Source organism: Oncorhynchus mykiss, chromosome 15 (genome assembly GCF_057628025.1).
Source record: "Oncorhynchus mykiss isolate SJ-2025 chromosome 15, ASM5762802v1, whole genome shotgun sequence".
Lineage (NCBI taxonomy): Eukaryota > Metazoa > Chordata > Actinopteri > Salmoniformes > Salmonidae > Oncorhynchus > Oncorhynchus mykiss.
Window position 1 is genome coordinate 21,486,013 of NC_143036.1, and position 51,006 is coordinate 21,537,018.

Consider the following 51,006-nt stretch of genomic DNA (forward strand, 5'->3'; position numbering starts at 1 on the left):
AAATCACATAAATGGAGTCACTCAGCTTTTCATGTCATACATTATGAACTCATCTAACTTAAATGGTTCCTGTTGCTCCATTATAGTGGCACACAAAATGAACAATGGCCAGTTGAAATGATAGCTAGTTCCAAGGTCAGGCATCCTTGTGAATGAAGGTAGAACAGTTTATTACCTGATTGGTTAAGCTATAAGTACTATGAGGGGAACCACTAACTTGAGGTCCAGGGCGGTATGGGTTTCACTGTCTCCATCTACACTGCAGACATGAACTAGAGGGGTACAAGAGAGCACACATCAGTACAAAATACACCCCAGTGACATCATGACAAGAAGTCCAAAATAGATATATTCTGGTGAAGATCATGATGGCAAAAAAACATCAGTTTTAATGTTTAGAAATCATTTTTTTCAAAATGAGTTAGAGTTGAGTTATTTTATTTTAGATCGACATAGCTGTGATTATCGACTGCGCCTCGTCTCATGTTGGTTGAAGCGCCGTCCTTCCACCTCACTATCTTCAAATTAAGTTATAATCCTACCCATTGCTTCATCTATGGTAAGGTCAGGGTGACTAAAATAGCAGCACCCCCCAGTGTGGGTGGTATCTTCGCTCTGGTGGCCTAGCCTTACTGTAATCAGACCAGCTGGAGTAGAGCACGTTGTGGGAGTCGGGGGTGAAGCATACGTCCAGCACGCTCCAGCCCACGTCCCTGGCCTTCACAGTCTGCTTCAGGTTAAAGCGCCCGCTACTGGTGTCATACAAACGGATGTTCTGGTCTAGGAAAGCCAGGGAAGGATGCATGTTTTAGAAATCAGTGGTCACTACAAATAAAAATGTGAAATTGTTTTAATATCCATTTTGTAAATGTACATGTAAACACAGCGATGTGGTTCGGAACTAAAGGAATTTCAATCATCTCCCCAGTCTACTGTAACGGTTGTGTTCACATCCTTACCTTGACAGGCAGAGAGGAACATGTTGCCATCGTCACTGTACACACCACAGAACGCTTTCTGCTGGTATGTGTCCTTGTGTGTCACATGATTGGGCAGGAAACTGAGAAGTGTAAACGGAACACCAATGGATTTCAGCAACAACAGGCTCCTCATCTGTTAACATTCAGGTCAATGGTCCGATAAATAAGGCTTTATTCATTACAACTTTTAAGTGGAACAATTCATAACACATCCCCTTTCACTTGTTTCTGCAATGAGTTTACGGTGCTTAGTTTTAGTGTGTGGATGTGAGGCGTTTTGGTAATACTCACTGTGAGCGAATGCGACTACACTCTCCGTGAGAAAAACTGGAGCCTCGACACCGGCCTTGTTCCCTCTGAGAGAGTAACACAAATCAGAATCACCCTCTAGACCTGAGGAACACAGTAGACCCAACATGCTTGCCCAACAATGCTTGCCCTCACCTCTGTTAGCATGTGGGTGAAGCTTTGCCTGCCTTTCAAGTCAGATGAGGCCGTGGTCAGGAGGATCTGAGTCCGGATTTCACTCCGGTCCAACTCCTGAGTGTCTGGCTGGGAGTCCACTGACAAGACACAGGAGCAGTGAGCAAGAGAACAGTGAGGCATGCAAGTAGGTGTACATGTGTAAACACACTTGTGTAACAAAAATGCCAATACTTTTTATTTTAACTGTGGTGTCAAGTACATTGGAATATCTATATGAATAGCACTAAATCAGATTTTTGGTAATTTTTCTTCCATTGCTTGCACACAAATTAAAAAGTAGGATTAAATGTGACTAGTGCACTCAATGAAACCCAGCTTAATTTACCGGGAGGGTTGTAACGGTCTCCTAGACGCCCCTCCCAGGCCCCATCACTGTCCTCGTCAGAGTCCGAATACGACTGGACAAGCTGCAGGCCTGTTGCTCCACTCCCATGGACCAGCCTCACCTGGCCCCTTCATGTACACACAAAGATGAGGAGAGGGATGGGGAAACACTTGTGCTCATTGACATGAACTAGGACGAGGCTACACATAGGACACAACTCCAGAGGAGAAAGCACTCCATTCTGCATTGGCATGATTTCCTTATAAGCGCCATTATAAAGGAAAAACTAACTTTTCCCCCTCTGCTGAGAAGCAGTAATGTGAGTTTGTGTTGAGTATTTTTTTTAAACTTGGAGCAGAGTGAACTTCTTTAGTGCTAGGTCTACTCTTTGGCTACTGTACAGGCTATGGTCACACCGTCTCCCAGTCCCAGCTCCAACTTACCTCCTCAATAGGTAAGCCAGCACTTGAGCTAAATCGACGTCCTCCTCTGCTGTTGACTGCCTGTCACCCTGCTGCCCCTCAGCTGATCTACGACTTCTACTGCTGTTACTGTTATTACTGCTGCTGCTCTGGTTGGATTCCGCTTCAGACTGGTCAGGGTTGCCGCTGGAGCCCCGACCGCCGGACATCCCAGAACTAGACTGAGAGCCCATATACCGAGAGCCTGCCAGGGAAGTCAATGATGTTGTCTATGAAAAGTGAATAATGATGACAAATGCTTTAAAGGCCCAGTGCAGTGAAAAACTTGATTTCCTGTGTTTTATATACATTTCCCACACTAAGACGAAATCGCTCCACCATTGCATAGTTGGAAAAAATTCTGAGTGTATGGAATCCTTGTACTATACTTATTTTGTCACATAGTTTGATTAATTTCAGTTGATCTAACACTGTGAAATATCTTTTCCATAACCAAAACTTTTTTTTCCCATCTGTTTGAAGCTGGTGTACAAAACCGAAAATAAAAGATGCAAAAACTAAACTTAAGAACAGGAAGCATAGAAATAGTTTACATAGGACAGGTCTAGCGCTTCTCAGACTTGCTTCCAGAATGACAGATCGAGCCTTCCGTGTTGCACAGTGGTCTAAGGCACAGTGCTAAAGTAGTCACTACAGATCCGGGTTTGATACCGGGCTGTGTCGTAGCCGGCCGTGACCAGGAGACGGCACACAATTGGCCCAGCGTCATCCAGGTTAGGGGAGGGTTGGCCGGCTGGGATGTCCTTGTCCCATCTCGCTTTAGCAACTCCTTGTAGCGGCCGGGCACAACCATGCTGACTTCGGTCGCCAGCTGTACAACGTTTCCTCCGACACTGGTGGGGCTGGCTTTCGGGTTAAGTGATCAGTGTGTTTCGGAGGACGTATGGCTCTCGACCTTTGCCACTCCAGAGTCCATACGGGAGTTGCAGCGATGAGACAAGACTGTAACTACTACCAAATGGATACCACGAAATTGGGGAGAAAAAAGGGGTTAAAAAAAAAAAAAACTACCCGCCAGATATTTGAATGACAGATCTATAACACATTTCTATGTGAATTTGGTAGGGTCGCCAAAAAGTGACATATTACAGCTGTAAGCCTGGCGGCAAATAAAACATATGTTTGCCATTCAGAGGGTGAACGGGCAAGACAAAAGATGTAAGTGCCTTTGAACGTTTGAGTGTGTCAATAACTCCAACGCTGCGCGAAAAAAGCGGTGCAACTCAATATTAGGAAGTTGTTCCTAATGTTTTGTACACTCAGTGTATATGGCTCTGATACTTGCTAATTCCTCATAGAGGATGTCATCCTCCTAAGGAGAATGAACTGGCAAATCAGCTGTCTACTCGCATACATATTTTTCCATTACATAAAACCACACCATTGGGTTACACCAACACCATTCCAACACAGAAAATGTGCTTATTAACATAGTTACTTAAAAAGGTACAATATGCAGAAATCGCTCCGCAATTTGCTGGTTTTTTAAATTCTAATAGTTCATCTAATTTCAGTTTATGTGACAAAACAAGTAACGTTGATGTCGACAAAAATTGTCAAAACCGCTGTGAAATAGCTTTTCAATGTGAATTTGGTCGTGTCGCCCCAAAGTTACATATAGCTGCTTTAATGAACATTTTGGGGAAGGTAAACTATTTAACTCATGTTGTAATTAACTATAAGTAATATTTCATAACAATCTGGAAACACAGGATAGTTACTTTAAAATAAACATCTGTTCACCTGTATGGGTGAGCTGCCTGACGTGTAAGAGATTGACCGTGTCTTCTTGACACAGACATACAACTACTATCAAAGACTTAGCTAGCTAAGAAAATGCAGTGGCAAAAATCATCAAGCGACTTGCTCTAACGTTCGTTACAAAAAACGAGCTAACCATCGCATGAATTGTCTGACTAGCTAGCTAGTTAGCTAATACAGCTAGCCTAGCCTAAAGATACCTACACTGTTCTAAGTATAAGGTTACACGCGCTTGACAGTTATTTGTTGCTGTATATTAAGCTAAAAAACTTGCCAATTATGTTGTCACGAGTCCGTTTAAGAAAACGGTTTTTATCTGTGGATGATACGCCGTTTTCGCTGCCGATGTTTTCAAGATAAAACCAGACCGAAGTTGCGAAGTCCGTGATGCGCCATGTTGTTTACAACATAGAAACTCATTATTTTTTCTATGGTTTACAATACTGGAGCAAACTGCGCGAGAACCCCAGCCCTTTTGGTGTCACATGACCTACTCCCGCGAGAACAAGCTACCAAGTCAGTCAATTGGTGCCAGTGCAAATTAACAGGACATGTTGAAACTTGGATGTGAAGACCTCAGAAAATTCACCTCATGCCTACAAAACTCTACACATGGATGGCATTCTCCACAGGAAAACTCTGAAATGAGGACATCCATAAAACCGCAGGGATAGCAACACATTATAGGGATGACATAAGGTTTAGCACTTTACCTAGCACTTCCCCTAGCTAGCCTAATCTCCTATGGCTGCTATACATTTGCTTTTGTTAATATTTCTTAAAAATATATATTTTTAGTTTATAATAGATATACAGTTAATGTCAGAAGTTTACATACACCTTAGCCAAATACATTTAAACTCAGTTTTTCACAATTCCTGACATTTAATCCTAGTAAAAAAATCCCTGTTTTAGGTCAATTAGGATCACCACTTTATTTTAATAATGTGAAATGTCAGAATAATAGGAGAGAGAATTATTCATTTCAGCTTTTATTTATTTCATCACATTCCCAGTGGGTCAGAAGTTTACAAACACTCAATTAGTATTTGATAGCATTGCCTTTAAATTGTTTAACTTGGGTTAAATGTTTCAAGTAGCCTTCCACAATAAACTGGGTGAATTTTGGCATTCCTCCTGACAGAGCTGGTGTAACTGAGTCAGGTTTGTTGGCCTCCTTGCTCGCACACGTTTTTCAGTTCTGCCCACAAATTTTCTATATGATTGAGGTCAGGGCTTTCTGATGGCCACTCCAATACCTTGACTTTGTTGTCCTTAAGCCATTTTGTCATTGTCCATTTGAAAGACCCATTTGTGACCAAGCTTTAACTTCCTGACTGATGTCTTGAGATGTTGATTCAATATATCCACATAATGTTCCTGCCTCATGATGCCATTTATTTTGTGAAGTGCACCAGTCCCTCCTGCAGCAAAGCACCCCCACAACATGATGCTGCCACCCCTGTGCTTCACAGTTGGGATGGTGTTCTTCGGCTTGCAAGCCTCCCCCTTTTTCCTCCAAACATAACGATGGTCATTATGGCCAAACAGTTCTATTTTTGTTTCATCAGACTAGAGGACATTTCTCCAAAATGTACGAGCTTTGTCCCTATGTGCAGTTGCAAACCGTAGCCTGGCTTTTTATGGTGGTTTTGGAGCAGTGGCTTCTTCCTTGCTGAGCGGCCTTTCAGGTTATGTCGATATAGACTCTTTTTACTGTGGAAAAATATACTTTTGTACCTGTTTCCTCCAGCATCTTCACAAGGTCCTTTGCTGTTGTTCTGGGATTGATGTGCACTTTCCACACCAAAGTACGTTCATTTCTAGGAGACAGAACGCGTCTCCTTCCTGAGCGGTATGACGGCTGTGTGGTCCCATGGTGTTTACACTTGGGTACTATTGTTTGTACAGATGAATGTGGTGCCTTCGGGCATTTGTAAATTGCTCCCAAGGATGAACCAGACTTGTGGAGGTCTACAATTTTTTTTCTGGGGTCTTGGCTGATTTCTTTATTTTCCCATGATGTCAAGCAAAGAGGCACTGAGTTTGAAGGTAGGCAATGAAATACAGCTACACCTCCAAATGACTCAAATTATGTCAATTAGCCTATCAGAAGCTTCCAGAGCCATGACATAATTTTCTGGAATTTTCCAAGCTGTTTAAAGGCACAGTCAACTTAATGTATGTAAACGTCTGACCCACTGGAATTGTGATGCAGTGAACTATGAGTCAAATAATTTGTCTGTAAACAATTGTTGGAAAAATGACTTGTGTCATGCACATTGTAGATGTCCTAACCGACCTACTTCAACTGTAGGTACACAACTATCTTAATGTATGATTGCACAGGATCTTTAAAAAAAATATATGTTTTGTATTTCATTTGGCAAGGGAATTATATACTACACTAACTCAATGGTATTAGTTGATTTGTTATTTCAAGGTTGGTAAGCAGGACAAGACCAACCACACAATGTGGAGATAAGAGGTTGGAAGACATTCCCATTCCCAATCATCCTATGTCTCCAGCAAAAGTGGATCCAAAACATGCTGAATGGCAGATGTCATTATCATTCAGTGACTCTGCAAGTGGACAGGGTGGTAGTTCATTATTCTTTAGAAGTGGTTGAATACCATGTACTAGGCCTATGACACCCAGACAGCATAGCAGGACATATGAGATTATGAAATTATGAAGTCTTGTGAAAGCAAAATCAAGGGCAACAATCATAATATATTTTCATTGTTTATTGTAATAACAAAGATAGACCATCATTTTTGTGTTAACCACTTGAATTAGATAAAGTTAAGGACATGCAGAATTTTCAATGACATTAGTCAGCTACCTTCCAGTTACCATTTCTTACAATATAGATGCACTTAGTAATTTTGCATAGTGTTCTGGGCAGTATCTTTGCAGGTACACATCCATTTTTCCTTGAACCCTCTGATCGCCAGACAAACCTAAAGATGAGGGGGAGAGGGTGAAATAGGGAAAAATAAAGAAAATATTAAATATTTCTAAAATAAATATAACATAAATACAAAATGAACCGTAAGATGTGACATTACAGCACAGAATAAAGTTGTAATAACATGGTAATGATATGGTAACAAGTTATAGTTACTTACATTGAAATGTTATTTGCCCAGATACCCCGTAATTTCAGTATAATTATATTCTTATTTCAGGGTTACACCACATACTTTGTGCCATAGTATAGAGGGGTAACAATACAGATCCCTTTTTCCAACCATTTTCCTTATTAAACTCTTATTTCATCCTTAAAATCTTATAACAAACTATTACCCTTAAACATGAATGTAATTATACTGAAATTAAGGGTTATGAATGTTTTATTGTGAGTATAAATAATTTGTTACATTACTATTACCATGTTTTCACAATTTTATTCCATGATGTAACATAAAGTGCTACCAAATGATCTATAAGAAGACATTAGTACAATACATCCATCAATCTGTATGATGCATGCTTTCTGGCAGAAACAACCATTACCATGAAAATTAAAAGAGAAAGAATAATAAGTGCATAAATGACTGATACCCAGCATCCCCTACTCACCCAGTCTTTGGGCAGTCTTTTCAATCTTCCTCAGTGCAGACTGAATGTCTTCTCCCTTTGGCACGAGAACCTCTATCTCCCCTACACAATAGCCAAAGTCGGCCTGGTCAAGGTCTACACGAACTCCACTTTCATCTCCTTCCCCCCCAAAAGTGAATGAACACCTCTGTGTTGTGAACTCTGCAAAGCAAACCAGATTCAGTTCCATCAGCCAGGACTCATTCCCTGTGGGGCAATTCTCTGCACCTTCAGTTTTGGGTGTGTCTTGATGGACCACTGGGTGCGTCTGGTTGGCAGTTTTTTGCTCCCCATTACCTTCTTTCATGAACTCTCTCACTTTCAACTGAATTTGAGACAGATTGGTTATCTCCTGATAGCGTGAACACAGTTCTGCCTTCTGAGGCTCCCCCACTCTGTCTTCTGCCTTTGTAACTGTAGTGCATTTGAGTTCCCAACATCCCTGGCGACAACGCAACCACACATCTCTCAAGGTGAGAAGGAAGTCTGGGGTGTCAAAATACTTGTCTTGGAATTGTTTCTGACCAATACACACTGCTGGTGAGAGAAAGGTTGCAAAAAAGAGGGAAGGGTGCAGAGAAAATGTATTACATATCGTTTGAATGAATGGTTTTCACTGCTGAAAAGGATGCAATTTTGTTTTTAATTTCTAAGTATACTGAGAAATGATATCAAGTAAGTATTAGAAATAAAATCTTTCCTGATAAAACTAAATTAACAGTGTAGTCTACATTTGAGCTTTCTTTACCAACCTTCATCAGCAGCATTCCACTATAATTAATCTAGTAGTTAGCCCACATTATACATTCAAATGGTGCATTCTATATTGTAAGTAGCCTACACCAATCATATTTTTTGGTGTTTCTAATATAAAATCAAGAGTTATGGAGATGCCCTCTGGGCACAATGGTACAACTTGGAGGCTACACACCTCCTATCTCTTCCAATTGTTTCTGAATGTCAGCGTCACAGACAAATTTCCTCTCCACTTCCACACTCATTGTACTCTGTAATGACACAAATTTATCAGCATCAAAATGCTCACTGTGAAATAAATTAATCTAACAACTACACATGATAAATTCAATTTGGGAAATAGTATATGGTCCCAATATTGGCCTTGCTGCCGTGTGGAAACGTAGCTACGATCTGTAATAAATACAGAGCGCGTGCAGGAGTAACACTAGATTAGTACATTAGCGTTAAACATTTGATATAGGCTACACCTCACCTCCATTTAACGACCGCTATTACCGATTCAACAGTCTTGTAAAATAGGTTCAAGACTGTTGATTGAGCTTTCACTAAATCACTGACAGCCGCAAGTATTTTAGGCAGGCGCAGTGTGGACACCTAGGTGCTTACTGCATTCATGAGCATCATAGCCCGTCATAATAACGCAGAACAATTACTTTACAGAGATTGGAAAACCATTGTTAGTACCGTTTTTAAACCTATAATCTATACTATTTGTATTTTTGTTATAACCGTAATCCCCCATATTTCGTGAATAATTAAACTATTGTCATGCAGTACTACACAATATGATGTACAGTAATATAAAAGGGCTTGGTGAACATACTGTAACAAGTGTCCTAATTGGACAGGGGTCCTATTAGGCCTAATTGGGAAATGCCAATCTCATTCTATAGCCTACTGATGGATTGAGAAACGAAATAGAGACCAAATAGCTCTAATCAAAGACATATATTGTCTCACCATGATTATAAGTAGATGTACAATTTTACGTAGCGTTTTGTCTAGATACATGTTCTATGCATGTTGTGATTGTTTAACATTTCAATATGTAGGCTATTCGCCCTGCTTGTTTATTTTAATCTGATGACTCCATAGAGGATCAGGATTTTGGGTATGCAATCTGATTCAATCCGGTTGATTGAATTCTACAAATGCTTTTTCAGATCAAGGGACATGGCTCTGGAGAGTCCCTCTCATCATGCTTCATTACATTAAACTGCAGCACTGGTTCGACGAGACAAATATTAGGCTATCTGAATAAACTAATATTGTTACATAAAGGTTTTATAGTGACGCCAAATGTATTCTTCCCTACTGAATGTCAGATATCAGCCTTGGGGGGAGCTGTCGTGTGTTTACTAGAGGGAAGAGGGGAAAGAGAGAGGGCGAATGAGGGAGGGAGAGAACAGGCGAGGGAGGGCGAGCAAGAGAAAACTTTTCAGTTTTAAAGAGCGAGAGGAAGCGTGCGCTGGAGCGACGACCATGCAGGTAAATGCATTAGCTAATTGCTCTGAAGTTAATTAAACGATATTGCCGTTTGCTTAATTGCGATTGTGCGTTTGAAAGATTGCTGTGCAAATGATAGTTTCAATCGAAAGATTAATGTTGTATATCAAATGGTTCTATTCACCGGATTCGAACATTAAATTCCAAACTTTTCAACCTCCGTCTCCGTTTCTTTTCACCCCACCACCCCTTTTGCCGTGCGCAGTGTGCAAGTAGTCTGTTTCAAGTAGCTTAGCATTAGATTCTTTTGTCAATTATTGCACGAAGCCATCAAATGATTGTAAAGATGTTCATAAATACTAAATATTTTGTATAATGAAGTAGATCATTAAAATGTGTTATCAGATTTTGTGGAATGGTGGGGGAGTAGGGGGCGCGCCGTTTTTTACACATCTGTAAATGGAACCCATATTCATTAATTAAATAGCTTAGTCCATGTAGGCCTCAATTTGCGCTGTTGAGCAGGCAGCGGGTGGTGTAATACTGGATCCCCGATTGGCAGCCCACAATCCGAGGGATAAGTGAAGCACTCGAGGCCGATGTTTTGGACGGAATATCTAAAGCCTACAGTGTATCTATTTGTAGTAGATCGGTATACTTCCGAATGTGTAGCCATGTACACCTGGGCTTAGTTTTTTTTTTCAGACTAGTTGAGGAAGCTTGACAGCGACGGGTTAAGTTCTTGTTAGCTAGTAGGCTAAGTGCCACGACTGTTATTTTGGTCCTTTTGTTTAATTTCGCAACGTTAATGAATAGACAATGCGATACGTAGTTTCGAGTCTGTTTTTAACCGTCTGATAATTGCAGGACAGAGTTGGTGTGTTTCTTGCATTTCATAACACAAGCTAGAAACAACTATTGCGACGTCGATTGCTTGGCTAACTAACGCTAGCTAGCTTGCTAGCTAATTGATTCAACACTTCGGCGTAGCTAATTAGGTTGGACGTTAATTAGCTAAAGAATCAAGAGCCATTTGGGCATTTTTATCCACGGCGTTGTTATATATAGCCTTAAACTATGTTTTATTACTCACTGCACTTTCTCAACTATAATAATCATGCAACCTTGCTGGTTAAACGATTTTTTCTGGGCACGGCTAGATAATTGGTGAGGACGGAAGTGGGCAAATACAAGTGTTGGTATTTGGGATTTGTTTTTGTTTTTATCGCGCCTCGATTAATTTAGTAGTATTCAAATTTGGATCTTAATAATAGCGACGATGTAAGTCGTTAAACCTAACCACAAAATTAAATTTCTGCCGAGTAGCATTGGAAAAGGACAATACTGCATTGAGTTCTCATGGTGAGGTATGTTGGCCATTAGGCTATTTTGTTAACGTTAGTGTGTGTATGATGTTCAAATGGCCATTATTCGCTTATTAGTTATAAAACGACATGTTTTGCATGACCCTAAATATCATGCTAGTCGCTAACAGTTTATGCTGGTCAAGGTCAATAATCAGGCCATTCACTTACATTTTAATTGAAGTGGTTTAAATGTTTCTTCGTGTCACATGACATTGCAATTACATGTCAAATGTAAAGTATTTTTTTTATTGCACTGTTAATTTGTTAATTGGTAGTCCTCAGAGGAATTTAATTTGAAGTTGATTTAATTGATTTGGACCAAGTTTAATTGATACTATTTTAGGTAGGTCTAATGTAGCCTAAACAATTAGGCTATCTATTTCTGTTATCTAATAGTTAATTATCTATATTGAGGCTGAACTTGGATTACTTTCTGTTTAGGTTTATTTTTATTTCCAACATACTTACTGAACATTTGCACTGTATAGCTTTTATTTTGGTTCTACAGAGAAACACCCCTGGACATGGTCATGATTTAAAATAAATATTTTGAATTCCACTAAAATAGATTTTGATCTTGCAGGAGGAGTCTGGTGAGACAGTGTGCGGTGACCGCAACGGAGTGGCGGTGTGGTTGTGCCCCCTGTGTCAACAAGGGTTACCAGACAGGGGCTCCCTTGCTCTGCACCTGAATGATGGGCATAGTGTGCTTCCTAACTGTGTAGACAAGTTGCTGGACATTGTAAGTAGTGCAATGCAAGTTCATTCTGGACTAGTATTTCTTCTTCTTTTTTCCCATCGCACGAGTCAACAGAACTTGACTTTTGTGTCTGTGTTTAATGAATGATTCTTGGATGACATCAAATATAATACATTTTCAATTATTGTACATGCATTATTTGTATATGTTATTGTAGGATTTTAGAACGTTTCCCAAAAGCCTCTTAAGAATAAGTTTAACTAACTTAGAATCTTTGTAAGAACATGGTTAAATCTCCGAGCTGTTTCCAAAAACCATTGTTACTAAAGCTGCATTTGAAAACGCTTGTTAGTTACGGACTGCCTTAGACCACTCATAGAACAGCTAATTGCGTCGTAAGCCGTTTTTTTTTTTGTGTACCGCGCCACTTTATAGACAGATCTCCACTAAACATCATCAAATGTTTCTGTCTGACTGTTAACTTCACAACGAAGTTGACAACTACAGTTGCAAGTCTTTAACTGTTACAAACAAGCAAATAAAAATATGCTTCAAAGGAAACCAAGATGACTGCTTTAAAATATAAATTGCCTACAGTATAAACTACGTAGGCCTATATAATTCAAGAATATTTAAAAACATTTAATGTTCATTCAATTGAGTTCTATTTTACTACTGTCTATAATTTTGCCTCAATATACAGTACTAGTCAAAAATTTTGGACACACTTACTCATAAACAGTTTTTCTTTATTTTTACCATTTTCTACACTGTAGAATAATAGTGAAGACATCAAAACTATGATGTAACACAATATGGAATCGTGTTAAACAAATCAAAATATATTTTAGTTTTTCAAAGTAGCCACCCTTTGCCTAGATGACAGCTTTGCACACTCCTGGTATTCTCTCAACCAGCTTCACCTGGAATGCTTTTCCATCAGTCTTTAAGGAGTTCACACATATGCTGAGCACTTGTTGGATGAGTTTCCTTCACTCTGCGGTCCAACTCATCCCAAACATCTCAATTGGGTTGAGGTTTGGTGATTGTGGAGGCCAGGTCATCGGATGCAGAACTCCATCACTCACCTTCTTGATAAAATAGTCCTTACACAGCCTGGAGGTGTGTTGGGTCATTGTCCTGTTGAAAAACAAATGATAGTCCCACTAAGTGCAAACCAGATGGGATGGTTTGCCATGCTGGTTAAGTGTGCCTTGAATTCTAAATAAATCACTGACCGTGTCACCAGCAAAGCACCATCACACCACCACCTCCATGCTTCACAGTGGGAACTACACGTGCAGAGATCATCCGCTCACAAAGACACGGTGGTTGGAACCAAAAATCTCAATTTTGGACTTATCAGACCGAAGGACAGATTTCCATTGCTTGGGTTTCTTGGCCCAAGCAAGTCTCTTCTTCTTATTGGTGTCCTTTAGTAGTGGTTTCTTTGCAACAATTTGACCAAGGTCTGGCTCAAGCAGTCTCCTCTGAACAGTTGATGTTGTCTGTTACTTGAACTGTGAAGCATTTATTTGGGCTGCCATTTCTGAGGCTGGTAACTCCAATGAACTTATCCTCTGCAGCAGAGGTAACTCTGGGTCCTCCTTTCCTGTGGCGGTCCTCATGAGAGCCAGTTTCATCAAAGCGCTTGATGGTTTTTGCGACTGCACTTGAAGAAACTTCAAAAGTTTTGACATTTTCCGGTTTGACTGACCATGTCTTAAAGTAATGATGGACTGTTTCTCTTTGCTTATTTGAGCTGTTCTTGACATAATATGAACTTGGTCTTTTACCAAATAGGGCTCTCTTCTGTATACCACCCCTACCTTGTCACAATACAACTGACTGGCTCAAACACATTAAGAAGGAAAGAAATTCCACAAATGAACTTTTAACAAGGCACACCTGTTAATTGAAATGCATTCCAGGTGACTACCTCATGAAGCTGGTTGAGAGAATGCGAAGAGTGTGCAAAGCTGTCAAGGCAAAGGGTGGCTACTTTGAAGAATCTCAAATATAAAATATAACTTATTTTTGGTTACTACATGATTCCATGTGTTATTTCATAGTTTTGATGTCTTCATTATTATTCTACAATGTCAAAAGTAGTGAAAAGAAAGAAAAACCCTTGAATGAGTAGGTGTTGCCAAACTTTTGACTGGTACTGTATTTCATGATACGAAACAGCTTGTGCAATGTGCCAAATCTTTATTTAGTGCATTATTATACAGACCTTCTAACATGCATGCATTTTGCGTACCTACTACGCAATTCTCTGTCCATGTACGAGATCTGAGTTTAAAGTACGCAGAAATGAATAGGGCCTGTTTTTTTTTGGGGGGGGGGGGGGGGGGTTCTCTCCATTTGAACAAAAAATGTATCACTGAGTAAATTTAACATACCGTTTCTCGAGTGGCAACACACAGACATGTACAGAGTTTGAGTCAATAGAGATTAATACCTCATTATTCGACGTAGCTACCCCGTGTCTGCCCCTCCTGTTTGTTGTGATGCTGAGTTTGCCGACTGTCAGCTGTATGTAAACACATGGACAAATCTCTTTTCGACTCCATGTGTTGTGGAAAGGTAAACACTAATTGTTTCAAGCAAACATAAGATGGACATTCAGTGGGCTCGAAAGTGCCAGCACTTCACTCGCATTTGCTAGTGAAATAAATTAAATTAAAATACGAGTAACTTGTTGCATTTGTGCGAGTGTGATATACATTTTAATTCTGCGTCCCATTAGTTGTATTTTCCACAACATTACGAGGATTACGCAACCTGAGACTAACTTATTTGTTTAATCAAATTTAAAAAACTCCAAGAATAAAGGCCCTTTGTGTTCTTTCTAATTAGACCTTGTTAGTGATTTTTACCATCTGTGTAAATGGAATGCTGTCAAGCAACTATTCCAACCTTTTGTAGAATTGATTTGGCATAGTTCTATAATTGCGATCAGACTCACAGACGGTGGGTGCGCGCACGAGTGTGCTGGGGGAAAGAGAACCCCAATTCGGCGTGTTCTGCGCGCGAGTTGAATCTCCAATTTGCCGCGTGCGTCTGGTACTCTAAAGGGTTGGCAGGTCATAGAATCCTAGAACGAGTCACCAATTTATACCAAGATGCTCTCTTGTTGGACTGCAGCACTAAGCAGTGGGTTCCTGTGTCAGCAAAATTGAGTCTTAAGGTAAAATGTTAGTTTTCTCTCTTTACCAGGCTGCTCCCAAACAGGGGGCGAGTGGAGTGGACACCGATGTTAAGCATGATACAGGTGAGTTTGTCCTCTGATTAACAGCAGTACCTACGGTTTTGCACTGTCTTTATGAATTTGAGTTATGCATTATTTGAATGGATACAAGCATATTGAGATATTGAGTAGCCTAAACAATTAGCTTGTGTTAATTTTAAATGCCTGTTCATTGAAGGTTTAGACCTAAAAGTATCAATATGCTATGACTGTATTTGTGTTGTCAGTTAATCAGGATCTGTCAAGGTTCCATGGACCCAAAACACCTGCTGAAATATCTTGTCTTTCTGCTTCACATCAGATGCTGCATCATTACAACTGAAGCTTTTAGAAGCTTCAGACTCCCTCTCAGACCCATGTCAAAATAATGAGAACTCTGAAGGACCCCAGCAGAATTACAACAGTAGGCACACTCTCATTGGGCCTGGCGACAAAGATAAAGAGATGGATAAGGAAGTCGGAGTGAAAGACACGGAGGGAGGTGGAGTTGTCTTGGAGTCGGATCAGGAGAGCGATCAGTCCACAGAAACACCTGTCGACAATGAAAAGTCCACAGGAAAAAATGGTGTAATGGCTGATGGCGATGACAGCCGTCCATTCAAATGTAATGCGTGCTTAGAGGCTTTTCCTACCAGGACCACATTGTGTGTTCACTACAACTCTGCATCCCATGTGCAACGGATGAGAACAGGATCCCTAAAACAGGGTGGTGAAAATGACACCCCTGCTCCCTCAGTCTCTTTTCTGTCTCGGCCATATTTATCAAACAAGCCCTACCAGTGCGCTGTGTGTCGAGTCTCTTACAACCATGCCATTACCCTGGAGAGTCATTTGAAATCTGTTTTGCACCAGACCCGCAGCAGAAATGCAGGAATCTCTGCCAACAGTGCAACTGGAAATTCGGGAAGTAACAACATGGCTACTAACTTACTTGTTACCTCTGGGGGCAGCACTGCACAGTTGGTTTGCACCACCAGCAGCAATTGTGTCATCCCGGCAAGCCTGACAGCAGCAGCAATGACTACCAAAGACGGAGAACCTATTCAAACTCACCCGGCTCCCTCGCTGCTTTCCTCCCCTGTAGCCTCTGCTCAGGCAGTCTCTGCCTTTCTCACCCTCCTCACATCCAGCCCAAGCTCTCTCTCGCACTCCCTCCTCCCCTCTCTGTTTGCGGCTGGGGCGTCCCCTGCCACAGCCACACCTCAGCTCATACCCCAGCATCAGATGCTCATGCCCTTTATTGTGAATGGGCTCCAAACGCAAAGCCAGAGTCTAAACCCAGAGCTTTTGACACAGTCTGTTCCCCTTCTAGGTCTCAATGCTGCCCAGCAAGCTATCCTGGCCCAAAGACTCAGTAGCTTACAGAACCAGTGGCCAGCTGTCGACCTCCAAGCAACTACACAAACCTGTTCAGAAGACAACCAAACAAACAAGAGCAAATTGAAGGAAGAGACGAACGAGACAACAATTGAGGAGAAAAGGTCACTTAAGGCTGAAAAAGGGAAAAATTGGCCCCTGGAATGTGATGGAGAAAGTGAGATTTGTGAGGAGGATAGTAAAGGATATGCACAAGAGCTCATCAGCGCCTTAGTAAGCAAAAATAACAGGGTTGAGTCATGTAGGATAGATGAAGATAATGAAATGAAAGATGGCACAACATATGAAGGGAACTCTGCAGATGGAAAAGGGGAGGACATTGACAAGTGTATTGACCGCTCACCGTCTGTTACCAGCAACTCAAGCCTAAGTCCTACCACTTTAAATCTTATGCTTAGCCCTGATTGTACCCTTCAAAAATCTCAAGTTGGCACAAGCCCTTGTGCCTCTGTCTTGTCACCAAAATTGAGCCCCTTTAAACGCGCCTTAAATTCCTCTGATCCAACTCATCCCCATGCTAATTTGAGGGCTCGGCACTTCTCCCCAGGGCCCCCGATACTGTCAGAGTTCCAGATACAGGTTCTGCGTGCGTTTCTGGAGTCGCGTAGTGGGGCTGACGCAGCCAGTCCTCCCCGTGATGACTGTGAGTCGTTGGGCAGGGAGGTGGGGCTCAACGAGGCGGAAGTACATAAGTGGCTCACTGACGCCCGACGCGCCAAAGAAAAGCAGAAAGCTGGGGGCGCAGGGCACATGCGCAGCATTGCAGCCTATGGTAAAAGATACAAGCGTCTTGATAACAAAGAGGAGGAAGGTGCTCTTACAATAGATATGCTTGAGGGAAGGGACAGCGGTGAGGCCTCTGGCAGTCACGCAATGGATCTGTCCAATAGTGGAGGAAGGAGGAAAGAGTTGGGGAGGGAGAGCCAAGGGGACTCGTGTCTGGCCTCTGATTCAGACAATGAAGAATTCTACACCTCTGTCATCGTGAGTGAGGAGGACAGCCTGAGTGGTTCTATGAGGGAGGGGCCAGGCAGCCCTGCTAAAGAGGAGGCTCTGGTAGAACTGGCAGGAGACAAGGGCTCAGGAGGAGGAAAGGTGCTGCGCTCCACCACTGTGTTTCTCTCAGACGCCGAGGATGACGATGATGACGAGGAGGCTGCATCTCAGAGAGCAAAGAGAAGAAAGAGAAAGAGGGAGTTGGAGGTGGAGGTCAAGAAGGAGAGATTAGACCCCGATGTGGATTTGGAGCTAGAGGCCCAAGCTGATCCTCCTTCCCAACTTTCTATCGCCATTGACCATCGAGGGCTTCCAAGTGGCATTCTACACTCCCTCCCTCTATCTCTGTCCCTGGCTCCATTCTCTACTCAGTTCCTTAGCCCCTATGTTCTCTCTCTCCCTCCCTCAGTGGTTGGGCTTGGAGTTGCAGAAGGAGATGGAGGCAAAGTACCTGCCTTTCCAAACCCTCCTAACATCACCCGGTTCTCTGACCCTCTCATTACATCGCCACTCTCCCTCCTAACCCACACCTCCCACTACATGTCTAATGGTGGAGACTGTGAGGCTGCTTTAGATCTCAGCATCAGGAAAAGCCACAGCTCAACATCTGCTTCCTCCACCTCTCTCATGGGTGACAAGACTTCAGCACAAAAGGGCCGTCTGCTTGACGGGCTAGGTCTAAGGCCCACAGCTTTTGGGTTACCTGAGGAAGGGAGACTTGGTGTGGTCAAGTTCAAACCTGAGCAAGCAACGTCCAACAGCAGTGGCTTTGCCCGTGGCAATAACATGGCTAAGGCCAGCACTGTTTACATGAGGGCAGCAGAGAGGTTGAACACCTCCATAATTGAGAGAGAAAAGGAGCGGGAGAGGGAAAAAGAGAAGGAGAGGGACCAGAAAGGCAGGCCCAAAGCACGACGGTACAGGGACATGAGACGTTCCAGGACCATCATCCAGGCTGAGCAGCTCGATGTGCTTTATGGCTGCTATTTCAAAGATCCAAATCCTGGGAAACATGAGTTTGAGCAGATATCAGAGTGGGTCCATCTCCCAAAGAAAGTTGTACAGATCTGGTTCCAGAACATGCGGGCTAGGGAGCGCAAGGGTGAGGTTCGCTTCGTCAGTGATGGCACTCTGGCAGCAGTGGGCAAACCGCTCATCAAGTTCACCTGGCCACTGTCACAACCCATCTTCTCCAGCACCCCCAAATCAAACACCAACTGTAGCGTCTCAACTGTAGCCAATCCAGTACTGGCCCTCCCAAAGACTGAGGTGAAAGAGGAAATTGTCAAAATCAAAAACCATGTTCCTAACAGGCCCAAGGAGGTGGCCTCTTCCATTTCCTCCGTGAGCAGCAGTGTGTCTGCAGTGCCAAAGACCAAAATGGAGGTGACAAACAATGTCACAATGGTCAAAATCGCCCCCAAAAGCATCGCTCCATCTCCCCCTGTCGTACCCAAGGAGACCCGTCCTACCCCGCCTTGCCCCCTTCCCAAACATACACCTGAAGAGGATGTTGGGGAAAATGACTCTGATGAAGAAGTGGATGATCATAACCAAGAGAGGCCACTAGCTGGGCCTGGATCCACTAACCGCATGGTACCAAAAATGCCCTCTACTCCAATTAGCAAGTCCCTTGCTGCGACATCTCAAAAACAAAATGGGCTCAACTACTGGTCGGCCAAGGGCCCCTTTAAGATCAACACACTTTCTAGGGAACAGTTGGGTCTGTCAACCCCCCGTGCTCCCACAGTTGTCGGGGCCACTGCTGCCACCACTGCGCTCAATATTTCTGCTGCTGCCTCTACCGTAGCAATCACCACCACAACAGCAAGCGCAAGCCCTCAGACCACTGTCAGCATTGTCACCATCGCCAAGACCGCTCCATCGGAGGGAAGCTTCCTGCACCACTCCACCACCCGCAGGCCGCGCACACACCTGTCCTGTCTGCAGCTGTCCATCCTGCAGTCTTGCTATGAGACGTGCGCCCACCCTAACGCGCTGGAGTGTGAGGCAGTAGGGACGGAGCTGGGGCTGCCACTCAAGGTGGTGCAGATCTGGTTCCAGAATACCCGCGCCAAGGAGAAACGCTGGAGGCTGCAGCAGGAGAAACTGGTGAGACATTTGACTGTACAGTTTGCTATGCATTGGTGTGGGAAGTTGTTCATATTATTTTTACTTTGAAGGCTGGTTTCCCAGAAAAAGATTAAGTCTAGTTTAGGATTAAAAATATATTTCAATAGAGATCTCCACTGTGCAGGATTTTTGGTCTAGGACTAGGCTTCATCTGTGTCTGTGCAACCGTCCCTAAAACTTTACTCCTTGTCTAGAAGTGTGTATATGTACATTGAGGTCACTCACCACTAACCTTTTTTGTTGGAGTAACGTCTTTGTCTCTCTGTCCCTCTCTCTCCCTCTTCTAGTCTCCAGTGTCGTCAGATCCCTCCAAGAAGGTTGACATGAGCTCAGGCAGCTATCTGCAGTACAATGCTCTGCGAGCCCACCGTCCTATCCTTCCCAAACCGGTTCAGCTGACGGTCCTCGAGCCATCTTCTCCCCCAGCCAGGGGCCAGCCAGCAGGTCGAGAGATGCTGAGAGGCAGGTGCGAGGCCTGCAATGCAGGCTTTGAGTCCAGAGCAGCAGCAAGATCCCATGTCTTCTCCCCTCGACATCTAGCCACTCTGAGAACCACTAACTTTGGCCAGCCGGCGACCATCAACAACGGATCTGATACCGGGTCCAGTTCTGTCTCCGCCTTAGGGTCTGTTGTAGAGGACCCTCCAGCTTCCCCACCCCCAGCCAGCAGCACCAGCTAAGGCACCCGTCGGTGCTGGTAGAGACTCGGGACCCATTGGGCTCCTTACATTTTAAGAAACAAAAATTGGGCACTGGTCTTCCAAGCTAATATCCTTTGGTTTTCGATGTTTGGAAAGGCCCGGTTGCCCTTTCTCCCTCTCCTTGGACGTCTTTCTGCCGAGTTCTTGTTTCCAAACTGGACTCATTTGGATACACCGACTATTGTTACACTGCTTCACGCTTAATCAAAAGTTATCAAATGACTGATGAACATGTACCAGTCCCCTTTGATATTTTCCTGGTCTGCAGTTATAATCCTTGTCGTCTCATCCTTGTCCTTTAAAATTACTCTTACAATACTTGTGTATTATCCCCTAAAGACTGCTTATGCAAAACGATTAGGCCATTATATGACTGACTGCAAGATTCTTATCCTCATAAGTGCTCCTAGAAATTGAAGTTTTAATAGTGGACCAGGCACTTGTGTTTGAGACTGGGTCTGATATTACATTTCCCACAGTATACTCCTTCCCAAGTCATTTTGTTAGTCCAACTGCATCCTATAAGACTGGGACTACTGGGATTGACTGTACATGGATAGATTTGACCAGAACAAATGAAAAGTAGCTCTGTTTTAGTGGCTTTGAACGGAAGCAGTCTTGATTGTATCTGTATCCCCAACTTTCGGATACAGGTGGAGTGTGTTCAGTTAGAGATGGTGTTTTTCACTTCACTTGGATTTTAAAGGTACTTTTAACTGATTGTGACTAGAATTGGCACGTTAAACTGAACAGATTATTATCCCCTCCTGTTAGCACATTGCCTGCGGCTGAAATGTATAGTGCACTACTTTTGACTAGAGCCCTATGGGACTAGAGACCAACTCACTCTGTTTTCATGACAATCCTCTATAGATGGGGGGGAGAAGAGGCTGAAGAGGGCAGACTCATTATACAGCACTTTGATGCGTTTCACATTGTATGAAACGTTTTTATTCTTAAGCATTCTTATGCAGAGCGTATTTCTACTTAATGAAATATGTGCATGTTGGATGTCTTATGGTGAGTCACAATAATTAAATTGAAACATTGTTTTGTTGCAGTCTGTCAAACAAGGTATGTTTTGGCTTATTAAACTCCAAACAAAAGACGGATCAGACCGTAACGCCGTGCAAGGAGAGTCTTAGTCCAGTAACTTGTTAAATTATTTCCAATCTATTAATGCATCACTGGTGTGCAAGATCTATTGAATGAGTATGTGGAGCAAGAAAATTGTATGTTTCCTCCCATTTTTATTATTTGGTCAATGAAAATATCCACAACGGATCATTGCATAAGATTGGAACAAGTGCTATTGCTTATAACCATCAATATACATCAACTTCCTGTGGAGGTCAAATGAAAAAGACTTGACCAAGAAAAGAACAGGGTTTGAATTTTTGGGGTTTAATTTATATATATTTTTGTCTTGAAACATATGTGGTTGTAAGCTAATACTTGTCATCTTTGTACTGGGTAGAAATAATGCAACTCGTCCAGAAACAAAGAGAAGGGAGTCAGTTTGGTACTCTAGTCACCTTTTTGTAAGCAATAGGGACATGCAAAAAGTCAAGACGGAGCTAACAAAGAAGGTGCTGTTTTGAAGGACACAAACTACTAAATATGTTTTCCTTCGGTTTTATGTTGTATATTATTGTTATTAACAATGTTACTATTAATAGTTTTAACAAAATGCTAAACTAAATGATTTTTTAAAAAGAAATATATTACACAAAACTGATATTCCAAAGTTACCCTTCCTTTTGCTTTCTGTCATTTAAAAAAACCAAAAAGCAATCTTGAGGTTGGCAGAGAGCAGGAGAGATGTTCTTCATGCAAACTGTAAAGTAACTCCCATGGCTTGACACTTGAGCCAGTCCAACATTTTTACCATGAGCTACAGATTAATGCATTTCAGCCTTCACAACATGAGGGAGGCACTATATTGGGCTCAAAGACTAAACGTTTTAAAATGTCCTCCATAATTACTAATCATTTTTTAATGGTGTGGAGCTGTAGCATTTGTCTAAAACAAGGACTGGGTTGCAGGGCTTCAAGTATGGGATTACACAATGTTGCATTGTCCAAGGTAGATAGGTTTTATGGAGACCTGCTTTTTATTCTAATCATTTTTCATTGTCACTTGATTATCACAATTGTTATAACTGTACTACTTCTGCTATTGTTATCATTACTCATCACGGTTTTGATTATTATTGAACCATAACGGTTTTAATGATGCCTCTTTTCACAAGAAAGATGGTATTGGTATGAATATTGAACAATAATGGTGGCAGTGTGTTTTAAAAGATGTTTAGAATATTGACGAAGCTTATATTTTTCCTCACTTGTACTTTCATTTTGTGTTGGATCTCCCATTCAGTTTTCTTTTGGTATACAGAAAACAAATAAAATAAATTGAACAACAACAACCGGCCTACTTACCCATTTACATGCTATGTCAACCAGTTTCATTGCTTGGTAAATGAATTTCACTAGTCTCTTGTAATAGGCTACATGTTATCGTAGCCAAGAGAGTTGACGTATTTGTAAATTCATGATGAACATATAGCATAGCTGACTTTTTGCCATGGTTGTACTCTGCTGCGTGTAAGGTGTGACTGGTTATATGGTAATGAGAGTTCTGTCTCCATCAGGAACCTGGGGCCTCATTTATCAATATGTAGGCACAAATCTGCATAAACCATGCGTTGGATAATTTCCAAGCAGTGTGAGATTTTTCAATATGAACGTTGGCTTGAGTGTGTGTAAATTTACACACAGCCATGACCATTTGTATGCACAGTGCCAAGTGTTGGATGAAGGGAACTGCTTGTCAAGCGTAGAATGGGGAAAATATGTTTAAAATGTGTGAAATTGAGAGTAATTTAATTATTTTTCGATTGCATTGTGAATGCAACGTATCTTTGACATGCTATATATATACTGAACAAAAATTATAAACGCAACATGCAACAATTTCAAAGATATTACTTGAGTTACAGTTCATATAAGAATATTGATCATTTGAAATAAATTCAATAGGCCCTAATGAATGGTTTTCACATGACTGGGCAGGGATGTTGCCATATGTGAGCCTTGGAGGGCGTAGGCCCACCCATTTGGAAGCAACGCCCAGCCAATCAGAATACGTTTTTTTCCCCCACAAAAGGGCATTTTTACAGTCATAAATACTCCTCAGCACCCGTCCCCCTTCAGACGATCCCGCAAGTGAAGAAGCCGGATGTGGAGGTCCTGGGCTGGCATGATTACACGTGGTCTGAGGTTGTGAATCCGGTTGGATGTACTGCCAAATTCTCTAAAACGACGTTGGATGCAGTTTATGGTAGAGAAATGAACATTAAATTCTCTGGCAACATCTCTGGTTGACATTCCTGTAGTCAGCATGCCAATTGCACACTCCCTCAAAACTTGAGATGTGTGGCATTGTGTTGTGTGACGGAAGTGGCCATTTATTGTCCCCAGCACAAGGTGCATCTATGTATTGATCATGCTGTTTAATCAGCTACTTGATATGCCTCACCTGTCAGGTGGATAGATTATCTTGGCAAAGGAGTAATGCTCCCTAACAAGAATGTAAACACATTTGTGCACAGAATTTGAGAGAAATAAGCTTTTTGTGTGTATGGACATTTTCTGGGATATTTTGTTTCAGCTCATAAAACATGGGACCATCAATACTATAAAAGACAGATAATGGGAAGTTGAATGAGAGACGGCAGATCTTGCTTGATTTGGCACACGCTGCATTTCGCAGAGAGCATGTTTTAAGAGACAGGTGGGACTTTTTCTGCAGAAAGTACAGATTAGCTCATTAGATATAATTTCCCTAAACCAATCTAATAGGGTAGACCTACTTTATGACGGCAACACATGCCACTTCGGTGCACATCCAGGTGGACCATTAGGACAATTAAGTTGCTTTGGCAAATATACTTCAAATGACCAGGCACCACTCATCAATAAGCATCCATCTCCATCAGCTCCCTCCTGTAGGCGTATGGGTCAACTTTGCTGTTCTGCAGAATGAACGAGTCGTGCGTTCCACCTTGCCACCACATTCAGCAGCGTCTTTTGCGCATCACATAACCTATCACCTGCACAAAAAGAGTGGAAGCCTTTTCTATTCACATAGTTGAACTCGTTTTGGGATGGTGCTTTAATGGCGGTGTAGGTGCTGTCTATTGCTCCATTGATATTTGGGAACCCATTGACTGAATTAACCCTGTTGTGCTACGGTGTATAACAATTGTATGTTACAGTTCGCTTTGCTGATGATTGCATCAGAAACATTGGATCATCGAGGGATGTTTTTCACCTCACGCTGAAAAGTGTTGTTGCCAAAAACCCTTGGATGGATAGCACCAGTGGTGTAAAAATACTTTAAAGTACTAAGTAGTTTTTGAGGGTATCTGTTCTTTACTTTACTACTTTACTTTACTACTTTACAACTTTTACTTTCACTTCACTACATTCGTAATGAAAATAATGTACTTTTTACTTCTTACATTTTCCCTGACTCCCAAAAGTACTAGATACATTTTTAATGCTTAGCAGGACAGGAAAATGGTCTAATTCACACACTTATCAAGAGATCATCCCTGGTTATCCTTACTGCCTCTGGTTTGTCAGACTCACTAAACACAAATGCTTCGTTTGTAAATGACCTCTGAGTTTTGAAGTGTGCCCCTGGCTATCCGTAAATGTAAAAAACAAGAACATCGTGCCGTCTGGTTTGCTTAATATAAGGAATTTTAAATGATTTATACCTGTACTTTTACTTTTGGTACTTAAATATATTTTAGCGATTACATTTACTTTTGATACTTAAGTACATTTTAAACCAAATAGTTTTAATGGGTGACTCACTTTTACGTGAGTAATTTTCTAGTAAATTATCTTTACTTTTACTCAAGTATGACAATTGGGTACTTTTTCCACCACTGGATAGCACTTTGATGTGCACCGGAATGGCATGGGTTTGCCTGTCTATAGTAGGTCTTAAATCTTCGCAAAGATCTTATAAGATTGGTTTTGGGAAACGATATTTGATGAGCCAATCTGTAATGCACAAAAAACCTGTCTCCAAAACGCGCTCTCTGCTAAATGTAGCGTGTGCCAAATCTTCCAAGAGAGCAAGATCAGCCATCTCGCATTCGATTTCCCATTATCTCAGTCTTAAAAAAAAAAGTTATTTCAACAATGGTTTCACTTTCAAACATGCCTCTAATTCAGTGGTTCTCAAACGTTTTATAGTTCCATAACCCCTTCAAACATTCAACCTCCAGCTGCTTACCCCCTCTAGCACCAGGGTCAGCGCACTCTCAAATGTTGTTTTTTTTGTTGCCATCATTGTAAGCCTGCCACACACATTATTAAACATAATAATTAGTTTTTGTTACAACCCCGCTCGTGGGAAGTGACAAAGAGCTCTTATAGGACCAGGGCACAAATAATAATAATCAATAATTTTGCTCTTTATTTAACCATCTTTTAATAGAAAACCTTATTTGTTCATCGAAAATTGTGAATAACTTACCACAGGTTAATGAGAAGGGTGTGCTTGAAAGGATGCACATAACTCTGCAATGTTGGGTTGTATTGGAGATAATCTGTCTTAAATCATTTTCCACACAATCTGTGCCTGTATTTAGTTTTCATGCTAGTGAGGGCTGAGAATCCACTCTTACATAGGTATATGGTTGCAAAGGGCATCAGTGTCTTTAGCAGCTCGATTTGCCAAGGCAGGATACTCTGAGTACAGCCCTATCCAGAAATCTGGCAGTGGCTTCTGATTACATTTTCACAGAACCACTTGTTGCAATTTCGATGGTTCTCTTGTTCAGATATCAGCAAATAGACTGGAGGCAGGGCATGAAAGGGATAACGAATCCAGTTGTTTGTTTCGGGAAAGAAATTGCGCACCCAGCTCACTCAGGTGCTTTGCTATATCACATTTGACATTGTCTGTAAGTTTAAATTCATTTGCACATACAATGATGGAAATACCTGTGTGTTGTCCTTGTTAATGCAGACAGAGAAGAGCTCCAATTTCTTAATCACAGCCTCAATTTTGTCCCACACATTTAATATAGTTATGGAGAGACCCTGTAATCCTAGATTCAGATCATTCAGGTGAGAAAAAACATCACCCAGATAAGCCAGTCGTGTGAGAAACTCGTCATCATGCAAGCGGTCAGAAAAGTGAAAATTATGGTCAATAAAGAAAACTTTAAGCTCGTCTCTCAATATATATATATTTGTTTAAGTGTCAATGCTTTGTCCCTTGATAACCAGCACACTTCTGTATGCTGTAAAAGCGTTACATGGTCGCTGCACCTATCATTGCACAATGCATAAAATACACGAGAGTTCAGGGGCCTTGCTTTAACAAAGTTAACCATTTTCACTGTGGTGTCCAAAACATATTTCAAGCTGTCAGGCATTCCCTTGGCAGCAAGAGCCTCTCAGTGGATGCTGCAGTGTACTGTTTGCATGCGCGTTACCACTCCACTATGTCTCCCTGTCATGGCTTTTGAGCCATCAGTGCAGATACAAACACATCTTGTCCACTTTATGTCACAAAGCTGTCCAGTACTTTAAAAATATCCTCTCTAGTGGTTTGCAGAAGAGGATGTCTTCCTTAATTTACCCCCCATAAATGTAACAGACATACAGTATATAAGGAGCTGTGCCAGGCCCGTGGCGTCTGTTGACTCATCCAGCTGTAACGCATAGAATTCACTGGCTTGTATGTGAAGCAGCGATTGTTTCGAAACATCTCCTGCCTTGTCACTGATGCATCGTGAAACAGTTTAGTTTGATGAAAGCATTGTCTGTATAGTTTTTTTGTCCTTTTCCCCCAGCATTGTCCCAGCCATATCCGCGGCAGCAGGAAGAATTAAGTCCTCCACAATAGTATGGGGCTTGCCTGTCCTAGCCACTCGGTAGCTCACCATATAAGACACTTCTAGCCCCTTCTTATTAATGGTATCTGTTGCTTTTATACATGTCTTATTACTTGAAAGTCATCTTAATTCTCACTCAAAAAACTCCCGTGGCTTATTTTTCAAATTGGCATGTTTTGTTTCTAAATGTCTGCGCAAGAATGAAGGTTTCATCGAGTTGTGAGATAGTACTTTTGCACATAAAACACACTGTCACTGGGGAAAGGCACTACTCCCCATGTAAGTGAACCCCAAATCAATGTAGTTCTCATCATATTTGCGCCTCTTCGATGGTCCAACGCCCCTGCCTGTTGTTCGGTGCTTTCACGGGTAAGGGGGCAGTAGCTCTTCGGCTGCATCAGATTCACAACTTTCATGCTAGCTGGGCTAACAACAAATGTAGAATTACTGATGCTAGCATTGGATGTGTTCCTGGAAGCAGAACAGCTTGTGTCGTCGACAGGTGCAGGTGTAATACTGCTGGTAGTAGCAGTACTATCAGTAGAGCTGGTATATGTCTCTATGGACGCGAGCCATACTTCTTTTAACCATTTACCAATTTTAGAGCAAACAGAATGAGCAGCAGCTACACTTGGCTACATACGGACCGTTAGTGGAATTCCCACGAGAGAGTAACGGTTAATGTGATTGGATGTTAATTATTTGACTAGGCTACCTGTATTTGACATTGTGTTGCTATTTCGCTGAACACTAGATGGTTTCATTTTATTTTTGGCAGTGAAACAAGGCTATTCAGGCGAGAGAAAAAAACTCACTCAAATGGATAACCCTGTTGGAAAATATAAATAGACAGTTTTAAAATGTGAAAAAAACAACAACAACAAAAAACGTTTTCTTGTTTCTTTTAAAAATCTGAATCACATTTTTATTTGGCGTACCCCCGACGGCATTGCTCGTACCCCTGTGTTACGCGAACCCCAGTTTGGGAATACCTTCTCTAATTGAACAAAATACTTTATATGGATTATTATCTTAACAAATGTACTGATGGGGGTCAAATTATCTGTTAAGATACAGTATGTTGCATGAATTCACAAATTGAAAAATGATTTAATTATTAGGCCTACTCTCACAATTTCACACATTTTCAACACCTTTTCCCAATTCTACGTTTGACAAGCAGTTTCACCACTTGGCACTGTGCATACACATGGTCATGGCTGTGCATACATTTATGCACTCACAAGCAACCGTTCATATTGATCAATCTCACATTTTGCTTGGAAATTATCCCACGCATGGTTTACTCACGGATTTGTGCCTACGCATGATTGATAAATGAGGCCCCTGGGCTGTTGGTGTGGATGGTAGAGCTCTCGTTTCTGGACCGCAGGATAGTACGATAGCACCCAATACTTATGTGTACATCAGTCGGCTACACTGGTGGCAGAGGTGAGATACCTATAGGGCTTTTGTGAAAGCTCATTTGGATAGGCCTATGGAGCCTGGGCACATGGACGTAGTAGCATAAGCTGATGATAGTTCTACTGCGCCTGTGAGGAGCTCTCAATATACATTGGTTGTCTGCAGTTAGATATTTACAGTTATTACACATCCAGCCATTTATTTTATAGATTACAACCTAATCTGTAACCCAACCTGATCTGGTAGTTTAATAAAAAACAAACTGTATAAATTACATGGTAAACATTTAGCTATGTGCTTTATTCACAACACTTTCTCTCACTAGACTTTTCTTGCAGTAACATCAATCCCCACCATTTCTGAGAATTTTTGTCATTTTTATTATTTTAATATTGAAAGTGTGTATTGCTGCCAAAGATATGTAATTGATTGAGGTGGATTCACCTGACTCGAAGGTGTCACGCTAGCAGCAAATATTTATATAACTAAACCAAGATAGACCACAGCCTGTCATTTCCAATGGGAAAGAATTAGTCACAGTGGGCAGAACAAGCAAGGAGGTGGGAAGAGCCAAGCACGAGCAAACGAGAGCCTATTGGCCCGTTCTAGCATGCGTCGGTTTATTTCCGTTAGGGAACACCTACTCTGTGAAGTGCGCGTGTGCAATAACTCATTCGCCATTGCACTCGTTCTAATTTACGTGATTTAAAAAAAAAATTCGCAAAAGGTAAAGTGTACAAGACTTAGTCCACTCTGTTCATAACATATTCTAGTTTTGGGAACAGAAAACTGTAATGAGATCAAACGTTTAATCGATGAGAAATTTTGCAGAATGTTCCATCTTTCTCGTTGCTGGGCACTGTGCTTTCTCTCAATAACATATTTCGTTTTTGCAAATGCCAAGCGGATGCTTCACATTTATACATCCGGTGAAATATCTGTCTCATTTGTTCTATCTGTGCTCGTGCAGGAGCAGAGAATTAATTAAAATTCAGTCATCGGTTGAAAGACAAAATGGGTGGGCTTTGTGATTGACATACTTCTAATCGAATCAGAGTTTGAAGTGAAAAAGCGAAATTGGTAAGAATGCATAAATGTGCTGTAATATATCCAATAGACGACAACGAAAACGGTAGAAGGTGTGTCTACAATGCTTAATTGAGTAATAAGATTGCGAGTTTACGCCCGCAGTACGTAACTCCACCCCCGACTTCCATTTCTGAACTGAGGACACAGCACTCGCGAAGAGAATATTTTAGGTTATGTATATTTCTTAATGTAAATAAACTGTAACGTTAGGCTCTCCGCTGAAACTTTGATATACACACACACAACTGAAGTAGCCTTTGCAATTGTAGTTGGAACCCGTTCGGACAGTGGCTAGAGTCGAAGCTGGCCTTTTATTTCACGTTTTAACTTTCCTAAGCGGCGGTTTCCGCCGTTTTTTTTCTTTCGCCCCACTCACTCTCCCGCTGTGTGAGTAGGGGCCTGTAACGTTGGTTTAAGCCACGAGGCGCGTCGGATAAACCGGAATTGGGAGATGGCGGAGTTCGGTAACGGAATGGACTCAGGGATGACGGAAGAATCTCTGCTGGACTCAGACCCAGGGCACCCAGAACTAGAAGACCCGGGTGTTGGCGATGAGGAACCTGGATTAGAGGAGGGAGAGGCCGCGATCGAGGACCCGGTAAGTGAAGGGCATAGTTTATGCCCAAAATCTCACTCAAATTGAGACAATACATGTGTATTGTACGATAGAGATTGCGGGTGTAAACGCGTTATTTTAATCTGCAATCAGCTGTATTTTTATTATCTGTGGTCTTTTTTAAAAATCTCATGGTTGATATCCGACATTGAGGCTCAGTAGAAATGTGTGGTGACATGCGTGATTTTGGCGGCCATGTTGGCGCAGCAGCGTTGGTAGTTTCTCTGCGCCAGTGCTGTCGACCTAGTGGAGAAAAAATATTCCTTGCAAAAATGCAATACGGAGATGTAGACAGGGGCGAGGGTAGGACAGGCCGCCATTAGCCGCCGGATTGCGAGTCCATCCGCAGACACTGCGAGAGCTCACGGTAAACACGCCTCCTTTCTTTTCTCATACGCTGACAGCTGCTGTAATGGAAGCGCTGATGCGCATACGGAACATGATCGTCAACTCCGTGAAAATTTAAGTGATGACTAGTAAAAAAGCTTTAATGTTTTGACTATCTATCTAACTGTTATATAGCTAAAATGCTCGCAGAAAAGTATGCTGCACTTGCTCTGTTGTAGTAGGGATTTATGGATATTTGGGCTGGATATAACGTTAGTGGGAGGGAGCCGACGAGATAATGGTAGTTGGCTTGCTAATAATTGGGATGTTGCAGACATGCACCTGACACGCATGTTTATTCTTCCAGTAAAGTCATTGAATGACTTGCGAAACGCAAGCATTTTTAAACATGTAATTTTGACTATTATAAGTAGGTATTATCTCTTGATAAATTAGTGGGTAATGAATATTACTGTGGTAGTGTGCAAAGATGCGGTTTGAAAATACTCACATTAAAGCTGTTGGCTTGCATTTATGTTATCTACAATGTTTCTGATTTGTATATGCATGTGTGATAGTGGTCTTTGGCATGAATGTGTTCGAAAGCAATTATGTAAGCACGAGACTGGGGGTGCGGTATTTTTTTTAGGGCTGGGCTTGCATCCTTCGATATTTTCAGGAGGGAAGAGACTACACTAAATATGCGACAAAATGCAGCCAGTCATCACCGAATCAAATAAGCCATGTAGTTTCCAGGAATTTCACTGTTTCCTCTTGAAGCTGTTGAATTTGTCTATTGGTTGTTATGATCAATGGGGCCATGCAAGACATCCCCAAGACCTGGAATGGATTAACCTGCAATGCAAATTGTGTCAGTAGTCCAGGATGGATTTGGAGCAACTCCCACTGCGCTGCAATGCAGCAATGTCAAGGAGGCCTAAACCCAATAAGGGATCCCTCCCAACAGGATGTATGGCACCACTGTCTTATTGGCCATCACTGGGGCGGTGGGGATTCTTGCTGAGCGAGCAATCTGTGAAATGAATGGTGAAGCCTGATACAAAGACCCCGGGCCAATGGTCATGTGCTGCGAGCCTGTTCCACTCAGCAGCTAGTGCAGGAACAGGGTCATCTTAGGCTACTGAACTGCCAAGTGTGTCATGCGCTTGCACGGCATGGATGAATACGATTAAATAATTTATTTGGTACATTCTTTTTTGTTTTCTTCCCATGATGTCTGTCAAGCCTGCTGACTAGTGTGGTGTGTGTTGCAATTGATGAGTATTGATGTATTGATTTATTTATTATCAGGAGCTGGAGGCGATCAAAGCTCGGGTGCGAGAGATGGAGGAGGAAGCAGAAAAGCTGAAGGAGTTACAGAACGAGGTGGAGAAACAGATGAATCTTAGCCCTCCACCAGGTGAGTTTATTTGGGAAGAAAGAGTGATAAGGTGCCTCGGAAATTGTCTCCCAAAAATTACTGTTTGAGAAGACCGACTGATTTTTGTATTTCACTGAAGTTTCCAGAGCAGCTTCAAGACAGAGATGAATTCATATCAAACCCTTCCAAATATACACTACCGTTCAAAAGTTTGGGGTCACTTAGAAATGTCCTTGTTTTTGAAAGAAAAGCAACAAAAAAAATCCCATTAAAATAACATTGATCAGAAATACAGTGTAGATGTTGTAAATGACTATTGAAGCTAAAAAAATAAAAATAATAATTAAAAGGATAAATCTATATGGGCGTACAGAGGCCCATTATCAGCAACCATCACGCCTGTGTTCCAATGGCATGGTTGTGTTAGCTCATCCAAGTTAATCATTATAAAAGGCTAATTGATTATTGGAAAACACTTTTGCAATTATGTTACCCACAGCTGAAAACTGTTGTGCTGATTTAAAGAAGCAATAAAACTGGTCTTTTTTGTATCTGGAGCATCAGCATTTGTGGGTTCAATTACAGGCTCAAATTGGCCAGAAACAAAGACCTTTCTTCTGAAACTCGTCAGTCTATTGTTCTGTGACATTAAGGCCATTCCATACGAGAAATTGCCAAGAAACTGAACATCTCGTACAATGCTGTGTACTACTACCTTCACAGAACAGCGCAAACTGTCTCTAACCAGAATAGAAAGAGGAGTGGGAGGCCCCGGTGCACAACTAAGCAAGAGGACAAGTACATTAGTGTGTAGTTTGAGAAACAGGTGCCTCACAAGTCCTCAACTGGCAGCTTCATTAAGTAGTACCCGCAAAACAACAGTTTCAACGTCAACAGTGAAGAGACACCGGGATGCTGGCATTCTAGGCAGTTGCAAAGAAAGCCATATCTCAGACTGGCCAATGAAAAGAAAAGCTTAAGATGGGCAAAATAACACAGATACTGGACAGAGGAAGATTGGAAACAAAGTGTTATGGACAGACAAATCTAAGTTTGAGGTGTTCGGATCACAAAGTGCATTCGTGAGACATTGAAAAGATGCTGGGGGAGTGCTTGACGCCATCTGTCAAGCATGGTGGAGGCAATGTGATGGTCTGGGGGTGCTTTGCTGGTGGTACAGGATAAAAGGGGTCTTGAAGAAGGAAGGCTATCACTCCATTTTGCAACGCCATACCCTGTGGACGGCTCTTAATTGGAGACCATTTCCTCCTACGACAGGACAATGACCCAAAGCACAGCTCCAAACTAGGCAATAACTATTTAGAATACCAGCTGACTGCTTCTTCCCTATCTATAATCTCAGCCCTATTGAGCTGTTGTGGGAGCAGCTTGACCATATGATACGTAAGAAGTGCCCATCAAGCCAATCCAACTTGTGGGAGGTGCTTCAGGATGTATGGGTTGATATCTCTTCAGATTACCTCAACAAATTGATAACTAGAATGCCAAAGGTCTGCATGGGTGTAATTGCTGCAAACGGAGGATTCTTTGACGAAAGCAAAGTTTGAAGGACACAATTATTTCAATTCAAAATCATTATTTATAACCTTGTCTTGACTATTTCCTATTCATTTTGCACCTCATTTCATTTATGTTTTCATGGAAAACAAGGACACTTCTAAGTGACCCCAAACTTTTGAACGGTAGTGTATATAAATTTGTCTCAATTTTGCTCTAGCCGGTCCCGTCATCATGTCCATCGAGGAGAAAATGGAAGCTGACGCGAGATCTATCTATGTTGGAAACGTAAGGCTTCACCCTCTCCTTAACCTCAGATGGTGTTTCTATTTTGGGTGTATGTGGAATTCACCTGGTTAGGTGTTCAAGATGATTCTATCATATGATGAGTGTAGCAGAGTTTCAAATTGACATCATGCACGATTTCACACTACTTTGAATGCAAAAACCTTAATTTGGAGTTTAGCACTGAGTTGATTCTGTATTGCGGAATTGACTAGTCATTGTCAGCGGTATCTCACTGTTCTCCCTCTCTGTGGACAGGTTGATTACGGCGCCACGGCGGAGGAGCTAGAAGCCCACTTCCACGGTTGCGGCTCCGTCAACAGAGTCACCATCCTGTGTGACAAGTTCACAGGGCATCCCAAAGGGTAAATGCCTACACCCTCATTCCCTCCATTTGCAGTAGTGCTCTTTCACTTACAGACCTGTGAGTACACTATGCAGCGTTCTTCTATCAGTCATCTAGAGTAAATAAGATGTTTACAGCCTCTACCCTAAAGATTGTGTAGACAACATTTTACCAGCTATACCCTCTCGGCATCCCAGAGGGTAATTGCCGACATTCCATGTGCGGGTTAGAGAATTAGTGCATCTTTATTCACAGTTAAGTAAATACATTGTCCTAGTTATCTAGAGCAGTGTGATCTAGAGTTAAGACTTTCAGCCTCAAGATCATCTACATGCTCACACGTCTGATCGTCATGTTTTGAATTTGTATGATTTTGTACATGCAGGCCTTTACCTCAATGGGATCTTCCTGTTTAAATAAAGGTTAAAAATATTTGTGTGGCACTGATTCGCATGAATCCATTATTGAATAGATACATTTGGGAATTTCAGCTTGTAAGGTTACAGATCTGTGTTCAGCCGACCCATTATTTTTGCCACATTGCTCATTGACCCAGTCTGTAGGTGCTTGCTTGGTTAGACCTTCAGAGTGTGGTGTTGGGGGGTGTCAACAAATTGCATATCTGCATTTTTTTTGAAAACTATCAGAAATAAACAGCACAATGCAGAAGTGTCTATCACTTAGCAACAGCTACGGAGGAGAAAGTGGCTCTCTCAAAAGACTGAAACCACATTGCCCTAACTTTCTATAGAGATGACTTGGACTGCAGCACAGAGGATTTCTTTACTGACATGGTGGTCTAGCTCACTCAAGTGCCCATGTCCATTTTATAACCATGTACAATTCATGACTAGTATAAAAGCTTTTATCATTCCCTTTCCACTTAAAGTAATGCAATTATACTAGCTAATATTATTCTGTTTGATTCAGGTCTCAGTAGTGTTACTTTTAGTTCATTGAAAGTAACTGCTTATTCTAATAGCCTGGAGTTATTTTCTAAAGCTTGTATTTGTGTATGAGAGAAACCAGTTAGGATGATGATGATCAGGTTGCTAAACTGTTGCTCATCGCACATGTTATTGTCATTATTAGGGAATTATTGAAAAGAGGTGTCCACGATTGTTCAGTGATTTGTGCTCTGATTTTAGTGCTTCATGACGCTCTTGTATTTCTGCTGCTGTTGCAGGTTTGCCTATATCGAGTTTTCAGACAAGGAGTCTGTGAGGACGGCCATGGCATTGGACGAGTCTCTGTTCAGAGGAAGGCAGATTAAGGTGAGGACGCAACACTGTTTCATAAACCAGGTTTCCATTCAACCTTTTTGTATGCGAGTAAAGTACATGTTGGGGGAAAAAGTCATGCCTGCCATGGCAACTACAGATATTTATGTGCAAATATTGATATAATAACCATTTTGAAGTAAACTTGGGAGTCACGCGATATGCTGTGTGGTCCTCCCACTATGACTACAGTTTATTAGGTTATAGATTAATTAAGTTATGAACTTCCCAGGGTGGTGAAAGTGCATGGTGAGGAGTTTGATGCGCCTTTGTACGACATCATCACGCACAGCCTTTTTTTGTCCGCAGCAAGTCAGTTTGATGGAAACAAATCTCTGATTTGCGTTCATTGTTTTTATGCAGATTTTAGAATATTTGTATGAAAATCTGTCGCCAATTGGATGGAAACCTAGCTACTGTCACAGTCAATTCCGTTTCAAATTATGTAAAGAAATGGGGAAAATCTAAATTCTGAGCAATTTCTGTATGAACTGAATTTCAGTTCCATTTCCTACGTTAACTGGGTGTTAAATGGGACTGACCCCTGTACCCTTCTGAACTCTGTGGCCCCTGTGCTATTGTCTAACCTGTGGTTTCCGGTTTCCCCTGTCTTGATCTTGTCAGGTGGGTGTGAAGAGAACAAACAGGCCAGGTATCAGCACCACAGACCGCGGGTTTCCTCGGGCCCGCTTCCGCTCACGAGGAGGGAACTTTAACCCGTCGCGCGCACGTTACTACAGTGGCTACACACCGCCCAGAGGCAGAGGACGGGCCTTCAGGTGAGCACCCCGGAACACTCATACCCTGAGACTGAGAGACAGCTGGCCATTACCTGGGGGAGGGGAAGAGTATGGAAAAGTGAGGGAGAGTGAGTTGAAAGGCGGTAGAATTAGTGAGATTATGGAGGAAGTGAGGATGAGCAGAGCGGGAGATGGTGGGCAGTGAGGACACGGTAAAGCCTGAAGCCAAACCCCCCCCCACACACTGTTTGCAGATCTTAAAGCACCGAATTGGTGTAAGTAATTTGGTAGCGCAAACACTGAAGGGGCAGGTGCTAGTGTTGGTTTTCTGACCTGGCTTCAGAATGTGCAGTGAAGAGAGTACTGAGGAGAGAGTATGCTCAATTCTAAACATGCTCCTGCCCTAGACTCAGTGGGGCCATCAGGTGTCTGTCTATAGGCTGGTGGTTGAAACTGGGTGTATAGAGAATCATTGAAGGTACAGTGCCTATAGAAAGTCTACACCAGTCTTTCACATTTTGTTGTGTTACAAAGTGGGATTGAAATAGATTTAATAAAAACATTTCATTGATCTACACAATACTCCATAATGTCAGTGAAAATACAATTCTACACTTTTACAAAGGAATAAAAATGAAATGACAAAAATATAGTCGTTGTAGAATAAAAATGTGTAGCACCTGAAGGTGCTAAACAGGATTTTTACAAAAAAATTTAAATGTTCACATTTTAGTCATTTAGCAAATGCGCTTATCAAGAGCGATTTATATGCTGACCAAACCGCATGCACGTCCGCATGTTTATTTTGTCCCGCCACACCAGAAGTGATCAGGACACGCAGGTTGAAATATCAAAAACAAACTCTGAACCTGGGGACAGGTCGAAAAGCATTAAACACATATGGAAATGTAGCTAGCTAGCTTGCTGTTACTAGCTAATTTGTCCTGGGATATTAACATTGGGTTGTTTATTATACCTGAAATGCACAAGGTCCTCTACTCTGACAGTTCATAATAAGCGGTAAAACCTATTAGTTTTTTGTAATCTCTCCTTCTTTTTCTTCTTTGGACTTTATACGGCGGTTGGCAACCAACTTTACGGCGCATTACCACAGATGAACTGAATGTGGACTTCAGTTCATCTTCCAATCACCCATGTGGATATATGCTCTTAAAAACCAATGAGGAAATGGGAGAGGCAGGACTTGCTGAGCGCCACAAATAGAACAAAGTTCTATTTTAGCACCTGCCCATACAGAAGCTCGTGAGCAGTGTGGGTGCAATGATTGAATAACATGTGTGCATACATTTACAGTGCCTTGCGAAAGTATTCGGCCCCCTTGAACTTTGTAACCTTTTGCCACATTTCAGGCTTCAAACATAAAGATATAAAACTGTATTTTTTTGTGAAGAATCAACAAGTGGGACACAATCATGAAGTGGAACGACATTTATTGGATATTTCAAACTTTTTTAACAAATCAACAAATTGTTGTTGATTCTTCACAAAAAAAAAACAGTTTTATATCTTTGTTTGAAGCCTGAAATGTGGCAAAAGGTCGCAAAGTTCAAGGGGGCCGAATACTTTCGCAAGGCACTGTATTTTGCAGCGCGAGCGGTGTGGTCAGCATGTTACAGTATTGAGCGCATTGAACTACTCAACTTTTTAGAGTTTAACCCTTTTAACACTATCAACGTTTCGTTCTACTGTGGGAATTGTGCTAGACTCGGGAGGCCCTAATATTAGCCACTTTCAATCTAACATACTGAAACAAAACAAACTATGCAAGACTTAGTATGCCAAACAATCTGTGCGAGAGATTTTCTTGTAGGTAGAGCGCATTGGCGTAGGATTCTATTGCAAGGAACTCCCAAATGGCACTGCGGTTTAAGGCACTGCAGTGCTTGAGGTGTCACTACAGACCTGGGTTCGATCCCAGGCTGTGTCACAGCCAGCTGTAAAAAGAAGACCCATGAGGCGGCGCACAATTGGCTCAGTGTCGTCCGGGTTAGGAGAGGGTTTGGCCGGCCGGGATATACTTGTCCCATCGCACTCTTGTGGTGGGCCGGGTGCCTGCAAGCTGACTTCAGTTGCAAGCTGGATAATGTTTCCTCTGACACATTGGCATGGCTGGCTTCCGGGTTAAGCGAGCAGTGTGTCAAGAAGCAGTGCGGCTTGGCAGGGTCGTGTTTTAGGACACATGGCTCTTGACCTTCACCTCTCCCGGGTCCATAGGGGAGTTGCAGCGACGGGACAAGACTCACTACCAATTTTGATATCACAAAATTGGGGTGAAATTATTTATATATATATATCTCTCTCTCGCTCTCGCTCTCTCGACTGTGTTTACAGCATGAGCGGTCATGAGTTGCTGAGCTTGTTTTGAGATCAAAGCAAGCGCTGCATGTAGCCACCTGTGCAAGTTTTGTTGATATCCTTTGCTAGTTAGTGAGTTTTTATCCCAGTTATAGCCAATTTTTAGTCAACAATGGGGAGTGGTTGCTTCCTACAAGAGCACAAAATGTTTACATTTCTAGCCATCTTAGAAAAGCGAGTCAGGTCGAGAGATTTTTTGTAACTCTTAAAGGGGCAGTGTTGTATTTTGAGACTGTCTTGTAAAAGCGAAATAGGCAAAGGGTAGCATAGTTTGTCTGATTCTCTATAATAATGGTATGGGAATAATGCATTTTATTTCTTTAACTAGGCAAGTCAGTTAAGAAAATTCTTAGTTGCAACACGGCCGATTGTGCGCCGCCCTATGGGACTCCCAATCACGGCCGGATGTGATTCAGCTTAGATTTGAAACGGACTGTAGTGACCCCCTCTTGCACTGAGATGCAGTGCCTTAGACCGCTGCGCCACTGGAGCCCTTGTAAAGTGGTTTCTTGCCTCAAACAACGCATTTTCAGTCACCTTGTCTGAAGGACAAGTGGCTAAACAGACAGGGTAATATCAAGCCCTGCCTTTGTATTTTTTTTCACATCTCATGGAATGTGGGCCTACATTGAACACCACATATTGGCTGCTACTATAGGCTGAATGATAAAACCGCTATTTCCATGTTAAAATGTTATGGGATGCAATTTTATTTTTTAATTGTAGGCCGCTCTTGTAGGTAAGCACAGGCAAAATACTAGAGGAAAACGTGGTTCAGTCTGCTTTACACCAGACACTGCAAGAGGAATTCACCTTTCAGCATGACCATAACTGACAACACACAGCCAAATCTACACTGGAGTTGCTAACCAAGAAGTGTGACTCTTCCTGAGTAGCTGAGTTAGACTTTCAAGCTGATTTAAGTCTAGCTCTAGCTCTTATGAGACTTACCCAGGTAGCCTTGTGATTAAGAGGGTTGGGCAAGTAACTGAAAGGTTGCTGGTTTGAATCCCCAAGCCAACTTGGTGAAAAATATTTGCCCTTGAGCAAGGCACAACCATAATTTCTCCTGTAAGTCACTCTTGATAAGTGTCTGCTAAATGACTCAATGACTCATGTACCCAGCTGTAATCGCTGCCAAAGGTGTTGTCCATTTCAAGATATACAGTGCCTTGCGAAAGTATTCGGCCCCCTTGATCTTTGCGACCTTTTGCCACATTTCAGGCTTCAAACATAAAGATATAAAACTGTATTTTTTTGTGAAGAATCAACAACAAGTGGGACACAATCATGAAGTGGAACGACATTTATTGGATATTTCAAACTTTTTTAACAAATCAAAAACTGGAAAATTGGGCGTGCAAAATTATTCAGCCCCTTTACTTTCAGTGCAGCAAACTCTCTCCAGAAGTTCAGTGAGGATCTCTGAATGATCCAATGTTGACCTAAATGACTAATGATGATAAATACAATCCACCTGTGTGTAATCAAGTCTCCGTATAAATGCACCTGTACTGTGATAGTCTCAGAGGTCCGTTAAAAGCGCAGAGAGCATCATGAAGAACAAGGAACACACCAGGCAGGTCCGAGATACTGTTGTGAAGAAGTTTAAAGCCGGATTTGGATACAAAAAGATTTCCCAAGCTTTAAACATCCCAAGGAGCACTGTGCAAGCGATAATATTGAAATGGAAGGAGTATCAGACCACTGCAAATCTACCAAGACCTGGCCGTCCCTCTAAACTTTCAGCTCATACAAGGAGAAGACTGATCAGAGATGCAGCCAAGAGGCCCATTATCACTCTGGATGAACTGCAGAGATCTACAGCTGAGGTGGGAGACTCTGTCCATAGGACAACAATCAGTCGTATATTGCACAAATCATTTCTTAAAGATATCCATAAAAAGTGTAGTTTAAAGTTTGCCACAAGCCACCTGGGAGACACACCAAACATGTGGAAGAAGGTGCTCTGGTCAGATGAAACCAAAATTGAACTTTTTGGCAACAATGCAAAACGTTATGTTTGGCGTAAAAGCAACACAGCTGAACACACCATCCCCACTGTCAAACATGGTGGTGGCAGCATCATGGTTTGGGCCTGCTTTTCTTCAGCTGGAAGATGGTTAAAATTGATGGGAAGATGGATGGAGCCAAAAACAGGACCATTCTGGGAGAAAACCTGATGGAGTCTGCAAAAGACCTGAGACTGGGACGGAGATTTGTCTTCCAACAAGACAATGATCCAAAACATAAAGCAAAATCTACAATGGAATGGTTCAAAAATAAACATATCCAGGTGTTAGAATGGCCAAGTCAAAGTCCAGACCTGAATCCAATCGAGAATCTGTGGAAAGAACTGAAAGAACTGAAAACTGCTGTTCACAAATGCTCTCCATCCAACCTCACTGAGCTCGAGCTGTTTTGCAAGGAGTAATGGGAAAAAATGTCAGTCTCTCGATGTGCAAAACTGAAAGAGACATACCCCAAGCGACTTACAGCTGTAATCGCAGCAAAAGCTTGGGAAATCTTTTTGTATCCAAATCCGGCTTTAAACTTCTTCACAACAGTATCTCGGACCTGCCTGGTGTGTTCCTTGTTCTTCATGATGCTCTCTGCGCTTTTAACGGACCTCTGAGACTATCACAGTGCAGGTGCATTTATACGGAGACTTGATTACACACAGGTGTATTTATCATCATTAGTCATTTAGGTCAACATTGGATCATTCAGAGATCCTCACTGAACTTCTGGAGAGTTTGCTGCACTGAAAGTAAAGGGGCTGAATAATTTTGCACGCCCAATTTTTCAGTTTTTAATTTGTTAAACAAGTTTGAAATATCCAATAAATGTCGTTCCACTTCATGATTGTGTCCCACTTGTTGTTGATTCTTCACAAAAAAATACAGTTTTATATCTTTATGTTTGAAGCCTGAAATGTGGCAAAAGGTCGCAAAGTTCAAGGGGGCCGAATACTTTCGCAAGGCACTGTATTTGTTTTAATTTTCATCTTTAAAAAGTTAGATTTTTGCTTTTTGACAGAGTATATTGTGTAGATTGACAAATGTATAATTAAAAAATATGTTAATCCCACTTCGTAACACAATAAAATGTGAAGAAATCCAAGGGGGGTATAGACTGTTGCTATAGGCACTGAACGTCTATAAGCCTGCCTATAGTGGGAGGGGACTGAAGCGTTGGCTAGCATTGCTGAACATCATTCCAGCAAAATCAGTGAAGGTGTGTATCCAGAGGACAGTGGAGGAGAGGTTCCCTTTTTAGAGTGGGGTAATGGTGAGTGGAAAGGTAAGCGAGACTGGTGGAGGGAGTCAGATGGGTCAGTCAGTGTGGAGCGGTCTTGTTGCATGCACCACCTACAACCGTTTCAGAGGAGGCAGCCAAACTCTCAGTGCACGGCAGTGCGATCCTCCCAGGCTGTACATGTATGCGTGGCAGGCTCTTTGTACGACTTGGACATACATTACGTATACATACTGTCTGTGAGTGAGCATCTCTCCCATAGTGCTGGTCATTAATACTTAAAAAGGTGACAGGCAAAGAGTGACTTGCCTGGTTTTGTTTTCATTTGTTCGGTGTTAATGGTTGGACTCCATTTTAGAATGTTGACGCGACCTTAAGGACAATTAAGATGCCATGTACGTTTTAAATGCAAATGGGTGCCTTTAGTGTACCATGAATGGCTTCTATAAGTTCTCTAGGTAGACGCGTTAGCATTGTTGCTTAAACATTAATTGGCGCGTGTGTATATTTGTATAGTATTAGTTTTCCTGCTGTACTTTTCCTCTCAGTTAACTAGATGTTGTTCTAATGATTCACTGTTAGGAGACAGGTGCACTGTGTTCAGAGGAATATAATATATCCATCCTGTATGTTAACCTGGTGCAGCTGCTCCAGAGCTGTCTTTTGCCTGTGACCTTTCCAAAGCAACATCCCTGCAATCTGTATTTGTTTTCAATCCATACAAAAGCCTACCCCCTATGTATGTAAAACCTGGAGTGGATCAAAGCTCTGTGCACTGGGAGTCTGGTGTGTCTCCCTGGAGTGTGTGTCCTGCTGTGTCTCTCAGTGTGAGGTGAGAGGGGGTTCCCATGATGACTCATTGAGCGCTCACGGTGGTGAGCTCTGTCTCTGGGCCCATGTCCTGTTCAATATGTATTGCTGAGACTGAGGGCTGCAGAGCAATCAAACTGAGCATCCTCACCAACTGACATGCAATGAGATTCTGACCAATGGACCAACCTTGCCATTCATCTAGACTAATGGTATCTGTTGGTCATCTGTAGTACCTTATTTGTCCCCTCTGTGGGAGCTGCTGATATGATTGTCAATCAACAATCACTGATAGCATATTTTAGCCGGGCAAAAAAAAAGTATCTGCAAAGTCCTATTTAAGACAATTAGTAGGATGGCGTGATTTGGAAATTATGTGATTGAAAATGATTTTGGTCTAGTCAGAATCTCATGCCCCATGCACTCTGATAGATAGCTCATCAGCCTGGTCTCATAGACTACACATAATATAGTAAAGGTAAAACCGGGACACTCAAATTAGTATGATATGTTACATTTTTAATATGGTTACATAATACATAAATCGCAAACGTCTAGCAACCCATAGGTTGCGAGTTCAAATCTCATCACAGATCATTTGAGCTAATTAGCAACTTTTCTATTACTTAGCATGTTAGCTATAACTTTAACTGTTTTAGCTGACCGTAACCCTTTAACCTAACTCCTAAACTTAACCCCTAGCCTAGCTAACGTTAGCCACTAGCTAGAATTCGTAATATCATACATTTGCTGGTTGAGAGAATGCCAAGAGTGTGCAAAGCTGTCAAGGCAAACGGGTGGCTACTTTTAAGAATCCTAAATGTAAAATATATTTTGATTTAACACTTTCTTGGTTAATACATGATTCCATGTGTTATTTCATAGTTTTGATGTCTTTACTATTATTCTACAATGTGGAAAATAGTAAACAATTTAAGGAAAAACCCTGGAATGAGTCAACTTTTGACTGGTACTGTATGTTATGAATTACATCATATGAAATGGGCGATGAACATCCACAAATTTAATACATACTAAATGGAGCATCTTGAATTTATGTACAGAATAATACAAAATTCTGAGACCAGGTTGGGCTCATACATATTACCCAGAGATGGGCTAACCCAGTAGTGGTTTGCCCACTATGGGGAGAGTGCAGGTGCTTTGTCTTGTTGCTAAAACCAACTTGATTGTTAACTACACATTGGTGCATCAAATACATAGGCTAGATGGCCACTTGGCCAGGCAGTCCCACCCACTGCCTTCACTTCCGGAATGGAGGGTTCATTCCTGCAGCCTGATTTTGACTTCAGCATTCTAACCAGTGGTTTCTGCTTTAGTGTGACCCCTGTGTTTGTGGGCACTGGATGCCTGGGTCTGACGGTGGTGATGTGTGAAGAATGGAAAAGCAATGTGTGATTTGATTTTGATGCTGGCTGTGTCTGTGTTGAGATGGTCCAGGTTGTCAGGAGAATGGGTCAGTCGAGTCTGTCTGCATGCTGTATGTATGTGGCCTGTCCTATAGCATGTGAAGGACTGTTCTAGTGTGTCTGTCATTCTGTTGGGAGGGTTTGTGGGGTGGGTTGGAGGCTGCTGTTCTCAGGTTCTCTCCCAACAGTGACCTCAGGAGCTGCTCTCAACAGAGAGAAAGAGGAGAGAGAGAGAGAAAGAGGGAGAGCGAGTGCCTCACTGTCCCCACACCCCTATTATTTTTATAGTCCTGTATAATCTGAGAATTACACATTTTACTGTTGACAAAGCTGATTTCAGCTTCTTTCTGTACGGTCAATTATTCTTAATTGAAATTGTGGTAATTCAACACTTATCAAAGGCACAATGCCATTAAGATGGTATACATTAAAATCTTTATGCACCCCCCCAGTCTCCCTGAAGGATTGAGATCTCACCAGGCCCCCTTTCTACCTGCACACATACACACACTTGACACCTAAAATTGGTGTCTGTCTTTTTAAGCCAAGAAACTCACCCTCTTTTTCTCTCTCTTTTCCAGGGGCCGAGGGCGAACAACATCGTGGTATTCCCCTTACTAATACCCCCAAACACCCTTACTATCACCTCCTTGTCCCCATACAAAAAAAAGAATGAAAAAAGTCCCCCAATAAAGGAAGGAACCCTGAGAAGAAAAAAGACAAAAAAAAAGACAAAAAATATATATAAATATATCCTGGACAGACAAACTGGCCGCAGTGTGCGATTGTGTGTGAGCGTGCGTGTGCGGAGTTGGTGCGGTCACCCTGGTAAGGTATATGATGGCCGTTGGGGAGATTTGGTGGCATTTCTTTTGAGAAGATGTTATCTCAGGCTGCAGATGTGTCTCCTTTGTCTGGGTGTGAGGGTCACAGCCAACACAGCCCCCAAATGCTTACATTTGAAAAGCAAACATCGAGGATAAGTCAATCTTTTTTGCTTTTTTTTATGTACCGTACATGTGAAACTTCCAATAGCAAAAATGTTAATTTTTTAGGTTGTGGTATTGGAGTTCTCATATTCCCTTGTCTCGCTGACCAGTTGCCACTTACCCTGTTCCATCCTTTAACTCATCACTTTTGTTACCATCTCCCTTTGGTTCCATCCCATGCTCTCTTGTTTTCAGTATCTGACAGCGATTGCCTTTCAGTGGGTAAATAAATAAATGTAATCTCATTTTAGCCCATGGCATTCACCCCAAGAAAGCATGGCCAGAGCTCTGCCAACTTTACTTTATTTTGTGGGTCTGGTACTTTTTCCCCCTCCTTGCACCCCTCTGCCTTTCTGTGCTGCTTCTCCTCCCATTTGTCCTTCACCTCATCTCCATGTCCTTCACCTCCTCTCCGTGTCCCTCTTCTTTCTCCCCCTCTCCTCTCTCTGTATATTAGACCACTTCTTGTCGTTTCAGGTTTCAGGACCAGTGGAGGCTGACAACCCCTGCTCCGGTGGCCGCGGCGCCCCCCAATGTCTCGGCAGGGTCTCTCTCTCTCACTGCTCCTGCTATGCACACTCACCCCATCCTTTCTGTGTGGGGGGGAGGGGGCCAGGGCGATCACAGGGCTACCGCAGGGGGCATTTACTACAACAAGCGTTGAGCTGTCTTACACACACACACACACTAGGCCCACACACTTTGCAGACACTACACAACCAACCACCACACATATTTATAGAGTGAGTTAATGTCAAGATGACAGCAGCTGTTTTAGTTGGGAGAGTGAGAAAGATGGGACCAGAGAAGGGGCGGTGGGGGACCAGAGAAGGGGCGGAGGGGTAGGGGACCAGGGCCCTGGCCCCGTTTCGGACAGTGGCACAGGGGCTAAAGTAATTCATTAAAGAGTGGAGCTTTTATTTTAAGGGGGGTGGGTTTGTGTGGAGGGGATTGGTTTTTGGAAAAAGGAGTGGGTTTAAAAAAAAAAAACTTTAGCTTTTTTATTTTTAACCCATAAGTCTGTAATTAGAAAAAAAAATAAAGACTGTAAAAAATTACATGTTTGATTTTTTTTTTTCTCTCCAAGAGTTGCAAAGCATTTTGGTGTACTTAAGCGGTTCAAGACGGGTTCAAACCGACATTTGAATGGCGAACCGATCTGAATGGCGCAACATACATTTCTGTGCTCTCGGTTAAGGCCCTGGTTGTTCCGCTTCACATGCCGTCCTCCGCTTTAATCTGAGATGCAGTATGTGAAATTACATTTGCAATGCGTCACGTCACATTTTGTCGTATCCAGACAAAGGATCCATTTCCTCTGCCTGTGATCCTCACAACTTCGTTTACAATACCGCATATGAAACGGGAGACCCTAGCGATTGTAGCAAAAGTAGTATAATCTCGCTGTGGTGTTCTCGGCTGGATTTAGATCCCAACATGAAAAAATACAATTAATACCGCCTTTTGTTGGTAACACAATTAATATAATCATGTCGTGCATAAAACTGAAGTTGTAACGAGTCGCCAGGCATTTGAATTGCGTATGTGTGGCTGAGGACGCTGGGCAGAACATGATGGCGCCAGATAGCTGCCAAAAGTTGAACATACCGAAATTGTTAGGAGCGTAAGAAAAGCAATGCGTGAAACGTAAACGTACAAACCCTATGAACTAACATTTTGATGTTACACGTTCAATTATTACTTTACGTCTCCCTTTACTTGTTTACATAATTTTTATACGTACAAACGTGTCAGGAATGTGGCATCTGCAAATGACATGAACCGAACGTAGCTAAGCGAAGTTAGCTAGTCAAGCAACTAGCGTAGAAGCTAGTTGCTTTGCAGCTTCCGGTTTTCATTTTCAAAATAAGGCTAGAGCTTGTTTTAGAATGGCATTGAATAACGATGTTATACCAGTAGATGGCGTAGTATAGGCTTGGGTCTTGTTAAGCAAATTACCTATGCGAATTATACTATTAAGACAGAAGAGCAGTTTCTAGAATAACCGCCTGAGCTGCAAAAAAGAAAGTACATATGATTTAGGCTAAGCCTATTCCACTATAAATATGCCATGCTGTTAATGGCCATATAATTGCATCATTTTATAGCTGCGTAGGTTGGTGTGGTGATCATGTAACCTGATGAATCACACTTTCCAATATTTGGGAGCAAAAACTAGGGCTTAAATGAGGCATTTTGTATTTGTGAATTCCACTGTATGTGGGCTTGTTATAGCCGTTTGCATTAGTAGTAACCAAGAAAGTGCATTGCACAACCCCACCACGCAGAGGCTATATCAATACATGAGAAAACAAAATATGAAGTCTTGGCAAAAACCTGAACTGGGCTAAATAGCCAAGCGGTCACACATGGTCAAGACGATCCTATTATTGCCAGATTTGTTTTCACTGTCAGCCACTACATGTGCTTTTTCAACGGTTTTTCTCAATTATTTAGAGGCCTGTGAGCTAGGGTCTATAATAAAAAGTTAAACACAAATTAAGTTGTTATTCGTCAAGACACCAGTACCCAAAATAATAGCAAAATTGCAATGCCTACAATTTTATTTGAATAGGCCTAAATTAAACTTTGAATTATTAAAATGATAGACTAACGAACTTTTTGATAATTTTGAATACACACATGGATTTCAATAGACATGAATAACTTCCATTCTCTTTGATTTAGTTCCTATTGCCATTCAGACACATGACAATGGATGACTGACTTGAATGAAGGAATAATTAAATGTTCACATTTGTTGGAGTGATGAGTTGCACACATCATGCATGCTCTGCACTTCATTTGGCAAATAGGCCAAAATGGGGGAATAACGACTGGCTGCATGCCTCCAGAAGGGCATCTTCTAAAGATGAGGGGTACTTTTCGGAAGGCGCATGGTGCTGCATAGAAATCACAAGCTCTTCAACTGGGAAGCAGTGTCGCGATGGAGGAAAACGCAAATACGCAGACTACCTAAAACCACTGCAACAGAGGTATTGTAAAGTGTGGGAATAAGCTCATGCCAGATTTAGCCTACGTTTAACCTCAGATGTTTATGACCCGATCCATATAAATGTCAAAATACTTTAAATTCATATTAAATCCTCCTACAGAATATGATTTGGCAAGATTGAACGATGAAATACATTTAAAAATAATCTATAAAGACACCAGTGGTCATAATTCATAGATTAATAATGGGTGTTTAGTGAATGTTTCATTATTCCTGGTATATACTACTGGTTATGATTGCAGAGCCCAGAGAATGGGATGGTGCAATATTGAATTAGTCATATTTTGATCAAGTGCATGCATGGGGGGATGTCTAGTCACCCAGATATATGCCCATGCTGTAGAGATACACCTAGCAGACTGGAACTTCCCTGTTGTATGTATAATACAGCTAGCGCTATCTAGACTTGTGCTGGCAAACAAATCTATTACATTAGTTTATTTATTTCACCTTTATTTAACCAGGTAGGCAAGTTGAGAACAAGTTCTCATTTACAATTGCGACCTAGCCAAAGCAGTTCGACACGTACAACAACACAGAGTTACACATGGAGTAAAACAAACATACAGTCAATAATACAGTAGCAAATTAGTCTATATACAATGTGAGCAAATGAGGTGAGATAAGGGAGGTAAAAGCAAAAAAGGCCATGGTGGCAAAGTAAATACAATATAGCAAGAATTGAAATACTTTTTTTTTTTTTTAAACACTGGAATGGTAGATTTGCAGTGGAAGAATGTGCAAAGTAAAGATAGAAATAATGGGGGTGCAAAGGAGCAAAATAAATAAATGAATGCAGTAGGGTAAGAGGTAGTTGTTTGGGCTAAATTATAGATGGTCTATGTACAGGTGCAGTAATCTGTGAACTGCTCTGACAGCTGTTGCTTAAAGCTAGTGAGGGGGATAAGTGTTTCCAGTTTCAGAGATTTTTGCAGTTCGTTCCAGTCAGCAGCAGAGAACTGGAAGGCAAGGCGGCCAAAGTAAGAATTGGTTTTGGGGTGACCAGAGAGATTTACCTGCAGGAGTGCGTGCTACAGGTGGGTGCTGCTATGGTGACCAGCGAGGTGAGATAAGGGGGGACTTTACCTAGCAGGGTCTTGTAGATGACCTGGAGCCAGTGGGTTTGGCGACGAGTATGGAGCGAGGGCCAGTCAACGAGAGCGTACAGGTCGCAGTGATGGGTAGTATATGGGGCTTTGGTGACAAAGCGGATGGCACTGTGATAGACTGCATCCAATTTATTGAGTAGGGTATTGGAGGCTATTTTGTAAATGACGTTGCCGAAGTCGAGGATCAGTAGGATGGTCAGTTTTACAAGGGTATGTTTGGCAGCATGAGTGAAGGAGGCTTTGTTGCGATATAGGAAGCCAATTCTAGATTTAACTTTGGATTGGAGATGTTTGATGTGAGTCTGGAAGGAGGGTTTACAGTCAAACCAGACACCTAGGTATTTGTAGTTGTCCACATATTCTAAGACAGAACCGTCCAGAGTAGTGATGTTGGACGGGCGGGCAGGTGCAGGCAGCGATCGGTTGAAGAGCATGCATTTAGTTTTACTTGTATTTAAGAGCCATTGGAGGCCACGGAAGGATAGTTGTATGGCATTGAAGCTCGTCTGGAGGGTTGTTAACACAGAGTCAAAAGAAGGGCCAGAAGTATACAGAATGGTGTCGTCTGCGTAGAGGTGGATCAGAGACTCAACAGCAGCAAGAGCGACATCATTGATGTATACAGAGAAGAGAGACGGTCCAAGAATTGAACCCTGTGGCACCCCAATAGAGACTGCCAGAGGCCCGGACAACAGGCCCTCCGATTTGACACACTGAACTCTATCAGTGAAATATTTGGTGAACCAGGCGAGGCAATCATTTGAGAAACCAAGGCTATCGAGTCTGCCGATGAGGATGTGGTGATTGACAGAGTCGAAAGCCTTGGCCAGGTCAATGAATACGGCTGCACAGTATTGTTTCTTATCGATGGCAGTTAAGATATTGTTTAAAGTTGGCATGCTGCTGTTTTTTTAAATCGCTAGTTTCTACTTTTATGCTTGATTTTGGCAAAAAGAGTAAAAGCTTCTTCCTGAAAGGCAGGACTATGCTTCGTGAACATGGATAGGACAGACAAGAAACAGTGACCTTGATCTTTTCCAGCGCCCTTATTAAGATGCGGTGCCTAACACCCTCAGAGTTAGAATGACAATTTACACATTTTACTTCAAGGCAAATTGCATTTTTGTATTTGTGGAGCATACCATGTACGTGTTATATGTAAAATAAACCTTAAGCAGTGAATTAAGTTTTATTAGCTTAGGAAGAAACTATCAAATACTTGGAAGTAAAGATGCCATAAAATTCGAAATTTCTCCTGATTGTAAATTACGTATCTCTGAAAGTGGAACTTATATGCATGTATTGGAGTTGTAGAGATGACCCAATTTTGGCAATCTATACATACTGCTGCACAGAAAATATGTTAATGTACAGTTTGAGCCCGTGTCTCAATCATCTTAATGAAAATGTGAGAGAAAGTGTTTATCACATACTATGGCAAAAATGTATTCTGTTACTGTGGGCTTTAATTCCTCTCCTACATTTAAAATGTGGATTGACTTTCTTCCTCGTGAAAAAGCTCACCTATGACCTCTAACAGAAAGCCCAGGTTCGATGGTCTCCACTACATTTCAAACTGGACAGAGTGAACGGGGTGACTAAGGAAGTGTATGTATACATGTAAGGTGCTGTGAAACTAATTTGCTAGTTGTCTCCGCTAAAACTGGAAATATTTAATGCAATTACTGATAGTGCTGCTTCTGCAAAAAATTTAA

At 41.9% G+C, this 51,006-nt stretch overlaps 4 protein-coding genes across 18 annotated transcripts in view; 2 read left to right on the forward strand and 2 right to left on the reverse strand.

Moving 5' to 3' along the window:
* Positions 1-4,652, reverse strand: part of dcaf11 (ddb1 and cul4 associated factor 11) — a 17,143-nt gene extending 12,491 nt beyond the window's left edge. Inside the window, exons 1-8 of one of the 7 annotated variants that reach the window (XM_021562675.3) lie at positions 4,309-4,652; positions 2,235-2,457; positions 1,792-1,919; positions 1,425-1,543; positions 1,272-1,336; positions 960-1,060; positions 634-780; positions 218-272 (exon numbers count right to left, since the gene is read on the reverse strand). In XM_021562675.3, coding sequence (XP_021418350.1) covers positions 218-272; positions 634-780; positions 960-1,060; positions 1,272-1,336; positions 1,425-1,543; positions 1,792-1,919; positions 2,235-2,446 — 827 coding nt within the window. In that variant the 5' untranslated portion in view covers positions 2,447-2,457; positions 4,309-4,652. Of the gene's footprint in view, positions 1-217; positions 273-633; positions 781-959; positions 1,114-1,271; positions 1,337-1,424; positions 1,544-1,791; positions 1,920-2,234; positions 2,483-4,016 lie in introns of all 7 variants that reach the window. The other 6 variants (XM_021562676.3, XM_021562674.3, XM_021562673.3 and 3 more) reach the window with 6 other exon arrangements.
* Positions 4,653-6,767: 2,115 nt separating this feature from the next.
* On the reverse strand, positions 6,768-9,006 carry thtpa (thiamine triphosphatase). Of its 4 annotated transcripts, none has more exons than XM_021562680.3 (5): positions 8,870-8,992; positions 8,570-8,645; positions 7,936-8,172; positions 7,621-7,800; positions 6,768-6,998 (listed from the first exon to the last, which is right to left on the reverse strand). In XM_021562680.3, exons 1-5 carry the CDS (start codon positions 8,873-8,875, stop codon positions 6,898-6,900), a joined length of 600 nt encoding a protein of 199 aa, XP_021418355.1. In that variant the 5' UTR covers positions 8,876-8,992; the 3' UTR covers positions 6,768-6,897. The 4 variants fall into 4 exon arrangements, with proteins under 4 accessions (XP_021418355.1, XP_021418354.1, XP_021418352.1 ...); XM_021562679.3 differs by having other exon boundaries at positions 7,936-8,175; positions 8,870-8,985; XM_021562677.3 differs by having other exon boundaries at positions 7,621-8,175; positions 8,870-9,006.
* A 552-nt stretch (positions 9,007-9,558) lies between these two features.
* On the forward strand, positions 9,559-22,796 carry zfhx2 (zinc finger homeobox 2). Of its 3 annotated transcripts, none has more exons than XM_021562681.3 (5): positions 9,559-9,885; positions 11,794-11,952; positions 15,133-15,187; positions 15,465-19,648; positions 19,957-22,796. In XM_021562681.3, exons 1-5 carry the CDS (start codon positions 9,787-9,789, stop codon positions 20,347-20,349), a joined length of 4,890 nt encoding a protein of 1,629 aa, XP_021418356.2. In that variant the 5' UTR covers positions 9,559-9,786; the 3' UTR covers positions 20,350-22,796. The 3 variants fall into 3 exon arrangements, with proteins under 3 accessions (XP_021418356.2, XP_021418358.2, XP_021418357.2); XM_021562683.3 differs by having other exon boundaries at positions 9,755-11,210; XM_021562682.3 differs by lacking the exon at positions 9,559-9,885 and adding an exon at positions 10,374-11,205.
* Positions 22,797-29,400: 6,604 nt separating this feature from the next.
* On the forward strand, positions 29,401-46,224 carry pabpn1 (poly(A) binding protein, nuclear 1). Of its 4 annotated transcripts, none has more exons than XM_036944046.2 (7): positions 29,401-30,408; positions 32,065-32,173; positions 33,873-33,940; positions 34,196-34,302; positions 35,470-35,557; positions 36,188-36,342; positions 44,759-46,224. In XM_036944046.2, the coding sequence occupies exons 1-7, from the start codon at positions 30,262-30,264 to the stop codon at positions 44,796-44,798; spliced, it is 714 nt and encodes a 237-aa protein (XP_036799941.1). In that variant the 5' UTR covers positions 29,401-30,261; the 3' UTR covers positions 44,799-46,224. The 4 variants fall into 4 exon arrangements, with proteins under 4 accessions (XP_036799941.1, XP_036799938.1, XP_090055690.1 ...); XM_036944043.2 differs by having other exon boundaries at positions 29,644-30,408; positions 45,644-46,224; XM_090199564.1 differs by lacking the exon at positions 29,401-30,408 and adding an exon at positions 30,610-30,793.
* The last annotated feature ends 4,782 nt before the right edge of the window (positions 46,225-51,006 follow it).

Bases quoted from the DNA above. Each gene is read 5' to 3' on its own strand.
- thtpa (XM_021562677.3), bottom strand. The intron at 8,176-8,569 runs GTGTGTAGCCTC...TTCTCTCACCAG, and splicing joins ACAATTGGAAGAGATAGGAG to CAGTGTGTATTGGTCAGAAA. The intron at 6,999-7,620 runs GTGAGTAGGGGA...CCTCATCTTTAG, and splicing joins AAAGACTGCCCAAAGACTGG to GTTTGTCTGGCGATCAGAGG.
- zfhx2 (XM_021562681.3), top strand. From the start codon at position 9,787: ATGAGGGAGGGAGAGAACAGGCGAGGGAGGGCGAGCAAGAGAAAACTT. The intron at 9,886-11,793 runs GTAAATGCATTA...TTGATCTTGCAG, and splicing joins CTGGAGCGACGACCATGCAG to GAGGAGTCTGGTGAGACAGT. The intron at 19,649-19,956 runs GTGAGACATTTG...TCCCTCTTCTAG, and splicing joins GGCTGCAGCAGGAGAAACTG to TCTCCAGTGTCGTCAGATCC.
- pabpn1 (XM_036944043.2), top strand. From the start codon at position 30,262: ATGGCGGAGTTCGGTAACGGAATGGACTCAGGGATGACGGAAGAATCT. The intron at 33,941-34,195 runs GTAAGGCTTCAC...CTCTGTGGACAG, and splicing joins GATCTATCTATGTTGGAAAC to GTTGATTACGGCGCCACGGC. The intron at 34,303-35,469 runs GTAAATGCCTAC...CTGCTGTTGCAG, and splicing joins TTCACAGGGCATCCCAAAGG to GTTTGCCTATATCGAGTTTT.